Below are 71,576 nucleotides of genomic sequence, written 5' to 3' on the forward strand. Positions count from 1 at the left end.
ATCTCATAAGTCCTTTTGACTGGGGCATAATTTTACCCCAGATTTCTAACAGGACACATGAAAATACTTTAGCAAGACTTGCAGTGCTTACTATGAAGACCCACTTGTACAAACCATGGCATGGGACAGTGAGGGCTGTTCATTCCTGTTCATGTGGTGTGTTTGAGTAACAAGCAACAGCACTGTCATTATGTGATAATGTAACATGGCACATTTCTGAAGCCTGCTGAGATCTGAGGAAAATTCTTGGCTACATTCTAATTGGCCTAATAGTTATTATTGCTGAAACCATCTATGGAAAATGCTGGTTGGATTCATTGTTTGCTCTGCTCTAGTGCATCTACAATGCAGCAGGTAAGATTAGTTACCTGGGTCAACAACTTCCACACCTTGTGTATTCTCTCTCTCTCTCTCCAACATCTCATCTAAGTTCACATTATTTCACCTCTGTCTTCTCTTTAACCTTCTCACTTCAGCACCTGCTTCCAATTTAGTTCATCTACAAGGTTCTTTTCCATGCCACTAGCTATGCATGTGATGCCCTTCTTATTCTAGACCATTCTGGCAGCACCCTCTCCTCAAGCAAAAATCAGATATTCCTTATCCTTATTTAGCTTGTGGTTCAAAGGCAACTTGGTTGTAATTACCACTACACAGAAGCGTCTACCCTCAGTCAGTGTACTGATGGTACTGACTTAGATCTGTCCTCTCCCTTCTCCAGCCTCTCATTTCCTCCTCCTGACCTCTATCATGTCTGGAATTTAGACTGAAGATGTGTTTGTTTCATTTAGCACTGGAACAGCAGGAGGGTGCTGTATCTAGTGTTCCTGTGAATGAGGCTCTACAAGGACAAGCACAGCCTCTGCCAGCTGACTTTGCTACTAGTGTATGTTCTGGTTCAGGTCCCTCCTCACCTATAAGAAATACAGCACTCTGTCTCTATAAGCACATATTAAATTTGAGGACAATAGGAGTAATAGTTCCTCTAAATTTTTAAACAAAAGGTAAAAGAGTGTCATATGTGAAGGTAATGGTCAGAATTCTTCCTCTTGCTTCTGATTAGGGACTGTAGGGAGAAAATTCATCCTTCAGACATAGGAATTTGACACATTCTTCTATATGGGCAGCAGGACCAGAAAGGTTATTTAGATTGACTGTTTTCTGACATACAACTTGTTTTCTGCATTCCCTCATATTGGCAACTTGATGATAATCACTTCTGTAACTCGTGGTCAAAAGATACTGATAAAAGACTTGGACCTTTTGCTGGGTCACCAGAAGATTACATTAGGAGCATCAGTATGGGGCTGGATCTGAGTGATTAAATTAAGCTTTATGCAAGAGGACCACCAGATTTAACAAATTACCAACTAACTGCCTTACCACTTCCTTTTGCTTGTTTTCCATTTGTTTCATATAGCAGCTGTTTGCCAATTAGGGCAAATAATGCACACATAAAGCAGTAGGATCAAAATCTACAGAATAAAATGTATACAGAACAGTTGTTCAGAAAAAACTGGGGAAAACTGGGGAGATTGAATGATCTGCCTACACTAAAATACATCAGGTGTGCTGTTAAAGCTTAAACACAGCTGTAACCTGCTTATGCTGCATTACTTCAAACATTTTAGGAGAAACCTGTTTTAAAGTGGTTCCTTCAGATATTATCACAAATTTCTTGAAGGAAGCATGGCCTGCTGTTTAAAGCACAGGACTGAGTCACAAGATGTAGATTATGCCCCCATGAGCTAGTAACTACTATGTGGCTTCCTCATCTCTAAATTAGGAAATAGCACTTAACTAATCAGAGGTTGTAAGGAGACAAGTCATCACTGCTTATAATTGTAATAATTGGAACAAATCCTTCAGAGGAGTACTAATTTATGAAGAAACCTGTGGGAAAGAAGCCAATCACCTAGACATTTGCAGGTCTGGTAACTCATTATAAGCCAAAGAGAGATTCCTGTGCTGTGTTGGTGGAAGGCTTTAGGAGTACAAAGTACCAGCCCTTGCATTTGTTAAGCAGCAGCCATCTGAAGGTCACCATGGATCTAAAGTAGCACTGTGATCTCATTGCTGCAGTTTCTGCCCTTCCCTATCCACACCCTTTCCGTGTTCATGACTGTGACACTGGAAGGTATTGATGGCTTCCACCTTCCATATATAGGCAGCTGTGGACTTTGTAATGCTGTGTAGGATAACTATACCCTTCATATTGGATACTGGAAATACAAGGAGGCAACTGCCCAGATGATTGTGCCTCAAGACTAATCAGAATCTAAACCTGTGAGAGTGGAGGTTTTGCCTGGTCCAGGAAAGTGCAGTCAGTGCAAGGCTGACTCAGGGTGAGACCAAACACAAGTGCATGTGGGCAAAAAAGCCTGGAGAAAACAAAAGTGAGGAACTCACATGCATATAAGGGAAGCCAGCTTACTTTCTGTATTCATTGCCGTACTCGTTGTACCCCAGGTCAGCTACTACGTGGTTTTGACTGAACTATGAGAAATGGAGCTGGGTGTTTGTAACAGGAGCACCCGGGCCAGTCTCTCATGAATTACCCCTTAAACACCACCAAAGTGACTGGAAACAGCAGAACAGGGACAACTACATCGCTGTCTTCCCTCTGCCTGGGCTACTACACTGGGGACTGCGGAGGGGCACGGCCAATGCGGGTGGATCTGCCCCTCCCAGCGATGACAGCAGCAGTCATTTCTCAGGCTCTACCTTTCTTCTCTAAAACAACTCCACACAGTACACTGGCAGAACACAGAGATTATCGGCTTTACAGCAGAACTCGCGCTCACCAAACCTTTCCACGTAGTTTTAAAAGCACTTTTACCACTCTTTGTCATGGTATTATCACCTCGGGGCACATGGGTTGTAAAATAGCAGGCTCACAACCTTAGCTACCTGGAAAAGGTGGCAGAAAAGGAAGCCCAGGAAGTGAACATCCCTTGTAGGTGTTGAGGGAAGCCAACCGTGCAGACGGACTGTGCTACCTATTGAGCTGTACCGGGTCACAAGTGCAGCAGGACAATAGATCCATCAGTGCAGACTGAACTTCACCAGGGGGTCAGGGCTCACGTTACCGGCTGCCGAAGCCTCCCTTAACGCAGCTCCGCGGTTACATCTTTCACTAAACGGCACTTCTCCAAACACAGCACGGCAGCTCTCCTCTACCTTCCCCGTGCTTTAAACACTCTCCGGATGCCCCGTACGTGCCTCCTCCAGCACCCGCTACGGACCAAGCGGACGTTACTAACGCATTGTAACCTAACCGACCCGCTCCCCTCAGGCCGCCATAATTTATACGCCCCCAACTCCAGCTCCGCCCGCGCCTGCGCGATTGAAAGGCGTGGCGTGCGTGCATACGTTCGCGTGCGTGACGTGACGACGCCGCGTTGTGGGACGTGCGTCGATCCCGGAAGCGCGGTGCTGGGCCGCGGTGCGGGCTGAGGCGGTCGGTCCGGTGACGGTAACGGCGGCGGGCGCTGGCCGCCCCCTCCCCGCTCCTTGTGGTGGCCATGACGAACTTCATCTCGGTGCAGCTGAAGAAGGCCGCGGAGGTGGACTTGGCCAAGCCGCTGTGCAAGTTCATTCAGCAGAGCTACCCGGGCGGCGACGCGCAGGCCGAGCACTGCCGGGCGGCCGAGGAGCTCAGCAAGCTCCGCAAGAGCGCGCTCGGCCGCCCGCTCGACAAGCACGAGAGCGCGCTTGAGACCCTTCTCAGGTAAGGCCGCACCGGGGTAGGCCTCGCCGGGCTCACACCCCCCACCCAGCTCCGTCATCCCGTTCCTCTTCTCCCGTTTCCGGTGGGGCGGCCTCGCACCTCCCTTCGCCGGGCACCGGGGGGGGACCCTGGTTGTAGCTCCGGGTTTGGGCCTTGGGTGCGGCGCAACCGCATCCAGGTGCGGGCAGGCCCAGGTGTGGGTGTCCTGGGCGGGGCGGGACGGAGGGCTCGCTGGGAAGAAGCTGCCGGGCCGGCTCCGGTGCCCTGGGGCTGTCGCTTGTCTCACCGCCGTGGGCCTGAGTGTCTCGGGTGTTGCGGGGTGGTGGGGGAGTGGGATGCGGATGGGAGGCCTTGTCCTGGTTAGCTGCCCCTGCTTGTGTTTGTAGTCTGCACGCTGCCGCTGAGTCTGGGTAGGAAGAACAGAAACACTGGCTTGCTTTTAAGGAGAGAGCAGCTGTTCCTTTTATTTAACTTTTTGGGGTTATATCTGATAGCTTTATTTAGCTCTTTGCTTGTTTGTTGTATGTTTTCCTTCCTTTTCCTGTGTTCTTAAAGTATTTGCGAAGTCACATCCTTTTTTTCCACTTAGGGCGCTTAGTTTGTACTTGGAAAACTTACCGATGCCCGTGTTGTGCTGGAATTATTGTAGGCTAGAGGAGCATGAGGATTAATCTGTGCCTTCTGCCTGGTAAACTGCGTAAAGCATCCTTTAGGGCTAAGTGTTCCATCACCTACAAAAAGCACTCTTTCATATCTGTAGAATATCTATGGATTGCAGCATTGCTGTGGTAATGCCACTGAGCTGGTTCTCTGTGTTGGTAATATTTTGAGCCCATTTCTTGTAGCTCATCTACTCACTGATGCCACTATGACTCATTTGCTGGAGTCATACTAAGTACACGCTTCTATTTGCAAAGCTTGGAGCAAAGACTTGTACTAGCAGAATGTGATTTTTTACATAGTGAAAGCAACTTTGTTCTTTTTTAAGAAGGAAAAAAGAGAGGTTTTCTCGTAGATGAAGATGTCTCTAATAGCATGAACAAGCAGAAATACATTAGGTGTTCACTCAAATTTCTTATTTACCAACTTGAAGAGGAATGGAAAAGGAACAAGTGACTTACTGAAAAGAAAGCAAGATTTGTAAAATGAATTGCTGCTGTTTTTTTGAGCTTATCAACCCTGCACTGAGTGTTTGGGCTATAAAAACTGTTATAGTACTAATCTTGTTTTACAGTATCTTAGTTTCCTGTTCCACTCCTGTTTATTACTGCATATGTGTTTGAAGATACTGCTGTGTATGCCTGTTGAAGGTCAGGGAAATAGCTTCTGTGAAGTGTGGGAGGGACTCTGCTACCCAGATTGAATGGCATGTTGTTGTCTTCCCTTGAGTGCTGGAGCTGAGCTTCCTTTGCTGATGGTGCCTGTCAGGTTTGTCATTAGTTTCTAGCTAAAATGCCTGTTTGGCCCAGACACGTTGTATGGCTTCACCGTATCTAACATCTTTACATTGTCCTCTCTTCAGTTCAGGTCCTTCTCTTGAACTCTTTCTAGGAGACAGAAGGTGTACACAGCATTCTGACAAGTGAGCTACTTGGATGAGTTCAGTGGACGGTCAGATGAACATCAGAGCTAGTGAAAAACTGGATCAAAGTAGTGTTGCTGAAAAGCAAGGGGCTGAGTGGAACCTCTGGCTCTGGGTGCCAGCAGGTCATTAATTCATTTAAAACCATATGCAGCTTCAGCTCAGGTTTTCTCCCTGAATAATGTGGGGAAACCGCTTGCAATTGTGTAATTACCAGTTTTCCCTTGAGTCAGTTTCATATGCAGTTCTCTGCTACACAAGCTCCTCTGATAAAGCACCTGCATTTTCAATTGTATCCTTTACAAACACTTGTTCTCTTTATAGTGGGAGTGAGATGAGGGTCTGAATTAACTGTTAATTAGGGAAACTGATCAATGTTAATTTTCCTGTATCTCTAACAATGTGTGAGTGGTTTGCTTGTCTGACCATTTGTATAGCAGTTGCTGGAAAATGTTTGCTCTTATTCTGTAAGAATACTCTGACATAAATTATGTTAATACTCTGTAAGATGCAGTTTAAAAAGTCTGACTGCACACCTGAAGTGTGGAGTATCCAGCTGAGCTTATGCCTAAAAGAGCGTAAGTGTCTGAGCACCCTGCATTTCTCCTGACAATTCCTTTTCTTCAGCTTCCAGGATTTTCCTGTTGCTGTTTGAGAGTTGTACTCAATCATGTTAAAGTAACAAATTTAGCAAGATTTTAACTCAAGATGGAGTTTACAACTGGTTAGTGAAGTAAGGGTGGAAGAGCTAATTAAAATGTGGATGCCGCTTGCATCCATTGACTTCTTTGCAGCTTTTTATAGACCATAATACCTTGTAGAGTGCTATCGACCACTAACTGTTAAGAAATGAGGTCTTAATCTTCTGCTAATTAATCCAGGATTTGCCCACAATTCTGTAATCTGTAGCAGCCTCATTTTGCTGACTGCTTACTGTGCATTTCTTTTATGTGCAGTAAGATATGAACTTGGTCGTGGTCCCATTTCCCAGGCAAAAAGGAACCAATAAAGCTTTGGAAGCATGTGGTGTGCTCTGTTTGACTGCTGAGGGCAAATGCTTCTCTTGGCCAGCTATTTAAGATGCCCAGTGCACTTGGGAAAGACCTTAGCCTGCTTACAAGCTCTCTTTGTTTAATGAGAATCTGAATGCTCTGAAGGTGATGTAGGTGAGCTTGGTACAGATGTTTCTCCTTAAATTCCATCATAGCAAATTTGATTTAGTGTTGTGGGTTTTGGTGTTCTGGTTTTTTCTTATGATTATGATTACAGCTTGAAGAGATTTCTTGCTGCCTTTCTTAATTTTAGAGGTAGCCTGGACTTCATTTCCTTTTCCTGGAGGGATGGGGTTGTGGTGGTAGTTTAATTTTACAGCAATTCTTGTAGTCCTTTTAAAAACAGGAAAAATAAGGGAAAAGGGGAACTGTTTGTGTTGTTTTATTTTAAACAGTCAGAATCTCTTGAGGGCTGCAGTTGTAGTTCTGGTTTCCAGCTGCAGTTGTAGTTCTGGTTTCCAGCTGCAGTTGTAGTTCTGGTTTCCAGCTGCAGTTGTAGTTCTGGTTTCCAGCTGGGATTCACGACTCCTGTTCTTATCTAGAAAAGCAAAGAGGGATCTTGGTCTCTTTTATGTTCTTTTGAAGGAGATTTTCCTTTATGATCTTTGGAAAGAGGAACAGGATTTGAGGTTTTTAATGTCATACATATATTTTAATTAAAGTCTAATTTTAACCTAGGCTTCCAACTTGAGTGCTGTAACTCATTTTTACTGGCATTTAGGAGTGTGTAATGCCTGTTTTGCTGAGAAATTGTTGTCTTTGAGAACCAGATCTGTGTTGCTGACCTCTGCCCTCCTGTTGATAACTGTTAGAACTCAGGTAGCTGATGCTTGCATGGCTCTGTAGCTCATCACTGGCACAGCCAAACACCCAACACTCATCTGTGTTGCATGGCAACTTCTGTTACTTCTGTTATTTGTGTATCCATAGCTAGATTACTGTAAATGTTTTTAAATGACACCTTTATGTTTACCATCAGCTTTCAGTGTGTAACTGAGTTGTGCATCCCACCAAGGCCTTTCCTTCAGTATTTATTTCTGTCTCTGTACTGCTAGTTTTCAGTTGCTGTGATTAATGCTTTTGTTTGACATTTTATATGTGTTCAGTCTGTGTATTCTGTTATATTTATATATGTTTATCTACTAAAATAAGTGTTTTTAGTTATTATTGTCTCCACAGTTTTAAAGAGCCCTCAAATCTTAAATAGAATTTCAAGTTCCTTAGTAAAAAGAAATAACATCACATGCTTAAAGTAGTAATAAAAATAGAAACCCAAGTTCTAATCTTGTTTAAACCCAACCAGACAAAAAGTCCAGTGTTACTGGTGTTCATTGATGCTAAATGGAGCAATGTACATGTTTGCAAGCAACCTACTCCTCCTTTGCTTGTTTTCTTTGTGGTTCTGTTGGCATACAAAGAACAATCTGCTGCAAACGGCTGATGCTTAGGCTTAGATGCCCCCAACTTCACACAGACATTTGGCAAGCTTTGCTTCTTGGCTCTCCCCTCTTGGCAGATGAGGACAGGGTAATTGTGGAATGTGGGAAGACAACTTGGCTTTATTAGTGGCTTTTGGTTAACAAATTAACTTGAGGCAGGAGGAGGAAGCATGGAAAATCTCATTTTCTTTGTGAGCACATGAGAACTGTGTTGAAACCAGCTGAAGGCAGTGAACTAAGGGTGTTTACATAAATAGGTTGCAGGGATGTTCAGTGCTAAGGGTTTAACTATACTTTCTACATACTTGGTAAGCTATTAAAAGTAGAAGTTAATCTTGATTAAACTGCCTTTACAGTAAATATCTGCAGACCTTTTTCTTTTGAACCTTAGGAGCAATTTCTTTCAACTCAGTTGTTAGTGTAAGTCCTGCTGGGTTACTGCTGCAGATTACTGTAGCTTTTGATTAGGCTTAATATATTGTGTTTTAAATCGCAGTGGCTGAAGTAGGAAGCTGTAGTAATGTGTATGCTGGCACATATAAGCCACTGAAGAATATACTAACATTATTGTTGTATTTGACTTCTAAAAATGCTTCTTTTTAAACATCTGTTACTGCAGAACATACACCTTGTACATCTGCTTCATGTCTAGATCAATAGTGATTGATATTTAATAATGTAATGTGAGGAGACGGGAACCATGTTAATTCTGTTTCACAGACTGCGAAACTCATTATTACGTTGTGTTTTGTATATTAGGAACGTGAATTCTTAAAGGAGGTTGACCAATGTAATGCTGGGTGCATGCCTGTATGGCAAGTGTTACAGGGATAGCATAGGAAACAGGCTTTACATGTTCCCTGTTCTCAGCAGTAGGCAGTTTAAAGGTATTCTGTTCTGCATCCAGCCTGTCATGTTTAACAAGTGGAGGGTACAAGTCAGGAAAACTGAATTGATGATTCTTGCCTGGATAGACTGTGTGAGGTATTATTCTATACTTGCTGTATTATCTTTGGGGCATTCTTTGCCAAACATCTTTCACTAGGAGTAGAAAAAATACTGGCACAAAGAAGGTTTTGGTTTTAATTCACTGTGCCTACTACAATATAATGAAAACTAGGCTTACAAGTAAAGGATCAAGTAATCAAGGACTAGGCTATCCAGGTGAGACTGTGCAGAGCAATGGCATCTAATTCAGAGACACAGAAGTTTAAACAGATGAGTCAGAAATTGTAGGGGAGTGGGCTATAATGTTCAGCTCAAGAGAGCTTTTTAACACTCTGTTAAATGCTGTACCTAATTTACTTTTGCAGCATGACACAATGTCTTATGTACTCTTTGCCTTCCTAAACATATACAGGGACTCATTGGCCTGCCAGTTCTTTCTAATCCACCCTCCATCAGCAAGTGGAATGGGTCAGCTTTGTCTGTGATACTCTCCTACTTCTGACTGAGACAAGGTTTCACCTTATGTGTGAAAGACTGCCTGCTACTGAACTTCTTCTCTGCTGAAAACATCTCTTTAGGCATAATTTCTGCTTCTCCTGCGGATCCTCCATAGTTATGAATGAGCTTCACGACTTGTGTGGGGTTTTTGCACCCTTTTCTTTACATGCCAGTGTAAGAAACAATACACTTGGTTTGGTTTATCTAATAGCTCTTCTCTTATTTTTTGTAGATACTATGATCAGCTGTGTTCAATTGAACCAAAGTTTCCATTCTCTGAAAATCAGGTAAGAAGACTTATCAAACTGTTAAAGAATCACAACACCTACAATGTATGACTTCCAAACCTGTACCTAATCCACTGAACAGTACTGCTGTGGGTCAAGGCATTTAATCTCTTGAGCCTTGATTTCCTAATCTTTGTTGATTTTCTAGTCAGTGCTCACATGCTATACTGAAATGTCACCTCTAATGGCCATAATTATCTTAATTTTACAGATATAGAGACATTTTGACTTTGGCTAGTGGTTGCAAAGAGTTTTGCTGTGCTGATCACTCTTCAACCCTCCTTTTTCCAAGGAGTCTTTTTCATACTGTGTTCTGAAGGCTTTTAAAAACATAATTTCTATGGGAAAAATTTAAGTAATGGATGGTTTTTGAAGTAGTACAGGTGTTTTATTCACAACACCTAACAGAATAAGTCACTTAAGAGCTTACCTCTTTATTCCTGCATCTGCATCTACAAATGTCATAATGAATATTGTATCCATCTAAAAATTAAGGTTTTTTTCCTACCATATTTCTTTAGAACTTTATCTCTAAGGAGAAATTCAGCTTAACTCTTGACCATTGGAGTGTTCCTCATGTGGAGACTGGAACAGATCTATATGTTCCTGTGTTTTGCTAGCACAAGATGTATCTTTGAAAGTGATGACAAATAGGACAGAATTTACATTTTATTCTTGATGAAATCATATTTAAATGCTAACATTATAATTAAAAGAAAAACTTTCTTTTTGGACTTGGTTACAAATAAAGGAGTAGTTTTAATGCAGTTCAAGCTAACTTGGGTTTTGCATGTAGCTGCATTCACTTGTAGCCAAGAACTTGCACTTTTGTCATTAGTGTTGAAAATGATCTGATATGGTGATCTGGAAGGCTGGTAAACATGAAGAGGAAGTTCTGCAGTGCTGTAAACTCTTCCATCAGAGGGAAGTAGTTGTCAGTGGAAGCAGCAATGAACAGCTAAGGGCCAGAACTTGTAGCTGCAGGGCCAGTGCAGGAAAATTCATCACCAAGCAGTACTGTGACCTTTCTAAAGTTATACTCCTCAAACATTTTAAAACAAGTAATTTTACTGTCTTTTCTGGTTTGATACCAGTTGTGTACAACTAGTTTGATCAACTGTATAAGGAATCAAAGCATGGAACTTTGAGCAGATTCTTTGAAGTATTTGCATTGTCTATGAAATACACACTGGAACTGTAACATAACCCACGCTGGTTTTACCTGAATTGTCTTTCCTAAGTGCATTTCCTGATAATCATAGAATCATAGAACAGTTAGGATTGGCAAAGACCTTAAGATCACCTAGCTCCAACCCCCCTGCCATGGGCAGGGACATCTCACACTAAACAATGTCACCCAAGGCTCTGTCCAACCTGGCCTTAAACACTGCCAGGGATGGAGCATTCACAACTTCCCTGGGCAACACATTCCAGTGCCTCACCCCCTTTACAGTAAGGAACTTCCTCCTTATATCCAATCTAAACTTCCCCTGTTTAAGTTTGAACCTGTTACCCATTGTCCTGTTGCTACAGTTCCTAATAAAGAATCCCTCCCCAGTATCTTTATAGGCCCCCTATAATGTTCAAAAGATGAATGAATTCTGGTATTACGAATCAGTTCCAAATATGCTACCAGTTTGGAACAGTGGGAAGTGCCTAGTTGGGTGGTTTCCTTTAGCTGTGACTATACCAGACCATCAGACTTACTGGGAGAGGAATATCTTGGTTTGAAAAGAAATTTATGTGTCACTCAGAATATGAGCAGAGCTCAAAGATTATTTTGAGCATTTGTCTATTCTGCTTGAAATGCTTTGATGAAACTTGAAGGAAAAAAAGTAGGTTTTTCTTTTTAAATCCTTAATGATTTTCTGAAACCTCCAGAATATTTGTGGTGCTGCAAGTGAATGAAGTGTTTAACACAATTAGAGTATAAAAGGATAAATACGTGAAATAGGGGTGTTTTCTGAAGGTCTCTTAGATTAAATATGAAATCAAGATCTTTCTTTTTCACAACTTTCAGGTCTGTGTAACATTTACATGGAAAGATGCTTTTGATAAAGGATCGCTTTTTGGAGGATCTGCCAAGTTAGGTATGTGAATGACTAAGAGTGCAAGTGTTCAGGATATTCAAGTTGGAGAATGTGTTTATATCACTGGGTTGTTAATAGTCTTTCTAGTATTCTCAACATAGCTTTCAAATGATACCAATTATATTGGTAACAGATTAATCAGTTCACCACTGGTAATGAATGAATGCAAAGAACTTCTGTAAAACTGAGATTCGGTATTGGTTTTTCCAGAGGCACAAACAGATGTGCAGTCTGATAACAGTTATGCTCTCTGCTCCTCAGACTTCTTCTGGGAGCAGCCCCAACTGACATTAATCAAAATTGTTCAAGTTAACCTAAAGCTTCATAGTAGTAGGTTTTGGTAATTCACCTCTTATTCCTCTACATGAATAAGTTCATCATGAGATGTGTTTGGGAGTGGGTGAGTCTTCCAGAAGAAGGGAAATGATGGTAGCTGGCTCCAGTAACCTAGTCTGATAGCACATTTCATTCAGGAGAATGGAAGGATCTTACAGTGCCCTGAAAGGATTTTCCTACTACTTCTTTAGTTTGCTTGGGAAGAAAAAAGCATTTCTTTCCTGCAAACATAAGGAGTTTTGAGTCTGTAATTCATTTTAGTCATATAGGGACAATTCTGCATTGCAAAATCAGTAGAGAAACAGACTGAATCCTTTTGAATTAAGTGAGGAGCTGTTCAGTTTATTTGTCATGGTTCCTAAATCCTATATCCAGATAGAAATTTGGTTTAAAACTTGCATGCAGCTGAGATACAGGGCTGTGACTTGAGAGCTCTGGTTCTTGCTGTTGTGGCAAACTGTTTTCTTCCCAGCTCCCACTGAATCCCAAGTCTGTATCATGAGGGTAGCTGACAGATACAGTGGCTGCTTGAAAAGTGACCCAGTTCGCAGCATGGCATGTCATCTGGAATATGTTGTCTTAAGTCAATAGGTAGAGCTATAAACAGATGGGTCTGAGGAAAATCTATATTGTTAAACAGCTGTTCTTACTGTAAATCACACTTGAGATGCAATTCAGGGTGTAAAGTAATTCTGCATATAAAGTAATTTTGCACTTTGGAAGCTTTAAAGCCATATTTTCTTTGCTTTCTTGTGTTTGTTTCAGTCTTTTGAATGATGTATTAAGTTGCACAAGTTCATCTTGGAAAAATCTGGAAAATACAAAAGAGAAATGATCTAGATAAGTTACTATTGTCTTGCAGAAATACAGTGACTGTATAAGACTTTTCACTCAGAAACACAATGGGAAGAATGTCATGCCAGATTTACGGCTGCTTGTCTGAAAATTTGGTGCAGGTTGCTAACATAGAAACTTCAGAGATCTGTTAGATAAATCTGTAGCTGTGTGAAGAGGCTGGATGTTAGTGAAATAAACCAAATGTGCCCTTATAGTACTTCATTGGTTTAAGGATAACCCTAGAAGTTTTATGTGGGTTTGGGAAATGGAAAATTGACTAGCTGAGTTTTCTGTGTTTTCCAATATAAGCATCTAAACACTTCTAACAGTTGTATATACCTGCAGTCTTCAGATTTCCAAGTGCTTGCATTTGGCAAATAACCTTTGAGAGCAATTAATAGGTTCAAAATGGTTCCTGTTCAGGTATTACTGTTTCTAGAAGTGTGGGCTCCATCCTCTGGGACTGTGAAGTACTACAGGAGTCGAGCCTGAACAGGCTACATTGCTGTCTAGTGAGCTCAAGTTTTAATTAAGTAAATCCTTAGCTGTTTCATTACATGCATAACCAAGATACTTGTCAGCATTTTCAATCTGAAACGACAGCTTTGAGAGGTGGAAAATTCCCTGCATTGCAATAAACAGTAACACAAGAGCATGCAAAAGTCTTTGGCCTCAATGAAAGAAGCGTAGTTAATCTTGCATTCAGGATGCAGTAAGAGTATGTAATTGGGCAGTTATTCTAAACTGGCTAATGCATACAAGCTTAAGTTTCAGATTATCTTTCAGTAGTGCTTGTGTTTCTGTATCTTCAGGAGCAAAAAGCTGCACTTGAGTTAGACTTTCAAATTATTTTCTGTATTCTATGGATTTTTATACTACCGCTTCTATGCTTTGTGCCACTCTCTGTAGTTCCCCACATGAAACATTTTGTGCAAGTACTACATCAAACTATGTAAAGCTTTCCTAATGAGAATGACTTCCAACATGAGAAGTTCAGTATGATTGGGGTTGTTAGCTTGGTTTTGGTTGTTACAGCTTCAAACTGTTGGTATTTTAAGTAAAGATATCAGTAGCATTGGCTTCATCTATAGGTGCCTGAGTACTAAGGTTTATGGCCTTAAAGCTATGGGTAACTGTCTGTCTTGATTGCAGCTCTGGCAAGTTTGGGGTATGAGAAGACCTGTGTTTTGTTCAACTGTGGAGCACTGGCAAGCCAGATTGCAGCAGAACAGAATCTAGATAATGATGAAGGACTAAAAGCTGCAGCTAAGCATTATCAGGTACAGAGCTCTGTGCTTATGCTTAGGAATTCAGAATAATTAATCTTAGAACATCAAATAGATATCTATATATATATCTGTATATACCCATACATAAATACATACACATATTTTCTCCCTCTGAATTGCAAAGGCAGTTGTCTAAATACTTATGTGCCAACTTGGAAGAATTTGATCCCCTAGAATTCTGTATGCTTCTTCCCCCAAGCGTGTTGATAACTTTTAACCTTCAGCTTAAGATTTAATTTAGCTAGTATAAGTTTTAGTTCTAGTAAGTTTTACAGTAATAATGTCTTTCTTCATGGTATGCATTAAAATGTCCATGTTCTTATGTTATTAGGTGTAATCAATATACCTTTCCTTATAGTCCATCTTGATAAATGCATTGGTGTAAGTGGTTCCAAGAACAAGGAATTGTTTAATGGCTAAAAAATAAATAAGAGACCATACCCCAAAAAAGCTCTTTTTTAAATTTGTTTTATATATTATATTTGTAGGAGAAAAAGTCTTATTTGGAAACATGGATAATAATGTATAATTTTGTTTTACTTAGTTTGCAAGTGGTGCTTTCCAACACATTAAAGACACGGTTTTGTCAGCATTGAACCGAGAGCCTACAGTGGACATCTCTCCCGACACAGTTGGAACTCTCAGTCTTATAATGTTGGCTCAAGCCCAAGAAGTCTTTTTCTTGAAAGCTACAAGAGGTATATTTTAATCTTCAGTGTGTATGTTCATGTGCTCATTACAACTTCCACAAAAACTCACAGGAGTGTCAAGTTATTAAGAGGTTGTAAAGGGCCTTTCAGAAGTTAGTTTTGCCTTTACTGTATTTCCTCCCCTCACACCCTTGCAGGTCATTAAAGGCAAACTACAGGTGCCACTTCTGTCTAAAGGTTTACCTCACAGTGCAGTTCTCCTATCTGCCTTTTTATGTTCAAAACCATTAGTTTTCATATTTAGGAAGGCTTTTGTTGGTTTATATCTTTTCCTTCCTTGTGAACAAGATGTTCTGTGGAAGAACTGAGAGTACTAGAAATAGTTCATAGGGGTTTTGCCTCTACTTCCCTCCTCACCTGTGAGCAAGGATCTCTAAGTGGTTAAAAAGAAATGATTGTACTTAGGAAAGAAAGGAAATGCTTTAAGAGTTTAGGGGAAACAAAATCTGTTTGCTCCTAAATTTGACAGAGGAGCTCTGACCAAGTGTAACTTTGGGTGTGCCCAGTTTATCTTGGAAAATGAAGTTCTGCAGGTAGAACAAAAAATGATGTCCCTGACTGTTAAAGGGTGATTGTGAAATGATGATTCAGAGGCTGTGTATCTTAATACAACTGTTAAAGACATAGGTTTGAAAGAATTTTCCTGTGGAACAGTACAATCTTTGGCACAAGATCTCTTTCTCTTTCCTATTCTGCTTTTCTGTCTGTATTTACAAGAGGTTGTGCCTTTAGAAATTCCAGATACCTAAAAGTATAACTAAGGACATAGAGGCCACATGTGATAGGCCATCAACTGCTCTCTCCCCGCATTGTTTGCAATATAGTGGAGAAAGGCAGGGGTTAACTTAACAGGGATGTTTCTTCTCTTCACAGGGAAGATCCTTGAAAAAGTCTTGTAGCCTTACTGCCTTCAGGAGAATCTCAAGGAGAAACTCTTGTCCTCCAGCCAACTGATAAATTAAGTTTATATTCGTTATCATTCTGCTGCTACTATTTTAGTCTCTGGCTATTTGGACATTGCTTTGAAATAAATTTGTGTAACAAATGCCTGGAACTTTTCTTCAGGGCAGAAGCAGGTGCTTAACCTCATTTTGCATGACAAATAGATGTCTGTCACCTGGATTTTTCTTACCCAAACATGAAAAGGACAAAGCAAAACTGATTCCCAACCATGTGTGCCCAGTGAAATGAAGATTTTTGTGTCTGCTCCCAAGACAAGAGGTTTGCCAGTGTTAGGAGGACAATAAGGTTATTAATCATCTGACTATGGAGGCTGTAGGTGTTGCCACATGTAGAGATTCTTTCCCTTGGCAGGAAAGAAGTTTTGTGAAGAAATGTGTTTGACAACATGATTAATGTCAGCAGCCTGTTTTTCAAGGGGAAATGCTTCAAAGTTTGATCTCAAATCAAATCTCAATGGTATTTCCAGTAGAACCAAAGTTTATTCACAAGTTGAAGTGTTTGGCAAACCCAAGATTACCCAGGGCAGTCTAACTCCACTGCATGACTACACATCAGTTTCTTTAATTTCTGAGCCTTTCTTAATGCTTTCTTTAAGTTTCTTTAAGTCTGCGTGTGATGGCTATTCCATCTCGAGGCTTGTGTTGTAGCTGTGATATTTTAAAGTTATGTGAGTAGAACTAAAGTGTCTGATTGCAGAAGGTTTATTTGGAGCTGTCTGCATGGAGAAATCAGTCTCCTCTAATATTTACTTTAAGGGAAATGTAGTTAATATGCCAATATCTTCCTTAAAGCACAAGCTCTATGAAGGAGGATGCAGCTACCACACACTAGGTGGGGCTAGAAGGACACTCCTAAGTTTTATTTCGTTTGACTTTGTTAAATATTTAGTGCACTGAACAGAAACACTTCAACAAAGAAGTGATTTGCTAAGTCTCAGACTCCTTCCTCTGTTTGTCATCTAAATCCTGTTCCACAGTGAAAAGGTCTTTCTGGCATTTACCTTATATAAAGGTAAATATATTCAGTCATAGCTCATGTTGAAGTGCTGTAGATAGATGTGTGAGTATGCAGGAATGACCTCTTGGGAATTCTTTTGGTTTAATTTTGAATTAAGCATACTCTGCAGATTTCCTAATCTCCACATATGCCTCCTTCTTCTCCCCCCTCCATGCTTCTGGTTCTGGCAGTACATGAAAGTCACCTGCATTGGAGGATGCTTGTTTGTAAGGGCTGCTATTTCGAGTGGATGGCTGACATTTGTATTGATAGCTTGCCCTCTCTTGGAAGGCTGAATTGCTAGTGCAGGCCAGAGGTGATTATGAAAGGAGATAAAGATAGAGCCAGCATGTTCCTGCTTTAACAGTTTTAGCTTCAGGAACAGGGTGAGGACGTGAGGCAGGGAATACCGCAGCCTTTAGGCACATGCAGCTCTGATGAAGTAGTGGATATCACTTAGAGGAGCTGTGGTTATTTATGTCAGCAGCTGGCCCGAGTTTTCTTGTACAACTGCCTGAACCTTCACTGTCATCATGCAAGTAGAAAATCTGGAAACTGCTTTGGATGTCGACAGAAGAATGGAATCCCACCTTTTTGAGTTACCATGTCAAGCTGTACTGTCAGAATGCAGTTGTTTGAAGTCATTTACCTGCTCACTTATAAAACCTGATGATAATCATCCTTTATTTTTTCTTCCCCAGATAAAATGAAAGACGGTATCATAGCTAAACTAGCTAATCAAGCTGCAGATTACTATGGAGATGCTTACAAACAATGTCAATATAAAGATACTTTGCCCAAGGTTAGTAACTCTGATGGAAATAATCTGGGTTGTGCTGTTACTGTGAATAAGTGATTACAATGTACTTGATGAAATACACTTGAAGTATATCCTCAAGAAAAGCTGACATATTGCTACATTTAAGGGAGCTGAACCGGCAATTTGAAATAGAGTGAAGAATCTAGGAAGCAAAAGAAAGTGGGGTTTTGTTTTTTAAGTAAAATGTTATTACATGAAATGTGTTTATTTGCAACGCATTTCATTTAAAGTGAACTTGAAATGTTTATGATGGTGTTTAGGGATGCCTTCTTAGCACTTAATGCTTTACTAAACCTGTTTTTAAACTAACACTTCCTAATGGGGCTTAACTGGCTTCTAGTCACAATGTGTTTATGTGACATTTGCTCTCATGTTGACAGTGTGAATACAGTGGTACTCTTCACTTACCTGTTCATGAAAAGCATGACTGGAAGTCAGTGTGTGTCCTCTGTTATTCTGCCTGCCTTCTTCTCTTTCTCCACCCCAAAACAATCTTGATACTTGTAAAGTGTTTCAGTTTAGTCCTGAGTGTTCATTTGAGTGCTGTTGGATTTGGAAGATGCAGAAGGATGGTTTTTTTCACACTGTATATATGGACTGTATAACAAAAATGAGAAGGTTTTCAATGTATCAAATGTATCAGTTACGTTCAAATCATAAAATAACAAAATCTGTTATGCAGTGTTATAAATGTGAAAGATTTACTTACTTTTGATATTCTTGGAAGCTTGAAATCTTTATCTAGTTAGGGAGGAGGTTGTTTTCCATAGTGCTTTTTCATGCACGTCCCTGAGAAGCATCCACTGTTCTGGATTTGCAGCTGGTTTCAAAACTCTGAAGATAACTATTGCAGAGGTCTTTCTTGTTACAAAGAAGATATGGACTACACTAGATTTACTAACAAAACACCAGAAAAATACTGAAAATGCTACTACCAGTGATAAATGGAAGTGGTTGATGTTTGGTCCTGTAACTTGAGATGCAGTCTTAGTCAAACAGTTGCCAAAGTATTTGCTGAAAGCATTTTTGTTCCCTCAGGGGAAAAAAGAGTCAGGTAATGTTTCCCCTACTCCCCCAGGTTTCTAATGCAGTATAGAATCTTAATAATGCTAGTAACTGTATGAGTAAGGGCTACTGTGCTAAAGTAAAAGTAGGTGTTTTTATTCTTCAGCAATACCTTACACAAATGCCTTTGTAGGCCAGTCAGTGGCTTTTCAGATGTATTGGAGGGGTGGGAGGGTGTTTTTTAAAGTTAAGTTGATACCTTGCTTAGCTGCAGCTTACTAGATGGTTTTATGTATGCACATATTTACTCTCATGCATTCTGTGCCATTTTATGGATAGGGCCAATTTCTCACTTAGGTCTTATAGTATCATAGAACACTTAGGGTTGGAAAGGACCTTAAGGTCATCTACTTCCAGCCCCCCTGCCATGGGCAGGGACTGATTTTTGAAAGGCAGTGACGTATATTACAGATGTTGCTTTGTCTTTGGTTGTGGACCATTCTAAGCCATAGATCTGCTCCCTGTTCCAGGTGCAAAGTAATCTGTCAACTGATTATGTGAAAGGATATAGTAAGGTTTGCTGGCTCTATGAGTTACACCAGCTCTGGGAACAGTTAAGTGTTCAGGAGTGTGAACTGAAATAGAGGTTGATATCATGTTCCAGATTCCAGTTGTAAGGCCTCCCACACCTTCACATTTACCCTCTTTGATTTGTTTTTGTTTCTGGGGCTGCAGCAAGTTTGCACACCTGTGAAGAAGCAGGCCTTTTTATACTGAGGTGTTTAAAGCATCACTGTGGTTTTCCAGTGCACCTGGATTTAAGAGATAAAACAGTAAGGCCAAATCCTTGATCAGAGACCATGCCCATACTGTGGGCTGCATCATAACGTTTTCTTCATGTCTTGCTTGTTACTCCTGCAAAGATAAGTCCATTTACATAAGTGTAAAAATGATTTCTAAGTTGCTTTCCATGTCAGCAGTTACTTGGTCTCTTTATTCTTTGCTTTTATAATTGTAGAGTTACTTTCTTGATAGATCTGCTGCTGTTTTAAGTGAAATTGTCTTAAATTAAAAAGAACCCAACAACCAAACCAAGCAAAAAACCCCCAAAGGACTGTATTCTCCCCCCACCTTCTCAGAATGTTGTCTTGGCTTTGTCCTAGGGGCATATGGGTGCGTTCTTTCAACTATCCTTTCTAATACATGCATGCATTTCTAATCTTTGAAGTAAATGTTGTGACTTCATGGCTTGAATGTAAATCACAGCTTATCTGAAATAATGGACACGGAATTTTGCAACAACAGATCCAAACAAGGAAAGACAAAAAAGAATGGATTCAATCCATGTGAAGTCCCATGGCCTCTGGCATTTACCTCTAATATTTTAACCTATCTAAACCATTAATTGGGTGATTCTAATTTCCTTTTCTTCTTCCTTTTTCTTCCTGCATCCCATGTTGTCTGTGGTGGTTAATGTGGTTGGACTTTCCCCTGGTCAGTATTTTTATTTCCAGGAGGTGTTTCCTGTTCTGGCTGCAAAGCACTGCATTATGCAGGCCAATGCAGAGTATCATCAGTCTATCCTGGCAAAACAGCAGAAGAAATTCGGTGAAGAAATTGGGAGGTTACAGGTGGGTAATGGATTTTTCTGCTCTGAATACTATGGGAAGACTTTAAGTCCTGAAAAGCTGGCTCAGAGTACTGAAATCCAAATAACCAAGCATAAAATATGCTCAAAAACTGCCAAGTGTGGTTTTCACATGGATTTTATTATCAGCAGCTAAAAATAGGAGAGATGTGTCTGCAGCCTTTGTAAAAATGGGGTTTAATGATTTTGGGGCAATTTGATACTGCTTTTCACCCATTAAGTCTGCATCTTTACATTTGCAGAGGCTTCTTACCTCAGTGTGGCTGATACAACAGATTTTAAGATATATATTCTGAAGTCCCCATAACATTGAAAGTCTGCTTGGTTAAACCTAACTCCTTTCCTGCAGTCCTGATTTAAATCTGAGACAGTTTTGAAAAGCATACAAACAGCTGTATTTTTAGACTTCATAGATTTCTGCCTCTCTATCTGGTTTCTAGATGGCTATAGATGTTGTAATGAGTAGGGTCTTGTTTTAAGTACAACAGGGAGAAAAATGGCTAAAAATAACTATTTTGTTCAAATGCTTTGGGGGAAAAATAAAGATGAAATGCTGCTTTAGCTGACCTTGTAGGGGCTGTGTGCAGTATCTGTTTACTGACAGGCAGAGAGCTGGGAGACTTGCAGAAGACTGTCTTGCTTTGAAAGTTACCACTATGCATTTATTGGCTTGGTGCACAGTGAAGCCTTAAACATGGTTTATTTTGTATGCTTACCTACAATGAGGTGCCTATATAAGCTGCTAATAGCAGTTATATTATGACTGCATTACTGGGTGATAGATATAGGTGTACCTGCTGTTTGTTCTTGAGTTTAACTCTGCTTTGTAGATCTCCTAGGACTTCACTGTAATAGAATATTAATACTTAATTTGGTTTTTAGTGTTCACCCATGACAGGTCTGGCTGTATCAAATTCACTATTATTGTCAAGTTCTACAGTAAATTAACTTGTGACCACGATTTTTCTTCATGTTGTGTTTTAGGAAGTGTCCCTTCATGCTGAGTAGTTAGATTTGGCATTTGTTGGTTTTTCCTTTGGGGAGCTGTAGTAAAACTGTTGGGAGATACTAACTAGGTTACTTTTGTTTGGTTTTATTTTCCTGGTTTTGTTCTCCCTGATGAACTATTTTAATGAGTAAAATCTCCTTTATTCTTTTTGACACATAAGAGGGGAGAATATTTTCTAAGAACATAATAATATTGATCTGATGTGTTAGCACTCGTTTCTTGGCTGTCTGGGAAGTTCATCTGTTCTCCTAAGCATAGATGAAAGGAAAAAGCAAAGTTATTTTAATTGTAACTGTATTTAAAACTCTCTTTTAGCACGCAGCAGACTTAGTGAAAACAGTTGCATCTCGTTATGATGAATATATAAATGTGAAAGATCTGGTTGATAAAATCAACCGTGCGCTTACAGCTGCCAAGAAAGACAATGACTTCATTTACCATGACCGTGTTCCTGACCTGAAAGATTTGGAGTCCATTGGAAAAGCCAGTCTTGTCAAGTCTACCCCAGTTGTTGTTCCCCTCAGTCAGAAATTCACTGGTGAGTGAAGTGTGTAGAGGGCACAGAGTCACTATCACCTTGTGACACCTGGGTACCACCACCAGCCTTCGTTTGTACCAGGTCAACATCTACTTTGGGATACTATTGAGTGTACAGTAGTGGTTTTGAGAGTTTGGTGTCCTGCTATTTGATGATGGAAGTACTGGAAGAATAAACCACAGCTTGAAAATCATCACCTGCAATGTGTTCTTCTCTTATTTTTCTCACATTTTCTCAGCAACTGTATTGTATATTAAACCAGCCTTTTTAATTTCAGAAAGAGCACTAATACAAGGGAAAGGTATCAAATTGTACCAGCTTAACAAACCTAGCTGCTGGCTTTCCATAAGGCAGAAATGGTGTTAGTTTGTTGGCTGTACAGGGGAGTTCTGAAAAGTGATCTTCCCTTTTCTATTTTAGGTCCTTTGAAGAAGCAAAATCAAAAATGAAGCCTAAAGAGTAATCTGATTTGTAATTCTATAGTTGTTTTAAATATCATGCCTTTAAGTTATTTCTAGCTAAATTTCAGTCTTAAAAACTGAAATCTAACCTAAACACCTGTAGAAATAAGTGTTTTTAAGATGTCCTGGGGGGTGGGAGAGTATCTTAAGCTGTTCAGATCAGTCTCTGTTCTACAGCCTGAATAAGAGAGATGTGAAGATATTTGTGTCCTTTTACCTTCACGGTGCAACTTGAGTAATTTATTCTACTTTACTTGCAGACCTGTTTGAGAAGATGGTTCCATTGCAAGTGCAGCAGTCTGTGAGTGTGTACAACCAGAGGAAGGCAGATCTAGTGAACAGGTCAATAGCCCAGATGAGAGAAGCCACAAATCTGGCAAATGGGTAAGTATGTCTTCTTGTGAAGCTTCTGCAGAGGAGCTGTGGAACAGCCTATGAACATCAGCTGCCTTGCAGCCTGCAGACACCCAGATTACAGCAGCAGTTTGGTATAACTGTATGGTAGGCTGGCAAATTTAAGCCATAGGGGGCTATTTAGAACTACTTTTCTGCAGATGTTAAGACTGAAAGCTTATTGAGAACAAATGGGTTTTCATTTTCTTCAGTCTTCCCTTATTTTTGAGAGTTTGACACTTGCTCAGAAAAACCTCCAGTAGCATTAATTTGAAGGAATTTCACATTCCAGCTTGATTGTACTAGTGACTCAATAAATTATATTCCCCTGCCAAAAGGAAGAATAAATTATTCTTCATAATAAATAATCATAAAAAGTCATATCAAGTTGAAAGATAAGAATGTAACTCAAGGCGTTTGGTTATCTACCAGATAGTTACTGCTAAAAACATTTGCCATGTTTTGTTAGTGCTAAAATACTAGGGCTTGTTTAGCTTCTTAAGAGCTTTGAAGCATGCTTTTAGTGAGGTATACACTAGGAATGTATATTCTGTATAATCTCAGTCTGAGGTTTCTGTCCAGGAGTACATTATGCTCTGTTTCCATTCTAGTTGACTGAGCGGTTGTTTGGACAGCAGTGTTATTTACAGGATAAAGCTACAGAGACAAGCTGTTGTTTAACATGTTGACTTTTTCAGTGTGTTGGCTTCCCTCAATCTTCCTGCTGCTATTGAAGATGTGTCTGGGGATACTGTTCCTCAGTCTATTTTGGCCAAGTCTAAGTCTGTGATTGAACAGGGAGGAATTCAGACTGTTGATCAGCTGATCAAAGATCTGCCTGAACTGCTACAAAGGAACAAAGAAATATTAGATGAAGTAAGTAAGCTCAGCAACTGCTAACACTAAAGTGTTGCTTAAACACCACCCCTGAACTTTTTCCTCTTCAAGGGGCAATAGGAAAAGTTCACAATGAAGCAAAATGCCTGTAACTTTACTAGCACTTTAAGTACGTCACACAAGTTTTTAGTTAGTACAAAAACTGTGCTGTATTGTGTGCCTGTTCTTTTACAAGTATTTTGTTTCTCAGAGTGTTGAGATGGGGAGGGAAGCATTGTAAAGAGATGTGTGTGATTTGTGCCTTTCAGGCCTGTTTTTTGTTTAGTAAATAAGATTTATGAAGGATGTATAACCATTCTTCATATATTCAACACTATCTGTTTCATGTTTAGAACAGTGTATAATGCATGTAATGTTTTTCTCTTGTAGTCACTAAGATTATTAGATGAAGAAGAAGCAACAGACAGTGACCTGCGAACAAAATTCAAGGAGCGCTGGCAGAGAACTCCATCCAATGAGCTCTATAAGCCTTTACGGGCAGGTAAAGGTCATGCTTTGGGTTCTGGGGATGCTCTGAAGATGGCCATTCTCATTGTGTAAATTAAAGTAGTTTGGTAAATATTTGTAGAGATACAAATGTGTGGTTTGGTTGATACACTGTAGGGAAGGGATGGCATCCAGAGGGACCTTGACACGCTTGTGAGGTGGGCAGATGCCAGCCTTATGAAGTTTAATCATGCCAAGTGCAAGGTCCTACACCTGGGTTGGAGCAATCCCAGGCACAGCTACAGGCTGGGCAGGGAAGAGATTCAGAGCAGCCCTGCGGAGAAGGACTTCAGGGTGTTGGTTGATGAGAAAATGAACATGAGCCAGCTTCAGTGTGCACTTGCAGACCTGAAACCAATCATATCCTGGGCTGCATCAAAAGAAGCGTGACCAGCAGGTCGAAGGAGGTGATCCTGCCCCTCTACTCTGCTCTTGTGAGACCTCACTTGGAGTATTGTGTGCAGTTCTGGTGTCCTCAACATCAAAAGGACATGGAACTGTTGGAACAAGTCCAGAGGAAGCCATGAGGTTGATCAGGGGCTGGAGCACCTCCTGTATGGAGACAGGCTGAGAGGGTTGGGGCTGTTCAGCCTGGCGAAGAGAAGCTGGATGGAGACCTCATAGCAGCCTTCCAGTATTTGAAGGGGGCCTATAAGGATGCTGGGGAAGGACTGTTCATTAGGGACTGTAGTGATAGGACAAGGGGTAATGGGTTGAAACTTAAACAGGGGAAGTTTAGATTGGATATAAGGAAGAAATTCTTTACTGTAAGGGTCGTGAGGCACTTGAATGGGTTGCCCAGGGAGGTTGTGAATGCTCCATCCCTGGCAGTGTTCAAGGCCAGGCTGGACAGAGCCTTGGGTGATGTGGTTTTAGTGTGAGGTGGCAGGGGGTTGGGGCTGGATGATCTTAAGGTCCTTTCCAACCCAAACCATTCTGTGATTGAAATGTGCCAAAACACCCTTATTGCAGTTGGGAGCATTATTTGAAGTGGAGAGATGCTGTGTAGGCAGAAAATTCCCTGCTGCTTGTGCACCTGTGCAGTGTGTGTGCATGCTGAAGTTTCAGAAAGCATATGTGATGGAAAACATCTGTCCTCCCAAGAATCTGGTTGAATTACCTCTTAAATACTTCAGTGTACTTAGAGCCATCACTAGAGCATGGTTTTGTGTGCTTAGTGTGTGTTGGCTTGAAGCTAACAAGGGACTGATGCTGCCACCTTAGTTTTTGCAGAGTTATGGGGATTTACACCTGGGGAGTAGCTCAGACCAGTGTTCCATTACTTCCATATGCTTCTGTGGAGAATTAATATAGGTGCCTAGTTTATGCACTGTTTAAAAGTTAACTTTGAAGCTTCAGTTTACTTACAAGTCTTAACTTAATGATGTGCAGGCTCATAGAGATGTATGGAGAGTCGCTGAAAAGCATGAAAACTGCTCTGGTGCATGTCTTGGATGAAACAAGGTTTGAAATCACCTAACACTGTCGTGTTTTCTTCCCTTCCTGCCACCAGAGGGAGCAAACTACCACAATATCTTGAATAAAGCTGTGCAAGCAGATGGCCAAGTTAGAGAGCGCTATCAATCTCACCGGGACACCATTGCCCTCCTCTGTAAGCCTGAGTCAGAACTCAATGCAGCCATTCCTTCTGCCAACCCAGCAAAAACATTACAAGGAAGTGAGGTAAAGCACTGAAATTAGTCATTATGAATGGAAGTGCTGTTTATGTAAGTAAACTTGCATGAATTGATGTGGATGCTGACCCTTAGCTGCTCTTGTTTCTGTCACAGTTGATATAGAAGATAATTAACATCTGGAAAAGGTGTCTCTCTACTTAAAATTGGCTCAAGTGTATTTTATAACACTTGATGTGTGCTAGTTCAGTCACTGTGGACAGCAGGACTGTAGATCTGTTATAAAAGGAGCAGTTCTTGATGAATCCTTTGTAGTAGGGTGGTTGGTTGGAGTGTAGTGCTCAGGTCTTTGGGCAGTCAGGCAATGTAAAAGACATGGCCCAGCATTTTACATTGTTAAGCAGTTCCATCAGTTTGCTTTGTAAGGAAGTCATGTCTCACAGCAATACAGTTAGTTTTCTGTAGGAGTGATTTGAAGTCAGTGGGTTTATCATTTTTACAGTATCCTATTGAAGGTATCTGATCAATTTAAAGAAGATTTCAAACTTGTTGTAGCCATTCAGTGTTGTTAGTGAAAGCAGATCTTTAGAAGAGAATCTAGCTTGAGAAATGCTTTTGTTCCATTGCATTTTGTCCTGGTTTGTCATCTTAAACACCTATAAACCAAGACTTGTGCAGCAGTGTTGGCAGTGTCAGTGAGGAGTGCAAGATGGGAGCAAGTAACACAGTACACTTCTGCAGTGGTTCCTCTGAATGTGCTAACTTCTGACAATTCTCATTGCCTAGGTTGTTAATGTCTTAAGAACCTTGCTGGCCAATCTGGATGAAGTTAAGAAGGAGAGAGAACAACTAGAAAATGACCTGAAATCCGTAAACTTTGACATGACAAGCAAATTCCTGACTGCGCTTGCACAGGATGGTGCTATAAATGAGGAGGCAATCTCTGTGACTGAGTTGGACAGAATTTATGGGAGTTACACACAGAAAGTGCAAGAGTCCCTAAAAAAGCAGGAAGAGCTTCTCAAAAATATTCAGGTACAACATATGTTGTATGTCCTCCTTCCTCTTAAACTAAGGAGCAGTGAATACTTCTCCAGTACTTTAGAAATCTCACTTTGCTTTCTACTCTGTTTTGCTGTCATAGGCCAGTTGAATACTCCTTTACTTGTCTGATCACTGAAAGATACAGGGGTGGGTTTATGTTCACTGGAAATGAACATAAATTTCCAGCAGTTATCCAGAGCTCTGTACCGTTAGCTCTCTTGGACCTTTTCTTCCCCAATTCTGCAGATTTCTTTTGCATTTGAAAGAAACTTTCCTGGTGTATTAAGAATTACTTATTTCTTTTTCTCCTCATCCCATCTTAATACTTCTTTCTGGGATAACTGGAATGGGCTCCCCAAGGAAGCTATGAATGCTCCATCCCTGGTGGTGTTCAAGGCCAGGCTGGACAGAGCCTTGGTTGCCCTGGTTTAGTGTGAGGTGTCCCTGCTCATGGCAGGGGGGTGGAACTGGATGATCTTAAGGTCCTTTCCAACCCAAACCATTCTATGATTCTAACAGGAGGCCTGTATTTACTGTCTACTAGAAGACATTTTGGGTCTCGGAAGTACATCTTGGTTTGATCCTAATTGACATTTACAAAGTGCTTGACTTCTAGCATGTGCAGAGCTCATCTAAATGAAAATTGAGGTTTGTGTATAAATTCAGCCTGAATTTGTCATTAACACTGGAGTCAAATATCTCAAACAGCTGGCAAAAGAGGAGCTCTTGGTGCTTGGACAAGTGACAAAAAACTAACGGGGCCTATTTGTGCTCAGGATTACTTACAACTTCTGACTGCAACTTGGATTGCAAGAACACAAGGAAAGAACTGTTTCCAAATGACCATATGGCCCATGTTTATCAAATATTTTGTATTCAGATACCTTTTAACATATAAACTTGAAAAATCTTGGTGGATGTTACTTTGATGTTTGAATGTTCCAGAGTTCAAGTGTGGCTGCTTCTGGCAGCTAAAATAGTCTTCTTAAGTTAGCTTGTTTGTTTCTTTCCCCTAAGGAAATGACTTTTAGGTAGGTGATCCTTCTGGATGTGTTCCACTTCCCTGTCCTTTTAATAACTTGCTAAGGTCAACCAAACTTGAAGTAGCAGTTGCTAAAAATACTAACTTCAAGTGTGATTTTGTGGGTATCAATGGAGGGTAGGAGAGGAGAGAGCCTAGTTAGTATAGCCTGTGAGAGAGAGTCTGCTGGAGAATGAGCTGAAGGTGGCCCACAAGAGACTGATAATTAACTGATAGCTAATGCCAGTGTATAGCTCTGAAATAGTCACTGCATGTGGCAGATGGCAAGTGTCAGGAAGCACAGTGTGTGGATGGAAGGTGAAGAAAGGTGGCATGGTTTAGTGTGAGGTGTCCCTGCCCATGGCAGGGGGTTGGAACTGGATGATCTTAAGGTCCTTTCCAACCCAAACTATTCTATGATTCTAAAGACAGGTATTGGGGAAAGGGGATAGAAGCAAGGAGAGTGAGAGGGGGAAAACAACCAAAATATGTAGAATCTAGCACCGATCCAGCTTGCATTATTTTCACTGCTTATTATTTTCCCTTCTTTTAAGAATGCACATCAGGATTTTTCAAAGATGAAACAATCAAACAACGAATCCAATTTAAGAGAAGAAGTTTTGAAGAACTTGGCTGTGGCAAATGACAACTTTGTGGAACTTGTTGCCAATTTAAAGGAAGGCACAAAGGTACAGTAATGCTTAAGGATGATTTACTTACCCAGTGGAACATGGATAAGCTTTGCAGGCATGCTAGAATGAGGTACACTTTTGAGGAGCTTACTACTGAAGTGAGGACAGTGAGTTGCTTGAATTTGTTGCTTTGCCAGCTGTGAAATGCTGCTTTGTTCCTATCTGAAAAGTAAGCTTTTCTAATTACTGATTTATATTTCAAATAGAAAGAGTTGTTAATTACAGCTGAGTAAACGATGCTGAAGTTACCCAGATGAGCCATGTTACCTAAGGAATTCTTTCGTCTGTTCTCCCATGGTATTTAATCACCTTATCAAATTGTTAGTTTGTATACTGCTATGCATATGTGAGGAAAGATGAGGAGAGCTTTATTTAGCTTGTTTTTATTGGTCTGAGCATCTGGAAGGTGTCTTACTGCTTCTGTATTAAGTACTTTTTGGTGGTTTATTGATAGTTCACTAGAAGGAAATAAGACTGAAATGTCTGTACAAATGAAATGCATGGAAATGACTGAAGGCAGAAAAATGAAAAGAAAAAAATACCCTTTAAAAATGTTTATCACTAAATGTGATCTAGTTTTATTCTGATTTAATACATTTTTTAGCTGCCGTAAGCTCTTATCTTTCTACACAAACCTCAATGTATAAGAAGCCCACAAAATGATCTGGTATTACAAGGATGGACAACAGCTGACTGATACTTGGTTTTGAAAAGCAGAATAAAAGGCACTAGCAAACTTCACTGGAATGGCAGTTTTTGGGCACTGTAATAATACAAAGCCTATAACAGGATTGATATGTAGAAACATGCAAGTGTATTCATTGAGCATGCTCTTGTTTTTTTTCTCTTCACTAGTTTTACAATGAGCTGACAGAAATCCTGCTGAAATTCCAGAACAAATGCAGTGACATTGTCTTTGCTCGCAAGACTGAAAGAGATGAACTGCTCAAGTAAGATTTCAGTGTTTTGTTCAAGCATTGTAGAAGCATTAAGTATTTATCAGAATTTAATACTTGAGGATGTGTTTTTTGTGGTACTTGATGAAATGAGAAAAGGAGAATAGGGGTGTAAGACTGTCACCCTTTCTTTGCCTTAATGCTAGGGCCACTCTCCCCTCATCTGATAAACTGGGAAAGTGATAGGAGAAATAAATGGGAAAACAGACTTTGGAGTCTGTTGTGCTGTTCCTGTACAGTTTTGCATGAATCTGTTCCATCTGACCATGATTTCATCTGACCGTGATCTCACTCTTAGTTCTTGTTGGCATGCATTTGTTAATAACTTCATTGTACTCTTTCCTTTGAGGAACTTCTGGTCTCTGCACCTTGTTTTGGTTTGAGAAATGAGATAAATGCTGCAGCATGAGATGGCCTTCCATGTGCCCAGTGTGGTGGGGAGGAACAGTGTTGGTGTTGTACCTCTGCTCTGGTCTCATACTGTATCATTGGTTAGATAGATGGGTTGCCTATCCTGCTGGCATGTTTTATCCTTCATGTGAAGGAAAGTGTTGCTCTTGTCTCACACAATCAGGCTAGGGATAGTATGCTTCAGCTGTCATTTTTAGGCTCTCAGGAGGAAAGCATAACTGAAAAGCTACCTGTTACTCAGTATTCTTTAGCAGAGCATGTAGCCTTCTCTAAACAGGGCTGGTTGCTATTGAAGTTTCAGTTGCTCTGACTGCAGTTGTGTGCATGGACCATATTGTCAATGGGATGCTCAGCCCTTAGGTTTTCTTTCCTGACTTAGTTCTTTGTAGAACTGTTCATTTTCAGTTGGCCACGGTGCTTCTAACTGTATACAGTCCCTTCCACTTCATATGCTCATGGAATTCAGGAACTGTAGGCTACCTTACCAAGGCTAAGGTCTGAATATCTTGCATTCTAATATGTTAATGTTCAGTGTTAAAGCTGTGGGTTTAGTGTTGGTCTATCATTGAGCTGAATTTTGGCATACTATCTTTTACTGCCTCATGTGCTAACAGTTGGCTACATGAAACCCTGTCAAGGGTTGGGGGCAATGATCAGATTTGGGATATTTGTAATATACGTCTACAGACATTTATTTCTCAGTGCACCAATGCAAAATCTGAGTAAATGTGTGGCTTTGAACCTTCCCTACATCCCCACAATAAAAATACTGACTGTGGGCTGCATCTTCACTTAGTAAAAGTAAAGTTGTTTAGATGGTTTCTTACTTACAATTGGAGAGATTTTGTTTCCCCACATAATGGTTGCCTATTGGACGATCAGTTTTAGTAGTGTATTAGGCATCACATTTAATGTATTTAGTCACTTTGTAGTTTATTTCACTCTGGGTGGTACTGCAGTTCTGTAAGCTACTGGTCTTTGCAGTGTGATTTGAAGAAGAAAACGGTTACTTCTGTTCCTTATGTCATACTCTAAGGTATTCAGGTTTTCTTAGTTTCACACTATGCTGTAGTTGCCACCTCAACTGTGCCTTTGCTGTTTTGCCCTGTCTTCTGTTTCAGGTTTCAAGTTCTAGCTGGTACATGCTGCTCCCCTACCACTTTTACCCAAAATTGTCTGGAATTTTAAACAGTTCCTAATTTCTTTCTGGAGAATCTGCCTGGTCTCAAATACTGACCCTTTACACTGAGGAATTCAGTACATTGAATATGTATCTTATAATTGCTACCTTAGAGCTTTCATGACAAGCTGCCTTTAAAATGATGCTGTTGAATGGCAGCTTGTGGTGCCCCATGACACCAAAGCCTCTTTGTGTCTTACCTGAGTATCTTACCAAGGCTAATTCCAGCAGTAGAGGTAACAGAATAGAGAACTTGAAAGATTATTTGTTGAACCATTCACATTTTTGCCAGGGGTTTTTTTGGTAGTTGTGCTTATACAGGTGTAAATGACATTGTAGACTGTCTAGCAGACATTTCTTATCAGTTCTATTAGATGTATGGTATTTGAATGCCATATTGTTTAATTTAGGACAATCTCTAAGCAGTGTGGCATTGCTTTGCTTCTGTATTTGAGCATCTTTTCACATGTTAAAATCACTGATGTTTACTTGTATTCTGTTCTGTAGCCTTGAGGTTTCCTTAGGTTCGCATTAAAGCTTCCAAGTTGCTAAATGTTCTGACTACTCCACGATTTCTGATCCCAATGCTTTTGGCGAATTCCGTGATCTATACCTAGTATTGAGTTGGGACATAAAGACATTAGAAAACAGATGTAATAGTTAATCAGAGGGTTGGCTGGAGGATTGTTTCCAATGAAGGGATTTGGACTCCAAATTCAGTTTGAGCTAGCTCAGTGATCATGCTTTAAGTATTGGATTTACCCTGTTGCCTCTTTTATAGCTTAGTTAGCTGAAGTGTATGACAACCAATTCTTAAACTAAGCTGTTTGCTTGTTTGTTTTTAATAGAGATTTGCAGCAAAGCATTGCTAGGGAACCCAGTGCTCCCTCTATTCCTCTGCCTACCTATCAGACCACATCAGCTGGAGGAAGCAAGCCTGCAGCATCATCAGCTCCTACTCCAGCACCCAGAACCATGGTGGTAAATACACACTACAGAATTAGGGGGTTGAAAATACTATGGAACTCCAAACTGATCTGTAACTTGTGTATCACTCCTTTATATTTAATACATTTGGAAATGTGTTGAAGGGAAATAGAAGGCAAATTCCAAAGGTGCAGAGAGATGCGTTACACACATCTCATAATTTGCAGATTTGAAATTGAAAGCTTATTGGGTTTTAGATGCTTCACATTATATTTAGTTTATAGAGGTAATAGAATGTCTGCTTAAAATGAAAATAGAAATAAAAATCAACTGATCCTATATGCACAGCTTTTGATTCCAAGACTTCCAGAAGGAAGCATCAGCTTAATCCTTTTTCTCTTGTTAGGGGACTAAACCACAGCCACCAGCACGGCCACCACCACCAGTCATTTCTGCAGCAAGCAGCTCCTCTTCTACATCAGCACCCTCTGGACCAGCTCCTGCTGCTGCTCCTGCTGCACCTCCTGCTCCAGGAGCCAGTGCACCCGCAGCAGGCACTGCACCATCACAGGCACAGGGACCTCCTTACCCAACTTATCCAGGTTACCCAGGGTAAGCTATGGGAGTAAAGTTGTTCTTTGTTACTCTGTTATCTAAAAGCACTTGTTTGTTACGTGTGAAGTTTTAGAATCCTTTAGTGTTACAACTGAAGGTGTGTTTAGTGTGTGGGGCAAGGTGTGATCTTAGTTTTAGTCGTATCATTATTGCTGGAATCATTTGCTGGTACCATTTGTGGGAAGGGTTTGAAAACTTAAAGTTTTTGTAGCTTTGCTTTTTTAAAGGAAAAGGGAGATAGGATTGCAGCTCCTTAACTGTGGTTTGGGGACTATTGCCAGGCCTTGCATAATCAGTTGGTGTTTTTTATCTCAAAAGTGTTGGCATATCTCAGTTTTCAAATCTTGTTTTTTTCACAAAAGATGATGGAAAATACAGAAAATATTCCAGCTTAGTGTCTGTCTTCTGATGCTTTTTCTCTGTCTTTCTGGAGTCAGGATGAGGACTTGAAGGCAGATGCTCTACTTCAGCAGGCTCAGCAAATGTTAAAGTATACACAGTGATATTAAACACGAGATAATCAATTCAGATCAGTTCTAAACCCAGCAAGTTGCTTTTACTCCACCTCCTGCCTGCATTTCTGCTTTGTGTGTTATAATTGGTTTCATGTTTGGTCCTTGGAAGTTACCACAAGGTCTGCTGCACAGAGAGAAAGATTGAAGGAAAGCATTTGCAGTGATTGCGTGTGTTCTTGTACCTATTTATGAGTTGTCTTGCAAATTAAGGTTATCAGTGTTTTGTAACTAAAGTAAGCTTCCCATTCACCACAGGTACTGCCAGATGCCAATGCCGATGGGCTATAATCCGTACATGTATGGTCAGTATAATCTGCCATATGCTCCTTCACCTGTCTATCAAAACCCTGGACAAGCACCATATCCGACACCTCAACAACCTGGATACCTATTTCCTCAACAGCCTTATTACCCTCAGCAATAATATATCTGCAAAGAAGCTCTGCTTGTTAAAATTGGAGAGAAATTGGCAATAAGCATACTAAAACTTTTAGCTTCAGTTACTGTACCTTACTGAACTGTATGGAGTCTATAATTCCTGTTCATTGTTAACTGCTCAGAAATACCTTGATCAGTTCTTGATTACACTAAACACTCGGAAAGATCTGCTGCAGTGGTTTAGACTGTAGACTAATATCAGAATTAGAGCCTAATTCCGTGGTCTGAAACTGTACACTACCTGTTGGCTAGACCAGAATACTTGTCTTCAGAAACCCTGTAAGTAACAAATGGGTTCAGGTGAGAAACATGAAGCAGTGCGTGCACTGGGTGTGATATATTCTAGGGAACCATATAGCATTTCCTTCTATACCCTGTCGGCTTGTACTTTTTGGGGGGGTTTAGTTAAAAATGCTTATTTTGTCTAATAATCAAGGCCTTGTAAATTGTCAGTAAACAAAATAAATTACTGAAGAATGGTTTAAACCCTTGGCATTCTCATTACAGTAAGAATATGGTTGGTGTGTCTGTAGATTCTGTCATTTGCCTCTTGACTTGCACAACATAAAGGACTTCCCAAGTGGTTAGCCTTATACTGGACTTCCACCTTTCCCCTGATTCTGTGTTTTTGTGACAGAATCTGTAATTAACCATTTAAATGTTGTTAGATGATGTCTTGCAGGTAAATTTTCCTATGACTTTGAAGTGTATTGGGCTAAAATACGTTCATTACTGTTTTAAAGGAACGGTTAATCTCATCTCCAGGTACTACTTCAAAGAAGGGAGATCAGGATGCCTCTGACAGGACCCAGTGGCTGGTTGGTCTAACCCACCTTTTCCAAAGAAACATTGCTGTGAGAAACGTGTTATGGCTCAGAACAGGGCAACTATTGATTGTTGGAGCTTTTCAGATTATGTTCCTAATGATTGCTTTTTTCCCTTAAAATCAATGTATTCCCTCAGGGAGCTTGGTACTAGCAGAGAAACTTTTTGTGTGTGTGGGGAAAGAAATAATCTTGCAGATGAAAGCACATGGAATATTTTCTTTTGGACCCATCTTCTCCAGGGATTAATAATCTTGCACTACATTTTGCATTAGATAGTGAAGAATATCAGTTTGTGCTTAATGGCTTCTACCAAATACTTACAAACCATCTTTCAGTCTGTTTTTGGTTGGTTCTTTGAAACATGCTTGTCTAGTGAGGGACCCCCCCCAGTTCCTTTAGCCCTTGACATGAGTCTCTTGGTTCTGTGGGACAGTTATGTCCTGAGTGCTTCATAGAAGATGTTCTGGCCTTACAGAAGAGCTATCACGATACCTATGTTAAATGTTACTGCTTTATTTTCTATTTAAGTGCCTGATGAAAATATCGAGGTATATTTTGATGTAGGGGTTTAGTTATTGTAGCATCTGGGTGGAAACCTCACTGGACCTTGAATACTCTTCCTCACGAAGAAAGCAGCACATGTACCCATGTGAGCTCCTTTCTTCCTGTCTCAAGTTCTTGCTATGTGATAACTCCAATGACTTAGTGAAGACTACTTGTCTTTGATACTCCCTGACCCCCACAGAAGATGCAGATCAAAAGGTAAAAATAAGCATCTCTTAGAACATGAATATCTAATTCTGAACACACTTATTAACCCTGTAGAAGCTCAATGATGTGGGGGAGCAGGTTGAAACAAGAGAATGCAGCACTGTAGATACAACCATGCACAAGGACAGGTGCTTTGCATTCCCTTATGCACCTCGCTGAATGGGGGTGGCACAGGAACCCCCAGTACTTTTTGCCTGATGAGGATATGTAAGAGGCAAGCAAGGACGATGAGAAGCAGCTTGGAAGATCACGGTTTGGAACCAACAATCAGAACCTGACTTTAACTGGAAAAACAGTAGTTTTCCACTAATTCCACTGTGTCGATGTGAGCAAGTGCAAGTCTAATGCAACCTTTTCAGTTCAAAACGTCTAGTACACTATGGCCTGTAGGTTTTTCAGTTTGCACATTAGATGCGTTCGAGCTACTGGGTGAGTTTGTTTCTAGTGCCTCAATTTATAAGACTTACTTTAATGCTGTATAAAAATGTAACTTGGTTCAGCATAAAGATTCCTTGAACTGAAATCCCCTTTTTAAAGTTGCATGGAGCTGGAATCGCTGTTTATTTTTCCAGTTGTGTTACTGCTTGCTTTAGTCTGCTATTATTTGAATATGTATAGAAATCTATGCATTGTGTTCTGTTTTTCTCCCTTTTCCCCTTTTTTTGTTCCTAAAGAGAACAGAAGAATCCAGGGACATGTATGTATCTGCTTTTAAGCATGCAGCTGTCATGACTTCGGTTGAGATGTTATCTTGTTCTTCTATAGTTTATTAAAAAAACCCAGTTAGTAAAACCTGATTTCATGGCTTTTCTCTTGAGTCCTTTGGCTTCAGACAAATGTTGGTTTGGAAAGGATGGAAATAAGTCAGTTTGTGCTGTGGTGAAGGCACTTGGCATGTCAGGTGCTTTACAGTACAGCTGCTGCTCTGGAATAACAGCAGAGTTCAAATCCTGTGAGTCGTGTTGATTTCCAAGGCTGATGGAGTGTGTTCCCCTTCAATATGAGGAGGAAATGGTAAGGTCCTTCTGCCTCCAGAAGCTTTGAATCAGTTTGTTGTCCTGAGCTCCATGTTAGGCTGGGGTTTGTGTGACTCACAGCTGGATTGTCAGGGCCATCAGGTGGTTAACTATTGCCAGCACATGAATGACCCCCATGGGCACACCAAGAAGTTGATTTATTTATTCATTCATTCATTGTAGAACAGGCCTGTCTAACACCATGCATATTGCAGTTGCTGTGTGGAGATCAAAGCTTCCCATCGTGTCCTTTCCAGAGACTTTTGAAGTCCAGCATTCATTTTGTCTTGCAGAAAAGCTTTCCATGCAATTAATGAGAAGAGCAAGTCTTATGAAGCAAACTAATTATGGATCATCAGTGAAACACCAAATCATTGCAAGGCTACTATGTCTTTCCTAATGGTTTTCTATTATTCCTCTTTAAAATGGTTTCAGCCCCTATGAAGAAGTGTCTTTCCTGCCCACTGATTGCACACTGCCAGCCAGTTGCTTCTGTTACTGACATAGGCTGTAGGGTTAGGTGAGTTCTTTTTAGGGCTGATTTGTGGGCTGTAGTCTAAGTTACACTGACCAGTGTCCTTGCTGTTTCAGAGTCCTTTGAGGCAGTATTTGGGCCTTGGCATTGTGAAGCAGCATCACCCATTCCAGGTAGCTCAAAGTAGCAAGAAAATTCCTTGGAAAGCAAATCTTATCTTTGCATTAATGGGGAAATAAGCTTGGTTTTTACTAAAATGGGTTCAGTTCTGAAGTGACTTGCACCTCAGAACCTGTGTTCTGGCATGTATGTGTTCTGACAGAACATTTAACCAGAATTTGTTAACCAGATCATGTGTTTCAAGTCTTGGTTGTACACTATTGGATGGAATCTCCTGAATTGCCAGGATTTGGCTATCTTCAGTGTAAAAGAAACTCATTTGGAGTTTCTAGCCCTTGAAAAGATGAGCTATGACAGCAGAGCAACACTCCAAATCGCTTTTTTGTGGTGTTTATGGGGAGGATTTGGGGCTTTTTTGTTGTCCCTTTTGACTAGAATTCACCACCTGCTATTTAGGCTAAACTTTTGAAAGTTTCATTTAAAAATGGGCAGTGTTTAAAAAACAGCAATTTTGACTATTCTAACTGTTCTAAGTACTGGCACCAGTTCCAGAGAAGCTGTGGCTGCCCCATCCCTGACACTGTTAAAGGCCAGGTTGGACACAGGGGCTTGGAGCAGCTGCTCCAGTGGAAGGGGTTGGAATTAGATGAGCTTTAAAAGTCTTCCAATACAAACCAGTCAGGGATTCTGTTATCTGACATGGTAAGATGGTTTCTTAATGGGTGCAGAAAGTGGTGACATGAAGCTTAAGCAGCTGCTGTGATGAAGAGACATTGGAGCCAAGTGGATGGTGGCTGTTATCATGACCCATTCTGACAGTGGGAGTACTAACAAGGAGCGTGTGTTGCTGACAGGGGAAAAGCCTGTTGGCAGCTACAGCTCTTTCACTGTGGAGGGCTACAACATGAACAGCAGGTGTTGTACTGGGGCATCAAAAACCTGGAGAGGGAATGTGTCAGAGTGGTCAGAGAGGAGAAAGAGCCAGGAGAAAATGGAAGGAAGGCTGAGGGATAGCTGATACTTGAGGAAACCATCAGATGAGCTCATGGGAGTGGTGATGGGCAGGGTGGGCCTTGGGAAGGGAAATGGGAAGATGCAACAGATCAGGTGGACTTGGCAGCGTTGGCACAGGCTGCCTGTAAGGGGAGTTAGGTCTTAGAAAGGAGTTGGATTGTGCATGGAGTGACCAGGCTGAGCAGAAGAACTGAGGTAGGTGCTGATGTGGCAGTCTGCAGTCCTGGGGACCCTGCAGCCTATAGAGGAAGGTGAGCAGGTCAAGGAACAAGAGCAAATGGAGTTTCTCATTAAGAAAGCTGACTTTATTCTTTCCTCATCCTCTTTCTGCTACTAGTTACATTTTATTATTGAAGCAGTAGACTTATAGAATAGTTAGGGTTGGAAAGGACCTCAAGATCATCCAGTTCCAACCCCCTGCCATGGGCAGGGACACCTCACACTAAACCATATCACCCAAGGCTCTGTCCAACCTGGTCTTGAACACTGCCAGGGATGGAGCATTCACAACCTCCCTGGACAACCCATTCCAGTGCCTCAGCACCCTAACAGTAAAGAATTTCTTCCTTATATCCAGTCTAAACCTCTGCTGTTTAAGTTTCAACCCGTTACCCCTTGTCCTGTCACTACAGTCCCTAATAGTCATACTTAATATTTCATTAGTCTTTGGTTTTGAGCAAGTGTTAATTTCCATAAGCAGGAAGGGAGTATGTGACTGAGCAAGGAAACAGACCTACATCCAGCAGAACAAACCTGCCTGCTGTGTTGCTGTTTCCAACGCTGCCATGTGGCCAACAGAACTTCACAGGGCCCTTACAGCACCCAAAGACCTTATCCAGAGTGTTTGGCAGCTTCTTACCGCTAGGTGGCACTAGAGGGAAAGGCATGACGAGCGCTCCGCTCCTCCAGCACCAACCGCGGTGCTGTTGCGCATCCCTGCATCCCAGCGGCATCATCAGCGGCGGGTGGAACATTTGGAGCAGCATTGTTAAAAGTGACGATGAAATGATGCGAGATGACGGGAGGAGAAGTTTTGCTGTGCTATAGAGGGAGGTTGCTATGAAAGTGTTAGAGCAGAATTACCTGTGAGCTTCTAGAACAGTTCTCTGGGTTTGGAGAGTATCCCCCCCTTTGGTTATGTTATTTCAGCACAGTGGGACCCCCTACACCCGGTTTTATGTGAAATAACACTTCATGTCCATTACTTTTAACGAAGGAGCAGAAGGGCAGTAGGTTATGTGACAGACTGATAGCAACGACCTATATTATCAGTTATCAACATTGCAAGAATAAAGTATTCCTCCTAACTTCTACAGAACAGGTAATAGCAGGTACTGCAGTCTCCCCCCTCCACACAAGGGTCACTGCTTGTGCTGCCGGGTAGCAAAGGCAGTGCCCCCAACGTTACGGTGCTATTGGAGCCTTATTGCTCCCTGCAGCGATGCAGCTGAAGTAGGGACCTTTGCTACCCTCCTGTGGCCGCATGTGGAAGTGTTCCGTGCGCCTCCCATCCGCGGCAGGAGAGCATAAGGAGATGAGCTGCAAACTTAGGGTAATGTAAGTAGGACCTTCTGGTGCCTTGGTGTGCTCTGGAGCTGCACTCGGTGTCTCTGGGGCAGTGTGAGGAGCCCTGGTCCCTGCACAGCTGCAGTAATACTCGTGCACAGAAAACGTGCTGATGTTTGGAGCACAGGCAGTAAGGTTGTACCTGCTGCTGTTACCTGCACACAGGTTATTAAAGCTGTCTCTGTGTAGCAGGACATACAAAGCCCTTGTTGTGAAGAGGATGATGCTGAAATACTGCTCAACAGTCATTCAGGTCGCTTTGACCATAGGTGTCAATAGGGCTTTCCTCTTCTAGGGGACAGATTAATAAAGGGCACAGTGGTTTCATGCAGCTAACCCTAAGCTGACAGGGCTTTGTCACAGGTATTCTACACTATAAACTAGCCCCTAAACGTTCTGAATAAAGGCAAATGCTCCAGCAGCAGTGTCTCGTTCAGCCAGATCCTTCTGCCTCTGTGCTCTGAGTGATACCTGTTGCAGAAGCTTTGCTTTGCACACTGTGCATTGATGCTGTGCCTCGGAAGGCCAAGTACAAAGGGATTTGTGATCAGAATGACCTTGAATCCTGGTTGGGAGCCACAGACTAAGAGGGAGCATGAAATCGGGCTCAGTGGGGAAGCATCTGGAGCATGTCTCTGCTGACAGCCTGTGCTGCAGTGAGCAGAGGAGTGGCTGGTGGCTCTTGCAGAGGGCAGGTGAGACATTAGGAAGTGCAGTAAAAGGAGACAAAGGTGCAGGCTGCTCACTTGGGTGCTCCTTCAGCCTCCTAGGGTGCAGTCTCATGTAACTTAGTTCTCATAATGGGATTTCCAACAGTGACAGAGGGGCATGAACCCAGGAATATAAAGGTATGCTAAAGGTTTTGCATCTTCCTGCAATGAGAAATGTGATAGTGGATGTGCAGCATTCCTCCCTCATTTAGCCTGATGACACAACCTGCCCTTCTTCTTGTGTCCATGGGGCAGCCTGGCAGCTCATTTGGAAGGAATGGAGAAGTGGGCTGGACTTGGCTGAACACTTCATGTTTGAAGGGTGCAGGGCTCAGGGCAGGCACTCCAATAGGTGGACAGACAAGACAGCTGCTCCGCTACTGGCACCCCAAACCTTCAGGCAGGATGTCCTGCATCCTGACAGTTACTAATCAGGAGCCCTAAGATGTTAAACAAACCCAAGAACAGATTCCCTGTGGGTCTGTGCCTTGTGGCAGGTCATGTCTCAGTGTCTGGTGGTCCAGCAAGTGCAAGCTTTCCTCCTGAAGCACCTGCTGGAGATGGAGCAGTCCCCATGAGCTGGTTTGTTCTTTGGTGCAGGTTCTCTACTGTCTCATGCGATTCCTTTGGCTTCTCCCCCCCTTACCTGGCTGTTTTCACATGTAATTGTCCTCAGGACCTCAGCTTTGCTGGTGACTTTGTTCACAGTTGCTGGAGGCCAGGAGAAGAACACACAGATGGATGTACACGTGTGCATCCACTCCCTCCCTTGCAGGACGGCATCATCGCACAAGTGCTGTTTCCATGGAAACAAGGCTAAAAATACTGAATAATGGAAATTAGAGGCTCCTCTAACAAGTATTTTCTATCCTGGACAAGGTTATTCTCATCTATATTCTCTGTCTGCTTGTGTCTTCGTGGGTTTCTGTGGGGTTCAGTTTGTTTTGTTGGTACTCTTCACAAAGAAGGACCCTCAGCAGTAGCCCCTGCTGTTATTCCTTCTGAAGGGAAATGCTGCATTGCATGGCTGTGTGCTGCTGAAGCACCTCAGTGAGATCAGAAATACATGTTAAGGATTCTGCCCCAATGCTGGCTGTTCTGCAACCGCATCCCATAGCCTCTGGGGCAGCCCAGAGCAGGCTGTGTACTGATGGGTCTTGGGCTTTGAATGAGGGCCAAGCACTTGCCTCATGTCCACATCAGACACTGATTTATCCCTGCCCTGCAGCTCACCCAAATGGGTGTTCAGGGCAGCTGGGCTCTGAGCCCATGGTCTAAGGGGCCTTATTCCTGCTGCAGCCAAACAAAGCCTTGAGGAGCTTCCAAAAGTGCTCTTGCAATTTGCATATAAGCAAGACTGCACTTCAGCAAATCTTCTATGTTATTCCATAAACACAGGCATCTGGTGCTAATTAAAGTAGCAGCATATAATTATACCCTTTCTTATTACTAGATACAGAGTCTGACAGTTGCTTGGATACAAAATAAGCAACTACAGATTGTCTTCTGCACTTTACCAAGCACACGGAGCTGGAACAATAGCATTGTAAACTTCTTCTGTGTCATCTTCAGTGCCTGGGAAACGGATGTTCAATCTCATTGGTGGCTGGTAATTTGAGCTGTTAGGTTCTTCAGCTACCTCTCTACTTTGTTCCATGAAGTACTTACCACAAGCTTTCCATGGAGAGGGCAGGATGCTTCCTTGGGGAAAGCATCAGGCAACAAGCAGCAGTGCAGGTATCACCCACCATTGTGCTGAGACCCCAGGTCCTAGCTTTTTATTTCTAATGGAAGTGTGCTTCTTATTGATTAGAAGCAACCTGCAGGAGCCAGTGCAGTTATGCTGTGATTTAACCCCAGCCAGCAACTGAGCACCACACAACTGCTGGCTCATTCCCTTCAACAGGATGAGAGAGGAAGTTGGAAGAGATAAAAGTTGGAAAACTCCTGGGTTAAGATACAGTTTAATGGGCAAAGCCAACCAAGGGAATCATTCACCTGTTCCCAAGGGCAGGCAGGTGTTCAGCCATCTCCAGGAAAGCAGGGCTCCATTGTGTGTAGTGGTGACTTGGGAAGGCAAACACCAGAACTCCAAACATCCCTCCCTTCCCTTCCTCCTCTTCCCTGCTTTATAGGCTGAGGAGGTGTGTTATGGCATGGAACATCCCTTTGATCAGCTGGGATCCTGGCTGTGTCCCCCACCCCAACTCTTTGTGCACCCCCAGCCTCCTCACTGGTGGGTGGTGTGAGGAGCAGAGCAGGCCTTGACTCTGTGTAAGCAGTACTGAGAACATCCCTGTGTGATCAGCACTGTTTGCAGCACAAACCCAAAGCATTGCCCCATACCAGCTAAGAGGAAGAAAATTAACTCTACCCCATCCCAAACCAGCACCGCAGGGACCAGTAGATGAACATGAACATCGTGGGCACACACCATAGTGAGTGTCTTTAAAAAGCAGATGTTACAAAAGGCATTATGTTGCCTTGTTTGTTGTGGGTTAAGTTCCCAGGCAAAGCACTCAGTGACAAGATGGATCTACAGCTTTCTTATTTTCCTATTGCTTCTCATCAGAAGCTCATGATGCTATATTGAGAAATCCCTTCTCTGGCCCCACAGAATGTCAGCTGTATCCTGAGAGGCTCATTTGAGTGTGTGACCTTTTCTTTTCTCACATTCTGCTAATAACCCCAACTTTCTTTGCTCACAAATCCAAAACTGTTGATACACCTACAGTCTCACTGCTCTTGTTATTAAACTGTGGGGAGTGTAATCAGAGCAGTTAATGCTGCAATAATCCTCCTGATCCATGCCGTTATCGCTGAAGGTATCGGAAACGATGCTGCCTGTAGAAGAGGTGATGTGTGTTCTGGTTAATTCTGCACCAGCAAACCTGTGGAGGAATACAACAAGTTAACCTTCAAGATGCTAAAATACTCAAAGCCATAATGAGGTTTTAAATGCCTTTGTTGTTGACTATCCAAAATGTTCAATATTTCTCTAAGGAAATGGCTAACTTATCTCTAAACAAGAAGTTAATTTGGGATAAGGTCCTTCTTGCCTTTGCAACGTGGTTGTAAGAGACCTAACAAAGGGATGATGGGTAAGGTTGGGAAGGATGTAGTTTGCTTGCACAAGGAGATAATGTTTGGGTTTTTTTCAGCCACCTGAATGGTTTCTAAGGTGTTTAAGCTCTGCTGATCGGGGCACTCAGCACCCAGGGTCAGATGTGAGATTACCCTCTTGTATAAGAATCTTAATGTCTCACCTTCCTCATCCCTCCCAAACACATGGTGTGGGTCTCCATCTGTGCCAACTGGTACTGAATACTGCAGCCATCAGGGTGTCAGGCAGGAGTTCAGGCTCAAGAGGGAAGTGCTGATGGGGTTTATTGGTTACAGCTCCTGGTGCACACAAGAAACAAGCTGCTGGAGGGGAACGGAGAGCAATGGTTTGGTTACCTGGGCAGCCTGGTGGGGCTGGGAGGTTGGTGAGGTTGGACAAGTGAAGCAGGGCTGTGCAGCATGCCTGGGAATTACTTTGATAGGCTTGTTATTGTTCCAGGTCTAACAAAGAAACAAAAGTGGGCAGGAGAGGAGGAAAAAGGAAATAAAGGGGGAAAAAAAGAGAAAAAGAATAAAGGAAAAAATAAAGAAAAAAGGGGAAAAAGCCCCAAACAATAAGAAGGGGCAAAAGGGTCTCTGAGTCTGATGCAGTCTTTGGGTGTGTTGTGTAAGTGCCTTGTGATGTCTGAGTGTTGTTAGGTTTGGAGCAAACGTGCCTTTTGGTAGCTGGTTTGCCTACCTGAGCAATGGACTTGGTGCTTTCCAAGCCAGGTGGATCAACAGCAGAGGCACTCCTGAAATGCAGACAAAACCATGTTTTGGCTCAAAGTATCTGCTATGGACAGCATTGGGATGACAGTAGGTGAAGGCCAACATAACTCTTAGTTTTGCTGTGTTGGCCCCTGGAGTCTGAATCCCCATCCCCTTCCAGTTGCAGAGCTGGTTGGTTTGCTCTGTGCTGCACATCTCCTTACAGCCCCCTGTGAGCTGAGTTAAGGAAGGACACACAGATCACAAGACACACTCTTGCACTGAAAGCTCTTTTCTCTCTGCAGCCCAGGCAAAATGGGTAAACATCCAGGTCACCTCGATGGGATCAGGTTGTTCCCCTTGTGGAAAACAAAGGGTTGCTTTCAATGTGGGTTTCAACAGTTTGTCAGTCACTGTTCTCGTAAAAAAGGCCCTCCAGTTTTCCTGTTACAGAATCACAGAATACCTAGAGCTGTTCCTGGGCTATAAACAGGGATGCTTGATCAAACATCCTGACACAATGATAATGAGCTGTACCTAATACCCTCATGAAAACATCCATGTGTATGCTACAGGGGACATCCCACCCACTGTTGCTCTGTTCGCTAATCCCCTGCAGCAGACGTTTTGATTTCCATGTCATGCACCTCTAACTTAGACCACATTTAAGACCTTCCAGCTTCCCCTCCTGCTTCTCCAGCAGTTACAGTGCTTTTCTTGTGCTCTCTATGCACCCCTCCAAGGCACTGCTGTGCATGAGGGCATCATTCAGCACACACCACCTCATTCATCACTTTTCCCAGGCACTCTTCTAGACCCAGCCCACAAGGGCGTTTGGTAACTGAAGCATGATTTCAACCTCTGTGTGATGCAGCATCTGTGGTGCTGACTGAGCCTGCAGAAAGCTGACAAGAGATGATTTCTTCCGACTGAGAAGCCTTGAACCATGAAGTTCACAGCATTACCCATCCGTTCAGAACACTGTCATAATTTGATGGATTAATCAGGGTTACTTAGCAGGGATGCTCACCTGGCACAGCTCTAGTGCCTCTTGTGTACAGAACTCGGGGCCAATGAGCAGCTGTGTCTGGCTCACGCAGTGCTGTTAAGCTTCACTACCAGACCTATGTGGTAGTTTCACATGTGATTTCTTTTCTCCTTTGAAGGAGCTGCTGTACTTTGTCTTTGCTGATGCACACACTTCGTTGCAACCTGCATTGTTGCATCTGGTGGCATCCAGAGAGCCTTTTGCCCCAGCAGCATTAAGGAGATGTGTGTTTTCTATCTATATTTGTTATGAACAGTCCAGTGCACGTCAGCGTTATTATTTAAAGGATATTTGTGCTTGAAGCCCTCTGGTGCAAGTTCTGCTGATGGATGGCATTGAAATGGAGCTTTCTGTCCTTCCCCAGTAAATCTCCAAGCTTCCTAAAGCCTGTCCTGGGAGTGAACAGCTCTCGGACACAAGACCCTGCACAAGTGTGCAAACCAGGGTCCCGAGGCTCCAATGCTCTTTGTCCTGAGCCTTTTGCTAGTGAAGGGGGGCCCTTGTTTGGCTTGGCTGTGAGATGGCAAAGACCAGACCCTTAATGCTACCTGTATGCAATATGCTTAGGTTGGACTTTGTGGCTTGTGATTCTTCCTGCAGCCCTCTGCATGGCAGCCAGAGATGCAGGTTTCATTCTTCTCCCATCTTAAAGAAAGGCCAAAAGCAAGCTCGATTGCTGCTTTCTTTCCTGCCTGCATTGGTCTATGCACCATGCTCTGTGCTTTTGACACCTGCCTGGACATTTTGTGTTAATGCTTTTAGTTTTCAGCCTTTTATCTGCTCTTCTTTAGCTATTAATCACCTTATGTCGTTCATCAGTGAGACTGCTTTTCCCATGAGAGGAGACTCTCTCTTCCTCTGCCCTGTCTTCCCTCATATTAGAGCTACAGCATGTTCACAGTACCTGAACTTAGCTCTGCAATGTGTTTTTCTCTAACACATTGCATGCAGCAGAATGCACCCTCTCAAATGCCATTTCCTCTGCGAATGGGCTTGCTTTTAAATAAAGCCTCATGGATCTGTGCATGACCACTTGTGTCAGAGCTGAAGGGAGCAGCATGCTTTGCAGAATAGCAAGGCTGTGTTTTGGATTGGAGTCAGCCCCTCACGAAGCAAATGGTCCTCCTGCCTCAGATCAAATGCTCAGACTAGAAAACACTGAACTACAACTCACCTGGGGCTGCAAGGTCAGCTTAGGAGTCTCTTAATCCTGGTAATGGGAATCTTCAGAAGCTCCCCACTGCTGGAAGGCTTGGATCAACTTTTCCCCCCAAAGAGATCCAGGGCATCAGGAGTGAGCCATATGCTCTAACTGCAGCCTCGAGACCAGACCTCGTGACTGTTTCCATAAACCTGAAAACAAAGGCTCAATCTTTTTCCTAAGCATCTCCTTTAAAGTCATATTCTGTTAATTGTAAGCCCTTTTTAATTAACATTTTCAGAGCATTTTTCTTGAACAGCCACTAATTAATGCTTGCTCTATTTTGGCACAGTACCCAGTATAAAGTCTCTTTTAAAGTGTGTTTTGTTTAAACCATTGCAATGTGGAGAGTTTTACATCTTCCAAGTGCTTTGGTTTTTCACTGTTTAGGTACCTTAACTGTATGGGGTTTTAATGCTCTTGTTTTTGCCTTTCCTCTGCAGTTCTGCTGCAGTCTGTCCTGGAAATATCCTGAACCATGGTTTTCTCCTCAGTGCTAATTCTGTAAATGCCACCAGGTCTTCCTGCTTCCATGTGAAGGTTTTTAACCTTCTCTTACCCAGAAACCAACCAATTCCTGGCTGCTGCAGAGGAATTCAGCCTGCTGTCAGCTGTGATGTTTCAATACAGCTACCTCTTGGCTTGCTAATATTCCACTCCTAGGTGAGAAGCAGTTTTAAAGGTAAAATGTTAATAAATTGAGTATGACATCCCTTTTTCATAAGAAAACAAGCCCCATTTTGTCCCTAAACACATACAGCTTGTTCCGAGCATCAGCAGTATGGCGCAAGGAAACCTTATTTTACTGAGGTACAGGTCTCCTCCATTTACACCCTCCTGCTCTCTCTATGCCTGCCTGCACCATGCTGTGATGCTGTCTGTAGGAAGCCCCAGTGTTTTCTGGAGCTATGGGCAGCCTTTGTCCAGGAAGAGGTGGGTGCTGATGCACAATGGGCTTGTACCACTGCACAGATGTGACCCTCCAGGCTCTGGGAGGTGCCAGCCCCACACCTCGCACTGACAAGGTGCAGTTTGAGATTGCCAGTTGAGGAATGATGCTGAGTGCTCCTGGAGGAGCAGTAACCCCAGATGTGGTGCTTTCCACCTCTAAAGTCTTTTCCTTTGCAGACACCCACTGCTCAAGCCCATCCTGCTGCACAGGGTGATAGATGGACCTTACTCTGAGTAAAGATGGGTCTGTCTGCTCCTGGGAGGATGGGCTGTGCTGCTCTGCACTCTTTTGACTTAGGGTTGTGCCAACAGCCCCTTGTGAACCCTTCTGCCTCCTCAATTGCTCTGATATCTACAGGTAAGAACAGTTGCAGGCACGTTCTCACATTTTTGGTGTCAAAAAGCTTGCACGACTGTTTTTCTACAGATGGATGTGAACTTGCTCCAACTACCCAAGGCTTTTCCATCTTCATATTAAATTACTTCAGCATATTTATTCATGGGGCTACGCTGGGTACAGCATACAGAAACATTAATAACAGAAAAGCAAAGAAGTTAAAAGTAAATCTGGATGTTTAAAATTCATTGGTATTAATAATGCAAAGTACTGCTTCTTACCCAGTCCTTGCTTTGTTTTTACAGTGCTATTCCACAAAGCTCTCCATAAAGCAGGATAAAAACTAAATGCAACTTGTAACTTTTTATGTTGCTTGTAATTTTAATGGGGAAGCTGCTGGCATCCACTGATTCAATGATCCACCCAAAGACCTTAGGAGCAAGGGCAGAAACAGAGGAAGGGTCATCTATTTCCTTTCATCTTCCCTTGCTTGTGACACCATTCCAGCAGGTTGTCCTGAGGTTCAGGTTTGTGTGGGGCTGTTTCCTGAGCCAGGTATTAATGCTATCAATCAGTGCACAAAAACCTCGTGGGTTTTAATGCTGCTGGCGCTGCTCAACAGCTCTTCATTTTGTGGTACTTAATGGACTTACAGAGCCTTTGATATGGGGCAATTTGGCAGATTAACATTGACTTAGAGCTGTTTAACAGTTCTTAGGTGCAGTGTGTTCTCTGAGCTGGAAATACTTAGTAGGCAGAGTATATATGGAAGAAAGAGCTGTGTCCCTTACCTGAAAGATACACTGGATTAAAAAGACATACAAAGGGCTTGATAAACAGAATTTACTGCTCCTAAGCACCAGAACAGGCCAGTTTTGGGGATGTGAATTTTAGTCCTTGATGTAAACAGGTTGGGGGGTGCAGCTGTAACCCCCTGAGTAAGGCAGTTCCAAATCAATGCTCACAGCAAACACAGGACCCCCTTCTGCAGGGGCTTCCTGAAGGACAGATCAGGGATGTGGCCTTTCTCCTGTTTCCCAGCTCTAAAGAGCAATGAACCCCGCTTGGTTTGGGATCCCTTCTGGCTGGATGTCATGGGCAGCAAACAAGAAGCACCAGGCAGAGGCCATGCCTTCACCCCAGGCCCACACTGTGTTTGCTCAACACAATCACCGGTTTTCACAACACTAACAGCTGAAGACTGTAAAAGGAAAGGGGACAGCTTCCTCACCTAGGGCCCTGGTAACTCTAGAAGCCCTTTCCAGCCTTGTATTTGCCATCCGCTTCCCCAGTGGGAAGCCTGGAGGAGCAAAAGTAATCTGTTTCCTGCTGTTTAGCTGTATTTATTTTCCACTGCCTGCCTCTCTGCCTGCAGCACTGCTCACGCTCCCAAAGCACCTGAAGTCATTTATTCTCTACCTCTGCCTGTGGCAATGGTATTGCACCCTAGAAAGTTTTGCTTGAAGCCTTCTGGGCTTGCTTTAGGCATGTGAGAAAATAAATAGACTTAGGAGCAGTGTGTGTTAAACCCACGGTGGGTGTCTGGACTGCCAAGGTCTGTGTATGTTCTCACTTATAATAAGCGTACATAGATAGATTGCTAAGTATCTGGTAGACAAACATACTCTGGATGCTGCGAGCTTGCCGCTGGTATTGTCCTCTCAGGAGCCATTTGAACAGCATCAGCTTCCCTTTATAAACAGTGTAAGATTCCTTTAAAAACTTAAATTGCTTTCGATGGTCTCCATTTAATTAGCACAATCTTTGCTGTGTTTGTCTTGTTTTATGAGCTTTCCTGGGTCATCTGAAGTCCTCTGTGGATAAGGAGGATGCTGGGGTTGTTCAGGTCCTGCTGCTCTGAACTGAGCTGTGCACACACAGACCAAGGTTGAGGGTCTGGGGGGAGACCAGCTGAGGAAAGAAGTCAATTGGCTGGGTTTTGTGAAGAATAATGAGGTTTGGTGTGATTAAATGGCTACAAGCTTTAAAAGTTACAAGATTTTCGTTCTTTGTGATTATAGATGACAAGGGTTCAAAACAGGGCCATTTATTTGCACAACTCACTGCTTGGGAAGAGAATCATAGAATAGTTTGGGTTGGAAAGGACCTCAAGATCATCCAGTTCCAACCCCCCTGCCATGGGCAGGGACACCTCACACTAAACCATATCACCCAAGGCTTCATCCAACCTGGCCTTGAACACTGCCAGGGATGGAGCATTCATAACCTCCCTGGGCAACCCATTCCAGTGCCTCACCACCCTAACAGTGAAGAATTTCTTCCTTATATCCAATCTAAACCTTTGCTGTTTAAGTTTCAATCCTTTACCCCTTGTCCTATCACTACAGTCCCTAATGAATAGTCCCTCCCCAGCATCCCTGTAGGCCCCCTTCAGATACTGGAAGCTGCTATGAGGTCTCCACGCAGCTTCTCTTCTCCAGGCTGAACAGCTCCAACTTTCTCAGCCTGCCTTCATACAGGAGGTGCTCCAGGCCCCTCATCGTCCTCGTGGCCTCCTCTGGACTTGTTCCAACAGTTCTATGTCCCTTTTATGTCAGGCCGACAGATGGATGCTTTCTGTCCCCTACCACTATGACCTCCTCTTTTTCCTGGCAGCACCAGTAGAGATCTTCTTCACCAGTGCCTCAGCCGGGTGTTTCTGGTGCAAAGGTGTTTCCTCAGACCCTGCAGGACAGCAAAGCAGTTCTGGATGGGAACAACAGCTCTAGGAGGAAGCCCTTTGCTTTTAATTGTCCCTTTTTGTTGGGTTTTTTTTGTTGCCTCCTTCTTTCCTCCATGAACTGCAGGGGACGCTTGATGCCCTTCACAGTTTGGGCCTGGAGCAAACCCTCCTTCTTCCTCACACCTGCACCCCACAGCTCAGCCCCTGCAGCAGCAGGACCCGCACCAAGGTGCACCGGGCGCAGCCCTGCCCATTGTGCACCATTCCCTCCCCACACCAGTGCTCTCTGCACCCTGAGCTCTGCCCTCCAGCCTCCCTCTTACCGGCTCTGTCCGGGTCCCTGCACTGGGCATCACTGGGGTACCCATGGCACCGCTCCCAGATGAAGCCATCACCATGAGGTGAGCCCCTGCAAACCACCTCAGGCAACCCCGCAGGCTCGTGCTCCCTCAGGCAGGGCTTCAACCAATCAGCGCTCGGACCGCTCCTCCTGGCTCCGCCCCCTCTGAGTCCCTCCGCCCCTCAGCAGAGCTGCTCTTGGACGGGTCCTGTTGGGCACTCGAGGCTTCCTCCATCCCTCTTTGTTGCTCAGAGCTGAGGCTCCTGGATCCTGATCTTCCCCTGCTATGGTGTTGAAAGTGCCCTCTCTCGAGCTGCTCACCTCAGCAATTGACCCCACAATGACCCAAGGCATGTTTTCCCTTCCTTCATGCCCCCTTTTTGCATCTGCACCTCCTTCACACTGCTACGAGCAGTGTTCCCTTACCACGGCTGGGAGCCGATTTCATGGCTGCTGGTTCAAGGCATGCTGGTGAACAGGGCTGCTGCTCTCTGTAGCCAGTCTGGCCTCTAACAGTGAGCCTGCAACCAGGGATGCTCTGAGGAAGAGGCAGGAGACGGTAAGCCAAGTTTATTTGCTCTTATTTCACTTGGATGCTTTCCCTTCTTTCCCCCCCATGTTGCTGCAAAGGTACCTGCTGCTGGTCTGACAACAGCAAAGGCTGGCCAAAAAGATCATGAGATACTCAAAAGTTTAGTGATTTGAGCTCCTCCATAGCTTCCCTCTTACCCCAACAAGCCCCGAGGCAAAGCTGGGAATGAGCTGCACAGACCCACTTGGACCAGTCCTGCCTCAGAGCTGTTGCATGGAGCTTTATGGGGACCACTGGGGTCATCCAGTGCCCTGAAGTCCACTCCGCTTGGCACAGCCACCTGAGGTGCCAAAAGCAGTTTGGTACAGTTCAAAGTTACAGGTAGAAAGGGAACTTGGTGAACAAGAAATAGCACTTTTCCAGTGATGCTGCTGCTCCCAGTGTTGCTCTGGCTCTCCCAATGACCCTCTGTTAGCCTGTGCTAGGAAACTGGCATGTATGTTGGCCAGGGGGTGAGGACAAGGGGAAACTGAAAAGAAATTAAGAAATTGGCCTTTTTATTTATTATTTTATTTTATGAAAGTAAAATACTTTCAGTTTTCTAGAAGAAAATCCCTTGCTGTGGAGCAGGATAAGTGCCATATATTAATACAGACATGGGGGGGGGAGTTAATGTAAGCTAATCTGTTACACCTGTGCAAGCTGGAATGGCTGCACAATAAACCTAGAGCATCCAGTCTGTGTTTAACATGCTGAGAGAAGCCATAAAAAAACAGATTACTTTCCCCTTTGACTGAAGTTACTAAAAAAGCTGCAAAATTCAGACTAACAGCTGATTCCTATGGATTTTCCTTCCTGGGGGTTATAAATGTTTTGGGTATTTCTGTTTTGGGCTGTGTTTGACCTTCACAGAGCCCAGTGCAGAAGGTATGTGTGAGTAAAAGGCCTCTTTGGAACATTTTGGAGGCTTCTGAGCAGGCTTTGTCCTGAGGCATAATTGACATCACAGCATCTATCCTTCGACTGAAGCATAAACCCCTGCTTTTCTGCAGCACACAACCCTGGGCCCTGGTCCAAATGCTGCTGTTTGTTATCGGTGTGGGCTTTTGATAACACATGTGCCCGGCCAGGGGGTGAGGGAAGGAGCTCCATGAACTTTGCAGCCCTTGTGTTGATCCAGCTGCTCCTCCAGGCCCTGCTGTGACTGGTGCAGGCTCACAGCATCTGTCAGTAGGAAAGAGCAGACTTCCAGATGAGGGTGATGTTAGATGCATTCTGAGCTCTGGGATGCTCACCTGCATCATGGCAGCCAGCTGCAAAGAACCCAAGCATCCCATAGGAAAACTCACTGGGGCAGCAGTTCACAGTTTGCCAAGACAGGGCATTTATCTGCTGTTCAGTCAGCACCTATCAGGACAGCAACTAATTGAAGCCAAAGGGACCACTCATGGTGTAAGGTACTGGGAAATACGAGTAAGGATACCACTATTTAGCCTTTAATTAGTCATTTACAGTTCATTTTGGAAGTAGAGAGCTCAGGTTGGATTCACTGCACATGGGTTCCTGGAGGATTAATTTGTGGCTCCCACAAAAGGCACAAAGGCCTGGGGAGAGCAGAGCTGCTGATATCTGCAGGTGTGCACATTGCTCTCCTGCCATCCATCACCTGAGAAATCAGGGTTGGTCTCCTCCCTTGTCACTAAATGTCTGTGGTCTCCCAGGTGTCTCTAATCTTGCTGATTGCTCTGGGTGCCTGCTTAATTACAGCAGGTTAACAAGCCTACTTGTCTCCCAGTGGGTTCCTTTGCTGGTTGTCTGGCTGTTCATCTGAGCAGGAAAGCACTATGGATGCTCATCACAGGTCAGGGTTTGGTTTTCCCTCTTGTTCCTTGTGTTGCTGTAAGTGTTTGATGAGGTTTGAGTGGCTAAAGACTATGGGAATACAAATTCTTGATTGTGGCCCATTATTATCTCTGCAGGGAGACTGGTTCTCAAGGGGGTTGGATGGGATTTGTCTTTCTTACTGCTGGGTTTCTTTCAGGACTAGATCTTCATGGGAACCTCTTGTTTGGTTCTCCCATTGTTGTGTGGGTGCTTTAAGCTGTGGTTAATGCTGAAAAATGCTGGATAGGCAGACAGGATTAGTGATAAATTTCAGTGCAACCTTAACATGTGTCCCTTGAGGTCCAAGGTCTTACCTGGGATCCTGTGCTCTGGTTCTTGTGACTTGATGTGGATTGCTGGTACAGTATTGCTTTTCTCTTTACATTTGATATTGGTGTGTGCTTAGAGAGGTGGTTTACTGTTAGTCAGTTTTCTGTTAATCTCACACATGTCCCCTGCTGTGTAAAAGCTCCCCATGAACTTACACTTGTTTCCTCTTGGCTTTGTCTCCTTGTTTCTGTTTCTGCTTGGCATGAGCAATTATGTGTATTGCAGTGAGTAACATGTCATTTGCTGAATCCTGCCAAGGAAAACCTCTCCTATTCATAGTTATGGGCTTTCTGTGTTAGTTGGTTTTAATAAGCTGGCTGCTGTAATCTGGGAGATGAATCCTGTGCTGAAAATACCACTCACCAATACATCTTGCTTGTACTTGCTGTCTCGGTACTGAGAACTGGTCTCATCTTGATAAATGCATATGTGGTTTAGTAGTGCTCCCTTTAGAAAATGAGCCCAGAACTGAGGAATCCATTTTGATGCCTTTCTGCATTGCTGCTATCGTCAGTGGCACAGTACCAGGTTAGATCCTCACCCAGCTCCAATTTGTTTATGAAGCTGGAAGGTTTGGGCTTCCCTTAGCCCCCAGCTCAGGCAGTCTGAAGCTGCTGAAGGGTTTCATAAGGATGTGTACTGGGTGTTATCCCTGTTAAAAGAGGGCGAAAACCAAGCCACAAGCAGCCATGTACTTCATCAATTAGCAGATAGGAGCTGGGGAAAGCATTATGCTCACCTGTCCTCAGCTGTTTTCTGCTTGCTGGATTAATTTTGCCTATTTCTGTTCACTGAAACCTACGTCAGGATATACAGGTTTTTGTGCTGCTGCTTAATAGGGAGAAAGCAATGAAATTAAAGATCAACCTCTTTTGGGGAGCAAATCTTTGCAGCCCTTCACTGTTTCACTTTTCTGCCTTTTCAGTCTGTCCTCTGAGCTGTAAAAGCTTCAGGTTCTCTGCATTTGACTGTCACCCCTTGAGGATGTGACTCGTCTGGAAGGGATGGACATGGGATTTGTGCTCTGCTGCTGCTTTGCAGGGACACATCTATCCTGAGGCAGTTCTGCTTTTCAAGTAGTAGGGGGCTTTAGTGAGTAGAAGAAAGGTGGTTTAAAAGTCAATAGAGGCTTCTAAGGAATTTAGGGAAGTGTTTTTCTTCAATTGTGTGTTACTGTGTGAACGTCCAAAGACAGTTTGGTCTGGGGGAGCAGGCACAAAAATATGTGGGCATCCTAAAGGGCTTTCTTTCCCTGTGTTGCTCTGAGCTTGGAAGGGTCACTTCTGTGCTTCCAAGCACAGTTCCAGAAAGAAAGAGATCTTATTTACAGCACAAATAAAACTGTAGCTGTTCCTGAGGGATGACAGAGCTTCCTGGAGAGCTCCCAGCAGTACTTCTGTCCATGCAGCCACTTATTCTTCCCTTTGTCCCTTAGGTTGTTCCAACTACCATGGTATCAGGGTGCCCCAGGGAGTTTTGCATCTTCAATGAACTTGTGCTGACTTACATGTGTATATTGGCTAGCTGCTTGGTGTATTTATCAGCTGTAATACTGATGTATTTGGTTTGGGTTTCTTTCATTCTAGTGTGGTCATCCCTGGCTCTACAGTCTCTGGTCAACCCCAAGGGAAGCACAAAGACTTCTTAACCCAAGTAAATCAGCTCAACTGGTTGACAAGGAGTGTTGTGTCAGAGGAGGCGGTGTTCTGATCCTAGAAGATTTACAGCTGGCTTGATAAGTGCAGTTGAAGAGTCTTAATGAAGTGAATGAAGAATGGGAATATTCGACTGAAGAACAAACATGAGGTGGCTGCATAATACGTGACTGTTCCTGGTTTTCAGACCTAGGAAGCAGTATACCAACAATGGATCTAGAAGCACTTTGCATGTGTGCTGTTGAGATCAGTATGACAATTGATACAGTAAAGCTGTAGTATTGACTTTGGTCAAAGTGGATTTTCTGGGTGATGGTGTGTGGAGCAGTGAAGCATTTTGAAACATCCCTCACCTTAACACTGCTCTGCTGACTGGTACCTATGGGAGCTGCTGGAGAAGAGCCCTCTGGAAGGGAAAGCTGCCCAAAGCCACTTCCAGTCTTGCCAGATGGGTAAGTAGTTTTCCTCTTTAAACAGATCAGCCCAAGAAATGTTGTCTTTCTGCCTGTGCTGGTTTGGGGCGTCCTGGCAAGGTATTTTATGGTGTTGATGAGCGAGTTCAGCAAATGCGTATAATGTTTCTCAAACTGTTTCATTACCATTCGGGGTACATCTGGGATTTTGCTTTTCCTATTAAAGATGACTACTGGCGTGCAGGAATATAACTTCATAAGCCCATGAATTTGAAGCAAATGAATGTTTTTCCTATGGCTTTAATCTCAATAGGCTTTGATAATATAAGAGAGGAGAAACGATAGTTTGTTGTGATGGACAGGTTAATTCTGCCTGCTGGTAAGATGCACTTGCCAACCTAGAGAGCTGTAAAGTATAAATTCCCTTTTTAATACTGATGAACAGTAAAGGGACACACACACACATAAGGAAATATTACATCTTAACTGTAGTTCTCTGCTGGGATCAACAAATCTGGTTCATCCTTGAACTTCTGCTGTTTACTAAGTCTCTCAACACCACAATAATTATTTCCTTAACCCGTAGTAGGTTGGTGATGTAAACTGTGGCAAAACAGTGATTGTGTAACTGCCTGATGATGGGATGTTTTATGTGCAAGCTTATTATGTGACCCAATCAGCCAGTTGAGTATCTGATTTTTCTGTGACTTTGTATGAAAACTCATAACCTAAATGATGTCTTAATGCAAATAGAAGGAGGTTAGCTAATCCCCTGAGTCCATGACAAGAAAGTAAGTTTCATTCTCTGTTACTTTAGCCTCTTTGCATAGAAGAGGGATAATAGAGGAACAGATTCAAGTGACATAACTTGACTTAATCACACAACTGTAGGATTGGCAGTGGCACTTGAAGAGTTTGTCGTGCCCAGCTCTTCATTCTGCCCTGGGAACTGTTATATATGGTTTTTGTGTGAGTGTTCAAAACCCCCAAAACTTGTATTTGGCCCTACAAAGGGCTGCACTATGCTGGTAGGAATGAACAGGCATTACCTCAGCAGCATGTGCCTGTCAGACCCAGGCCAAGCTGTCTGCGATGGGAAACACATGCTGCAGGAGCAGCTTCCTTCTCTGTCTGGGCAGTAAATTACATGTTAACTAATAGATTGCAGTCCAAGGAAGGTCCTAATCCTGTTTCACAAAGAGGGGTGTTAATCACTAACTTATTCAAGAGGAGGCTGAAGTTCATGGAACCTCAAGATGCAGTTTGGTACCTTGTCCATCTCCCACACCTTGCTCTGGCTTTCAGGCATGCTGACCCTGGTCCTCCTGTGGCACTGCTGATGACACTTCAGCCTGGTTTCAGTGGGTTGCACTGAAATCCTCTTACAGCAAATCAAGGCCACCAAATTGAGTGCTGGGTTGCCTGAGGGCCCTATTGCATTTGCCTATTAAGCATTGTTTTATATGGCTTATTTTTCCTTCCACTGCAAGATCCCAAAACCTGAAGCACAGAGCAGGCTCAGTTGCCTGTCCCATAGGAGCAGGGCAATGTCAAATGACTGTGATCATGCCCAGTGTGGTTGTGTCTGGCTGGCACACAGCAGGCACCAAGAAATGGCATGGGAGCTCAGTGTTCTGAACAATTAGGTATGGATAGGGGTTTGAGAAGAATGGGATCCACTAACACTATGGTATTGCGTGGAAGAGGTAATGTTAGCATTTGGCTTGCTTTCTGTAGTGCCTGTGTGGGTTACTGGGAGCTCCCCAGTTAGCTTGCTGCTGTGGGGTAGGAAGGGATGATGGGACACTGTGTTTTATATGCAGCTTGTACCTATTGTCTGCAATTGTTTTAGGTGAGCCTGGGAGGGCAGGCATGGATAGCATCTCTTTCAAAGAACAAAAGGGCCCCATTTGGGTTCCCTCAGTGTATGTAAGAGTGGGATAAACTTAAATATGCCCTTTATTTTTGTTAGGAGAAATGCTTGTTGCATGTTACACCATTATTAGCAGAGACAATGGGACAAATATTGGTGTCCTGTTATTTATGGGCATGTAATTGGTATACATTTTTGCAGCCAAATAGCATTGCAAGTCTATTTCCTGTCTTAATATTGTGCTGTGCTGCTTGAAATGTTAATGAAGCAGCATTCTCAAAGGTCACCCTCTGAATGCATCGGCTTGTGTCTGTTTTGTTTCAGAAGAACTTAAATGAGGTTTTGGTCCTAATGTGGTCAATAGTGTTAACTTTTCTGTCTGATTAATGAAGGTGCGGGAACGTGTCACTGGTCATTGTGTGAAATGAGGATTGCTCTGTGCTCTCCTTTAAACCATTCCTTGGCATTTTCTTTCCATGATGTGTGTCCTGTCTCTTCTTTTCCCCCCTAATTTCTTCTTATAGGCTGTGTGAAAGAACAGGTAAAAAAAGTATCAAAACCCCACAAAACAGGAAAGTGCAGATTTAGCAGAACTGAGTGCTGCTATTTCCAAGGAGCCATTTATCATCCTCAGCAAGTTTTGATTCTTCACAAATAATAAAGAAAAGGGCTGGTAATTGCTGTTTTCACTTAATTGACAGAATTGTGTCATGAAAGAGGGAGAATTCATGCATTGCCTTTGCTGATGATGTCGGAAGGTTGTTTTCAACTTCCCATTGCTGCTAAAGTAAGGCTGTCCCTTGTCTGTGTGTATTCATCATTAATCCAGTTGGTGGGTTTTTAAGTTGTTTTTAATACTATGAGGTGGTAGGGAAGTCGCATGTGTAAAGAGTGTTTTCATCACCTTGGTCTGTGTGATAAAGCTCTGCAGCTTTATAATACTTACTTTACGTTGCAAAGTGTAGTGCCTGACTCAGCTTCTCTTTTGCCATCATTTTACTGTTTTCACTGGCTAGTAGATGGAGAGGAAGAGCACAGGGTATTTTATCAGTTTCTTTTCCTGGGGCTGGAGAGTCCCTCAGATATCTCTTTACAGCACATGCATTCACCCACATGTCTAAATTTGCATGTTAGAGCACTTCAAGGGCAGCTTTGCAGGCTGCAGACCCAGCTCTCATTCAGGTACGGAGGACATCCATCCTCTGATTGGGGTTCAGCCTCTGCACAACATGCAACCATCGCACAGACATTGCTGGTTTGTCCCTGTGTAGAAGGTGGGGAAGTATTTGCTCTGTGGTGAGCAGCTCTGGATACAGATATGAGAGCTATATGGGAAGAAGTCTATGGTATTCAGAGCCCAAGAACACCCACTAGCTTAAAACCAGGGTGTGACAACCCCAGTCTCTGATTAACACAACTAAGGCTATGAGCCTCTTAATGGTGCAAAAGAAAGCTGAGTTTTGGTTGTGCCAAGTCTAGGCAAGCTCATTCCCTGAGGATGGTATTACTGCAAAAATCAAACAAGAATGCTGTTGGATTTGCCAAGGCTTTGGGGACAGGTCTGTGGGAATGCTGGCCCATGGAGAGCAGCAGTGGAGCTGCCCCAGCCCCTTTTCCTGATGCTGCAGGGGAGAAAGGTTCTTTTTCTCCCCAGTTCTTACTGAGATTTTCAAGCAGCAATTGATGTAAAGGCTGATCTCTGCTTAATTTGCAACTGAAAACAGACTGAAAAGCCCATAGGCAGAGATTGTCCTCTATTAAACATTACATGAGGAGTTGGAGGAATGCATATCAGTGTATGTCTTTGACTATGCCTCTGCTCACAGAGCTTAGAGCAGTATCCTCCCCTTCCCAAAAAGCAACCAGTGCAAAGTAGAGGACATGGAGAAGTGGGATTTGGGGAGTGCCCAAACTACTGGACAATACTGGGTTGTAGGAAGCTAAACAGCTCAGCTGTGTTGATGTGAGCCACGCTGTGCTATTGTCTAGCTTGAACTCTTTTTATCCTTATAGATTTAGTCACAAAGTCCAGCCTTGTACCCGAAGCACAAGCACATCAATCAAGATGCATTGTGATCTCCATGGTTTTTTTACTTTATTTTCTTTAAATAAAGACTGTATATTTAGTTTCATATAAAAAATCAGCTTTAGAAGGTTGATGTTTTCAGCAGATTTTGGTGTATTAGGGTATTTTCAAGGCACAAAAAAGCACAGAGGGAAAACAATGCAGCAGTACTTTTTCCTATGTAGCTTAAACAGTTAAATAGAAGTGAAGTTCTTTGTAGTTCCATGACAAAAAAGGGGTTTTATTTTGTTTTGTGAGATAATTATGGATTTTGATGAGCACTCCCTTAAGCCTTAATCGGGTTTAATGACACTAAACCCAAACCACATTATAGCTGTTTTCCAGGGCTGTGTTGGAGACATGCCACATTAACCCAAAAGAACAAGGCATAAAGATGACAAGAACAAGAATAAGACTGAAAAAAGAGCACAGTAGAGAAGTAGGATTCTTATAACCCTTGTACAATGAGTGGCACAGCACTGGAGGAGCAGGCACTGGTGAAATGATGGATACATGGTGTTGTTCTTGAATCTTCTGGGAATCTGAGGGCCTATAGGGAAAATATGTACTCTTAATTTTATCATCTTTATTATAATGTCTAGCTTATAATACTAAGAAAAACCCTGGTTGTTGTTAGGTTGCATTATTTTGTTATAATGCACTATTTCTTGCTTGCCCAGTGCCAAGGGTTATGACTGACCCTCGGTGACAGGCTCACAAGCTGAAGAATGAGGCAGGCTATTTGAGTGGTGGAGAAGATGTCTATAAGAAACCAGTGTGGAATCTCCTCCCTCTTGTGATGTGTGTAAGGTTTTAGCAGATGGGTGTGAGATGATGAAACTAGACCAGTTATACTGACCTTGTGGAGGACTGGAAGGTGCAGCTCTCAGCAAGTCACATCTATTGGGAAGCTCTTTGCTTCTGGTCTCTACAGATCTCTTGTGGCTTCTGAGGACAGCATATGCCAACATAACAGTAAACACCACTGTGGTTTGACCACTTCCTTCTATACTCTCTTGCTTTTACTTCTGCTTTATATGTAAGAAAATGGAATGTTTGTATCTATTTTACTGTTTTACCATGTGCACTTATTACTTAACCCCCCTGGCATCATCCCTAACAAGTACTGAGGGGATAAGATGAATTACATCATGAATTTCCCCTTGCTGTAATATTGCTTTCTAGTCTCCACATAACACTATGAGAACTTCAGCTGTAATTAGTATGTGAGCTATTTGTGGTATTGTAAAGCACTAACTGACTGTAACTGCTGTCTTTTGGCACTATACAGCTCTCAAAAGATGGAGATGTGGTCTAGGACATCATCAATCTCTTCTTTGTGGTTCAGAAAAGGAATCCATTTTCTTTGATAAAAGACCCATTGGGCTTTGTGATTTATAAATTATTCTATCAAAAAAGCCCTTCAAAACATCAATTTGAGGTATTCTCACAAAATATAACTTTTTTAGAGGTAGATGATCATCCTTGTGCCTATCAAAAACGAAGATCTGTGCTATTTTCCACTGAACTTTGCCACTTAAGAATAAGCTCTCTAAAGGCCCAATATTGCCATCTGTAGTCCTGTGTACTGCTTGAAGTCAGCACTTTTGTGTCAAAACAGCATTTCTCTAGTGTCCAGCAGAGCCCACGGTGTCTGAATTAAAAGCAGGATCCTATAAAGCAGCATTCCTTACAGCACTGAAAATCCTAATCCCTATAAATGAGTAACACTGGTATTTTATGTGTGGTTTTCTTTGGGTGTGTGTTTTTAATAAAGAAATGATTTTCCATCACTGAAAAACTGCTTTAAGGATCCTGCTGTAGTAGCCCTTCTATCAAAGGCCTTTCTTATAACTTAGTTTGAACATATCTTATGTTCAGTGGAAATACTTGACATGAACCTGTTCTGGATACACCTTCCTGTACCCAAGTTATAAGCCAGTACTTGATAACTGTGTGGTCCTTGGTGAAACAGCTGAAGAGGATGTTTGCAGTTGTTGGTGCTGTGCTGCCTCACTTCTGTCTCTGGACTATGTCACATCTCCTTTGGGGTATTGCTTTTTCTTCTACAAGCAGTCATAGAATCCCAGATTGGTTTGGGTTGGAAAGGACCTTAAAGCTCATCCAGCTTCAATCCCTGTCACAGGCAGGGACACCTTCCACTAGAGCAGCTTGCTCCAAGCCCTATCCAACCTGGCCTTGAAAACTGCCAGGGATTGGGTGTTTTCAAGTATTTCTGTCCTTTATGAAGGACAGAAACTTTTCTTCATATGATATGAAAATTGCAGCCATCTTTTAAGGAAAATTCCATATACTGTAAAAACACCTGGAAAAGTTTCCAGGGAGGCAATGGAGCAGTGCCAGGGTTGCTGCCTTTCTGTGGCGTTAAGTAGCCCTTAAACATGCAGGGTTTAGCATTCCCCATAAGCCTGCAGGAACCTGCTGTCCAAATAAAATAATGATCAACCCTGTAGCTCTTTTACATAAATAATCCTTTCCATTTCTTATCCATGGGTTTATTCCTGCAGTGGCATATTGTTTGCAGGATTTATCTCAAAGTATCGCTATTGATCTCCATTGTGCAAAGGAAATGACTTTATCTGCATGAAACTACATCGTTAAAGAGGCACTCTATGGCTGTATTTACAGTTTTCTACTGTTTAGCAATTACACTGTATCCTATTTGCTTCCTCAATTTATCTTTTGGCTGGCTGGCTCAGCGCAGCAGGATGCTTGGTGTGGGCTGTGAAATGGATTTAAGAAGTCAGAAGTACTTTTAATCCAGCTCTAACTTCTTCAGAGTGTAACCTACCTGTGGAATGAGTAACATTTGCTCCCCTTATATATCTCCCTCACAGGAACATCATCAGTCTGTACTTTAAGCACTTCCAACCCTAACTGTTCTATGATTCTAAGTGAGGGTGGTCACTGAGGGAGGGGAGAAGGCAGAAGCCTACTGACATTGTATCCGTTAGTACAGCTGAACACAGAAGTCCTAGAGGGTGAGAAAGGGACCAAGACTGAACCTAGCTGGAGGCCGTGCACAAGGGAGGGGTGTTATGGCAAACATGTTCCTCAGCCTATATTCCCTCCTGTGAGGACAATGGGAGGATTGAAGGCTTGTTCAAGTTGCGGAGCCTTCACCCCACAGTTGTCTCATCTAAAACTGTATGACAAAGAATGAGAAACCTCTTAGATCTGATCCTAAGATGAGGGGATAAAAGAGAAAAATCGCACTTCTATTTCTGTTCTCTTGTCCTTCACAACATCAGAAACGGGGTGGATGTGTTTTTGATTTCAGTAAGTCAATTAGTTCTTTGCTTTCTACTTGGCTTGTATTACGGGTGGTGTCAAGGTAACCAACAACTACCAAAGCTTTGGTACTGTTCCCATGGGTTTTCTCATCCTTAAGAAAGGGAGCTGAACTGCTTTTGTGAGACCCAGCATCCTGAGCTGATTCTCCAGGAGCTCCAGAGCAATGGGGTGCAGCTCAGCCCCCTGCATGGGCTGCTGCCTAGGGTCTGAGAGGAAGAGGAGCCTTCTGGTGACTGGCACTGGGGAGGTGGAGGGGATCTCCTTTACCTGCTGTGGAATGTTGGAGAAAGGGCTTGAACACAGGAGAATGCTTTAAAACTGCCCTTAGGATCCCTCTTGGCTTTTCCTTATGGAGCTCAGATTCAGTTCGCTGCTTTCATCTGGATAAATCAGCCCTGCAGAACTGCTGTGGAAACCTACTGGCTTCAGCTTCTTGTTTGGCTGCCATAGATGAGGAAATGTGTATCTTCCTTGCCAGTTGCTCGGCAGAACCAACCTGCGTGTTCCTGGGCGGCTGGGTCAATGGGATTTTGGATGGATGCTTTGTGTCTTTGAAGTCTTTTCTGGCTAAATATCATTAGTCTTCAGAGTGATTCAGTTCTTAAGGTAATTTGTGTCTTTCTTCTTTAAATCCTTTAAAAGCGTGATATGGAAAAACTTCTTTGCTCCAAGATTATCTAGTGTAATTAGAACAGTGTCACTCAACTTAGTAAAGTCCTTTATAGATGCTTTTCCTCTGCCTTGTTAAAATTTAAATCCATGATATATGGGGAAAAAGTGGAAGTTGTGTTCATTTATCCTTTATCTCCCTATACACTATATTCCTAATGCTAGCCAGCATTCCCCTTTGGTTTTATGGCTTTTAGGATGTGAGACTGGGCACAGTTGGCTCTGTGAGGAGTTGGTGGCTCTGTGGGAGGCTTTGAGATGCTTTCTACTTGTATTGGGTTTACTAATTGCCTTTGCAATGTATTAAGTCCTTGTGTGAAGGGACTGTGCAAAGCACAGCACAACTGGGCTGTTGTTATGGCCTTGGTAAGCCACTGCCCTTACTTGTGGGTCTAGTGATGAAAAAGGGAACCCCCTTGCTAACCTACCTCCGTAAAAGCCTTGTTTCTTGGAGGGGAATATTACTCTGTTATTAATGTCCATGGTTGGTGCTTCTCCATTCCTCCTAGTGTAAGAGACAGACTGGAGTGAGGCCAGTGGAGGGCTAATGTCAGGGGATGGACCATGGCACACATTGTTGGAGGACATGGGTTGGTTCAGCCTTGAAATGGCCAAAGGAAGAATCTAGGGATCTGTTTTCAATCTTTCCATTCCCTAAAAGGGGGGCTATAGAGAAGATGGAGTTTTCTCAGCTATACAATGAAAGAATAAAGGCAATAAGCAGAAGTAGCTGCAATGGAAATTCCTATGGGATTAAGGGAAAAGGGTGCTCAAGCAAAGGAAGAGGATCTAGAGAGGCTGTGGACTCTGTAACCTCCAAGACTTTCAGTTCTTGATGGGTTGAGGCACTGAGCAGCCTGGTCTGTTTGAAGCCCTGCTTCGTGAATGGGATGGGCCTGAATGATCTGTGAATGGCTCTTCCAACCTGTATTTTTCTATGATTATTAAAATCCTGCAGTATTATTTTTAGCTAATACATTGTCTTTGCTGGAATACTTGCTGTGAATCCTCCTGGTCTTCAACCAGGAGCTGGGGATGGCTTGTAGGTATCTTAACTCCAACTTGAGCTGTGACTTTCCAGGCCATGTGGAGCAGGTTGCTCTCATTTCCAGTGCTCAGAAAGATAAAGAAACTGGCTTTTCTTTGCTTCAATGCTTCATTTGGTTGTGGAAAACCTTATTGTCCAGATTTGGCTTGTCTCTGCCTCGTGCAAATAGCTTGGTTTGGTGAAAAGCTGACTGAGAAGTCAGGAGATGCTGTTCCCTTTTGCTTGCTCATCACTTCCAATTTGATTTATTTGAGTTAATGCAATATAATAAGCCATTCATTAATTAGAATTTGGACTGCTAAATGTGCCATTCTTTCATGTCTTGTGTAACCATTTATCCTCATATAAAGGAATGACTATGCTCTTCAGATTTCAATAGCTGGTTTGCCATATTGACTACAGAAGGTAAAAGAAGCCTGAAGCCAGCCCTGTGTTTGCTGCTTATCAGTAACAACTGTTTCCCAAGTGGTTTATTTGTTTTGGTTTCCTTATTCTTTGGATTTGTTTGTTACTGTTGAAAGGTCTTTTCCTTCTTCTTTCTGTTTTCTCTTACTTTTCCTTGGTTTTGTGGGCTGCCTGTGGCTCTTTGAGTCTCACAGTGTATTCCTCTACCTGTACAATGATAAAACCTTCTCTCTCCAAGATTTAACTGACCTGTTCACCACTTGGATACTGGAAATGAGAATTTGATTTGAAGCCTGCCAGGTCCATAATAATTCCTTGTCCACAGAGCTCTCGTTCTTTGTCAGAAGCTGCAATTTCTTGCAAATTGCTGAATAACTGCACAGTTGTTTGCTTGCTTTCAGCCTGTGCTCATTTCCTGGCAGCTTCCACTATTCCTCTTTGTTACTGCAGTCTGCTTGCTGTTCGGAGTTCAGGCTTCTCACTTCTACAAGCCTTTGGTGTTCCAGTTGTCCCATGCGAAGCCTCCAACAGGCCCCATGTTGTCTAGGAAATACCTGTTTCTGTGACTTCAGGAGTTATCTCTCACCTGCCTGTCTCTGAGGGGGAACTCTTTCCCTGTACCTTCACAGGGGGATACTGACTTGCTGTTCTCTTGCTGAAGGAATTTAATAGAAAGCTGTTATTTGCAGGCATTCCTCCTGCTGTGCCTCAAGGACAGAGGAAGACAAGGGCGCTTTCTCATGAGCCTGTGAAGGCAGTTTACCAGCAGGTAGTCATGCAGAAGTCTTCTTGAGGGCAGGAGGAGAGAGGTCTATTTAATAATAAAGTCTTCATGATCCAGTTCAATTCCCTTTCTTTGCAGAGCAAGAGACACAGATTTTATCTTCATGATCTGGAAACTAATTCAGGTTTGACAAAATGCCTGGGAAATATTAGGAAAGGTTTAGTAGTGGTGTTAAATGCCAAGCTAAACGTTCTTCCTAAGTATTTCAAGCTTATAGTAATGTTTTTTGGTGAGTTTATCCTAACTGAGAACCCATTTTAATGCTCCTATGTATTTGGAACGTGCTAGACACATGGGCCATCTCATAACTTCATAACAGACACAAAGTCACTTATAAGTTAATCGTGAAGTTCTGCTGTTTGGTTGGTATCACATGCCAAACACTTCCAAATGGTTAGTGTGTGTGCTTCCATTGTCTTTCTGTCAATCTTAACCCAGCACCAACATAACAATGCTTTCCCAGCTCACCTATGCACTGAGGAAGGCTTCATTTGCAGATTATAATTGAGGGTTTCAAAAGTATGAGATGTTATTAGAGCTACCTAAGTCTCTCAATGGAGATCTTTAAGGAGGGCTTGATAGTGAAATAAAGGGTTAAGGAGCAGGATGTCAGTAATCCATCAAAGGTCTAAGCATAGGCTACAGAAGACCTGTATGGCTCTTTACAAGGAGAACATATGGCTGGGAAAATTCAGTGTAACATCTGCATGTGGCAGCTCATAACATGAGCTGTGGCTGTAATGCTGCTAATCACTGGAGCTTGTGAGCGTGCTTTTCCTATGGGGAACAGTAATTAACCAGAAAGAAAATGTATCATAGGTGATAATAAGAGTGTGCAATACAGCATACTGGTAACATACATATCATATAGACCATAGCTTGTTTTTTTTGGATTCAGAGTGTTGGACACCATTGCTGGCTGTTGAATCACTGATGATGTAATGTGCTTATTACTTACCTAATCCAGTATTTAGTTGAAATGTGTGGTAGATTGAGGTTGAAGGAAGCAGGTTCATAGAAAGAGATGGATTAAGAAATGGCTTCAAAAACAGGAAAACAGTGGATTCTCAGTTGTATTCTGGAGTGCTGACAGTGATTTTGGGGTCCCAAGCAGTGAAAAGCAGATACTGAAATGAACAGGTAGCAGATTGGCTTTGGTTTGATTTAAACTTATTGCCTTCTAATTTTTCCAGTCACTTGTTCTCGAGGAGAAATAATTTGTGTACTAGCTGTACTTACCCATTGTATGTGTCTGCATGTGTAGCTCCTTTCCCTTCTTAAAGGTTTTAGCAGAGGGGGAATGTCATTGAGCTGACCTAGGACCTTTCTAATATGCCATTTTGAGGGAGGAAGCTTAATTCTAGTCTCTTTTGCAGGGTGGGAAGTGCTGCCATTTAACTCAGTGGAACTGCTCTGTTGCAGAACTGCTTTATGTACATTAGGAATCAAGTTAAAGCAGCTCTTTCAGCTGTTTAGATCAAACTGGTTCCCTGATTTTGGACGTGTTTTCTGCTTCATCTTCATGCATAATTCCTTGCTTTGGTATCAGAGAAATCTCTGGAGCTCTTGCAGAGCTGGTTTCAAGAAGCTCTTTCCCAGTCTGAGTAGGTGTTTCTCACACAGTTCACATTATATTCACAAATAACTTGTCTGTGTGTGTATACCCCCACTGGCTCTGTGCCTCAGCATGCACCATAGTATTACAGATGAATTCATCAAAATGCTTAGGCATTCATGCCTGACATTTGTTCTGTTTAATTGAAATGATTTCTTCACCTTCTAAACTTAGCTTTTATGACACATCAAAACTTTGCAGCTTTCTCTTTTCCATTATTTATAAGCCTTACAAGTTACTTCTTGATTTCTTGTTGTCCCAGCTCATGTTTTTGTGTATGTGTTCATATAATAGCGTGCCCTAAGAATGCTGGCTAAGTTCTGGCTTCCTAGAGAATGCATCTCCTACGAGCTGTAGGATGAACATACAACACAAACTGCTCTGTTAAAATACACAGATCATAGCAATGTTATGCTTTTGAAACAGGAGTACTTTGAATTAATAGGTGTTTCCGTATGCTGTAACCCATACGCCACTGCAAGCAGCCTAGCATCAGGAGCTGCTGGAATGAGGGTTTCCTTGTAACTCGGCTGCATTACAACAACATTCTATCTTCACTGCCTTTTCCAATTTACTGAAATCACAGAGGTTTCCATGGCTGAGCCTGAGATTAATTACCTTAACTTAGTGCTATCCTTGCCTGCTCTACCATGATACAACCATTCTGTGAGTTCGTAATTGAGCTGGAGCTAAAGAGGAGATGAGGGTAAGGGTTTATTGACAGAGCAGCATGTTCTGTGTTCAGACTTCAGTGCAGTCTTGTGTTATCAACTGAAACATTGCTTCCCTGCCATATAGGCTCTCTCTGGTTGTCTTAATCTTGCATTCTAACCTCTAACAGTGCCTTCAATGTGTTAGTGCTACCATGGTCACTCTGTAAATGAGTCTGAGGAAACATCTTTTGTTGTTGATGTTGCATTTGAAGGGGAAGAGAAAAACCCCAAAGGGGGTTGATTTTTTAAATATGGGAGTCTCTCCATTGATGGCTACATCTGCAGTCAAGACACTGAGGAAGAGCAGCCTGGTTAAGTTCAGCTGCCTGCGTGAGTCATGGGTGTTTTTCAGGTTGGGAGGCTTTTGTCCACCCTAACTTTGTGAGCATCCTTTGGTGTTATAATTGATGACCACTGTTGGAGCTAATACATTTGCTGGGCTGGGCAAGAGTGCTTCAGAAATAACACTGGGTTATTGTTAAGTGCAGTGAAAAGCAACAGTGTCCTCTAAAACAATAACTTACGGGGTTCCTGTGGAGGTGTCTCTTTCCTTGATCTTCATATAAGTGCTCAGTACCAGTGTTAATGAAGAGATCTTAATGCTAATCTTCCTGTAGGTTTCTTTGAAATAGAATGTTTAACTTCTTATTCCCTTCCTTAAAAGTTCTTAATGTGCCTCCTACACTTCTTTGAATGAACACACAGACTGAGATTTACTGATGCATAATGCATCCCGGAGATCACTTTAACTGATTGCCATCCATCAGTCTGCACCACTTTTCCCATTGTTTTGCAGAATGGCTTTATTTGAAGCCCCATTTTGTGGACTGTGGATGACATCTCTGTCTAACTTTCATGAAGAAGGGAAAGAACCTATTAGTTTTAGTATTGAAGATTGAAGAGTGCATTCTAAGTGCCATAAACCTACTCTTGGTTTGGATATCCAGTTCTTTTCACTCTTTCACTCACAATTTCAGCTCTTAGAAATGATCAAGAAAGGACCAACAACATTAGTTAAAGCAATATTTGAGGCCAGGTCTGTGTAGAAATGTGAGATATCTGACCGTAGAGTATGCTTTCCAAACAGATCCTAACTGGAAGTGTTATGCCTCAGAGACACACAGCACGCATGCCTGGTGTAAAGACTGGATTTGTCTTGATATGTTGTCAAGCAAGCATCTTCTGTCTTGCCATTTCATATCTGACCTTTGCCTAGCAGTGCTTCTAGCTGCCTGTCCTGAGGCACTGATCTCTGCTGAATATAGAACATGTTGATCTGCATTTGTGCTCTATGGCATTATCAAAGCCTATGTAAAGGGATGTAAAGGCAGTATTTGTTATGCCACTTCAGCCATAAAGTCCTGCCTGAGCCAAAGCAATCTAGAGGGCTCTGGTCAGAAAGCAGGCAACAGCTCTGGCACAAAGACAAACCTTTTCCTTGAGGACCTGTTAGCTGGCATCTGGGAATGATTTAGAGCCTTCCCCAGCCAAAGGCATTCAAACCTACATCTGGAGCTGAAAAAGCTCAGCTGCAACTAAAGAGACTTTCATGTCCTGTGGAGCACATCAGGAGATAAGCACCAAAACCAAGCTGATCAGAAGTGGGTTATACCTAAGATAGAAGTATTCGAAGCAGGAGCCTGGAATCTGCATTCAAACAGAGAAGGTGAGAGACATATGAGATTCCTAGTGCTTAATCCCACGCAGAATGGGTATTTTCCATGCCCACCTGGGCCTGAAGGTGCCTGGAAACAGTTTCCTTAAAGTGAGATCACTGGGTTTGCTGATGGGAAAACTGTGTTCCCAGACTTCCCTCTCTATGCACTGGGACAATTGAGGTTGCTCACATTTTTAATCAAGCAGCTTCCTGCTATTTAACAGGAGTTTTTGCAAAGCCTCAGATTAGTTACGTCTTGGTTTTTGCTGGGGGTGAAATCTGTGCAAGTCAACAACCAAGGCTCCATTTCACTGTTTCACAGTAAAAGAGTGCTTACAGCTTTATGCCTTCTCCCAGAGCCTGTGGGGTAGATGTGGAATCTGTAATGAATGGCAGCACTTACAAGTTAGCTAAGAGGCAGATCGTGTATTTGCACTGCAAAGGACTTGAGGAAGCAGTTTGCAGCCGCCCCTCAGCAAGACTGAGCCTACTGGAGCAGGAGCTGCTGTGCTCTGTGCAGTTAAACAGGAGAGTTAGGATTGCCAATGAGTGCAGGCAGTTTGGGAGTACAGAAATGTGTGCATCAGCATCTCTGCAATAGGAAAAGAGGTGGAAGCCTCGAGTCTGGAGAAGTTTTACAGGTAGGCAGCATCACTTGCCTTAATGAGCACTTAGAGGAGATGAGCTGGAGGTGACCTGTAAGGGTCTGCAGCTTTTCCAGGTATAAAAAGAGGCTTGGAGGTGGTGTGTGTAATAGCATAATAGTAACCTAAATAGTAACCTCACTGTTGATATTTGCTAGTGAGGAAGAATAAGCCACAGCTTTGGATGAGCAGACACCTGACTCCCTGAGGGTAGGTCTTAGTTCATTTAAGTGTTCAGTAGGAACCCATATTAATTGAATGCATCTCCTTTTTTCCTACGAAGCAGGTGCTGACAGAACATTACACCAAATTTCAGCCTGTTCCTCTTTAATGTTGTTAATAAGCTTGTGACAAAAGGAGCAGGTCAGCCTCGTGACCATCCCCAGAGGATGAAGTCCAAAGGTGTAGTGTACAAGAGATAGTGTCTCCCTTTTCATCAGAGGTGTCTCTTCTGTTCAGAGGTGGATTCTGACCTTTGTGAAGGCCCAAGGGAGACCTGTTGAGAACTCTGGCACAACAGGTAGGCAGAGGCAGGATTTAATTAAAACTTAGCATCAGGAAACCTTTGTTAGCTAATGGAATGAAACCAGTGGTGAAGAACAAACAGAAATGGAGATTTTAATAGCACAAGTTCTCCTCTGAAAAGGAGAGTGATGACATCTTGAAGTCAAGTACTGCATTCTTTGTATAGAAAGACATTGGTGAACTGTTCTGAACACAGATGTCAGTACTCGGTTTGCTTCCCAGGCTGTGCCTGCACTGGGTAACTTCATTTTGATAGGACTCTGCTAGTTGCTAGCACTAAGCTTGCTGGGTGGTTGATGCCTGAGGGGCAGTCAGTTTAGGCTGTACTTTACCTGCTGCTGTGGCTGTCAGCATTCCAGCCCATGACCTTCTCCTGACTGACACATTCCATTCTGTGCTCTGGAGAACACACACACGAACACCCACTGCTGCACAGAGTTCAGAGGGACATGTGAATCACTCAAACTTTGTTATTGAAGCCTGTGGTCTTTGCCTTTTGTGTATCTGCTCGTAAATATTTCTGTATAAGTGTGCTCTGTGTGTGTTTGTCTTGCTTCAGTGACAAAATCCAATCTCACTTTATGCCCATGGTGTTGAGAGAGATACATCATTGTGAAAACAAAGGGAAAAGATACAAATGTGCTTGTGTGCTTCCTTTTTGTGAGTAAAACTACTCCTACTGTGTTACTTTAAAATCAGATTTGCAGTCAGGTAATAGGGCAATAAATGTCCTAAGCGAAGCACAGGGAAACTTCTTAGGTAATAGTCCATAAAACAGTGGATGAGGGAAGGAGGAAACTTTAGGAGTTTTGGGGGTTTGGTTTCTTTGGTACTTACGACTTTTAACTCTTAAGAGATTTCATCTGTATCCCCCTTCCAAGAGTGTGCTATTGACTGATGGTAGATACCCTTCCTCTTAGTGTGTTAGCCCCAGGGAAACCCCTCATCCCCAGCCATTGTACTGCATGGGGGATTTTAGTGCTGAGCTCTGACTGTGAGTTCCAGACTTAGTGGCCAAGTTCTTGTAACTTTCTTCCTGTGCTGTGACTGCTTTTCTGCCCTGTGTGTGTGTGCAGGCACCTTGCTCAGCTAATGCTGTTTCTTTGTGAAGCCCTGGTGCAGGATCAAGG

General features: G+C 42.7%; 1 protein-coding gene across 1 annotated transcript; it reads left to right on the forward strand.

Moving 5' to 3' along the window:
* The first annotated feature begins 3,401 nt into the window (after positions 1-3,401).
* PDCD6IP (programmed cell death 6 interacting protein) lies at positions 3,402-35,842 on the forward strand. Its single transcript, XM_034060051.1, has 18 exons — positions 3,402-3,730; positions 9,482-9,536; positions 11,557-11,626; positions 13,952-14,079; positions 14,633-14,786; positions 17,459-17,559; positions 20,097-20,213; positions 21,555-21,777; positions 22,499-22,622; positions 23,330-23,507; positions 23,898-24,009; positions 25,528-25,697; positions 26,435-26,683; positions 28,268-28,402; positions 29,261-29,355; positions 31,801-31,933; positions 32,286-32,491; positions 33,265-35,842. Exons 1-18 carry the CDS (start codon positions 3,525-3,527, stop codon positions 33,431-33,433), a joined length of 2,625 nt encoding a protein of 874 aa, XP_033915942.1. The 5' UTR covers positions 3,402-3,524; the 3' UTR covers positions 33,434-35,842.
* Positions 35,843-71,576: the final 35,734 nt, after the last annotated feature.

Source organism: Melopsittacus undulatus, chromosome 1, assembly GCF_012275295.1.
Source record: "Melopsittacus undulatus isolate bMelUnd1 chromosome 1, bMelUnd1.mat.Z, whole genome shotgun sequence".
NCBI lineage: Eukaryota > Metazoa > Chordata > Aves > Psittaciformes > Psittaculidae > Melopsittacus > Melopsittacus undulatus.

Excerpts from the sequence above, each read along its gene's own strand:
- PDCD6IP (XM_034060051.1), top strand. The coding sequence starts at position 3,525 with ATGACGAACTTCATCTCGGTGCAGCTGAAGAAGGCCGCGGAGGTGGAC. Across the intron at positions 3,731-9,481 it reads GCGCTTGAGACCCTTCTCAG|ATACTATGATCAGCTGTGTT; the intron begins GTAAGGCCGCAC and ends TATTTTTTGTAG. Across the intron at positions 29,356-31,800 it reads GAAAGAGATGAACTGCTCAA|AGATTTGCAGCAAAGCATTG; the intron begins GTAAGATTTCAG and ends TGTTTTTAATAG.